Source organism: Betta splendens, chromosome 3 (assembly GCF_900634795.4).
Source record: "Betta splendens chromosome 3, fBetSpl5.4, whole genome shotgun sequence".
NCBI classification, from domain to species: domain Eukaryota; kingdom Metazoa; phylum Chordata; class Actinopteri; order Anabantiformes; family Osphronemidae; genus Betta; species Betta splendens.
In genome coordinates, this window is record NC_040883.2 from 1048595 (window position 1) to 1120683 (window position 72089).

Genomic DNA, 72089 nt, shown 5'->3' on the forward strand with positions numbered 1-72089 from the left:
GGAGGAACAGCAGGAGGAGGACAGGCCGGAAGGAGGACAGCAGCATGAGGACAGGCACAGCATAGGACAGACAGGAGAGGACAGGCAGGAGGCAGGACAAGGCAGGAGGAGGGACAGCAGCATGAGGACAGACAGGAGGAGGACGACAGGAGGAGGACAGACAGGGATGAGGACGGCAGCGTGTGGGTGGGTGAGCTTACCCAAGCAGTCGACTCGTCGGACCAGTCCCCGCATTCGTCGTCTCCGTCCGCATGTAGATGTCCAGGTGCAGCGGCCGTAGGACGCACTGGAACTCCTCCACGCGCGGTAGCTGTCATCACGTCGGCAGCTTACACACCATGACACACACACACAACAAGCACACGGTTCTTGCCGGTGAACTTGTTGGCGCTGTTGATGCTCTTGGTGTGCCAGTCGGTCCAGTAGAGGCTGTCCTCAAACACGGTGATGGGCGAACGGGGTGGGGGCAGGCCTGCGAGAGAGGGAGCATCAGGGGCATCAGGTCCAGCATCCCCATAATGAGCACAGTTATTACACAGAGTTATTCTGTGGTGGTTTGTTCCACCAGCGCTCTCCAAACATCCTCCCATCCACTGCTGTGGGTCGCAGCTGATGTCATAATCGTCCCCATTTAAAGCTGCTTTCAATTACTCTGCCTCTCATGGGCCTGGCGCAGGTTTAGTTGCGGGGGAGCGGCGGCGCTCCATCGCTTTTCCATCCAGATGCCAGAAGCACAGCTGGACCGACGCTGGAACGTCTTCTGGTCCACAGCGAACGCAGCTGTAAGGAGAGTCACAGACCTCACCGGAACCTCCTTCCACTTCATCCTCGGCTTCGTGCTCCTGCTGAATGGCTGGAAAAAGTGATTTGTGCTGCAGAGCGGTGGTGGTGGCGACACGCGGGCACACGGCTTAGAAAAACAGCAGCGCTCATTTAATGATAGTGTTTAAATGGATAAAAGTGGAGACGGACGAAAGGAAGACGCAGCGGGGGAGGGGACGGCCCCTCGCTCTCTGGGAGGATCGTATGAAGCTGCTGTATTTACACCACACCTGAGTCACACGCAGTCCATTAGTTCAGGGTTTCAGCAAACGTGTTAAAGCTGCTGCAGAGACGTCAGGCGAGGAAACAAACAGCTGGAAGCGTCAACAAGTTATAGAACCTGACACCTTCCATGATAACAGACTGTGCCTTTACATTGCACCTCAGCTCAGTGGGGTCCAGGTGTGTGTGTGTGTGTGTGCGTGCTCGTGTGTGTGTGTGTGTGCTCGTGTGTGTGCTTGTGTGCATGTGCTCGTGTGTGTGTGCGTGTGTGTGTGTGTGTGCTCGTGTGTGTGTGTGTGTGTGCTCGTGTGTGTGTGTGTGTGCTCGCGTGTGTGTGTGTGTGCGTGTGTGTGTGTGTGTGTGTGTGTGTGTGTGTGTGCTCGTGTGTGTGTGTGTGTGCGTGTGCGTGTGTATATCCCAGCATGAGGGACACAACACTGCACCCTCTCCCTCCCTCTGAAGCAGCCACAGCTTTGACACGGTCACCTTCTTCCTTTGTCTTTGCCCCTATTCCTCCACAGCTCATTCCTTGGAGCAGCTGGTGAAGCAGCTGCAGGCAGACGGGGCATCAAACGACTGCTCCAGCCTTTCACCCCCGGTCGAGTCACGTCTCAACTACCTGCAGTCTATCAGTGAAGCAGCTCAGCGTCCAGAGGAAGTCGGCTGCTGAGATGCAGAGTGGCGACGGACGGTGGCTTCACTTGGTTTGATCGCGAACACTTTAACTGAGCTGCTGCCCATTAACCATTAACCCACGCAGCTGCAGGACCGACTACAGGATCAACTGGCCGGATCCATTCAATGAATGGTGTCACTGCACGCACGCACACACACACACACACACACACACACACACACACACACACACACACACACACACACACACACACACACACACACACACACACACACACACGAAGGCTCACAGGGCTCGCGCTGCAAACACACCGTGCCCCGTCTGCTCTCCTTCCAAACGCTCCTCAGCTTCACGGCTCGTCTTCTGCTCTGTGGCGGACGCTTCAGTTGCCCTTCAGCTTCAGGTCAGACCGGCTGTGGCTTCGCTGCCTCTTTATTCTCTATTTGGTGTCTCTGAACTTCAGACTCGTGAAGCCGTTTCCCACCACCAGCCTACAGTTGTCGGAGCCCTGCTGCTTTGCCATGATGACCTCAGCCTGAGCTGCTGAGGACGGCGTCATGGGAGGGAAACGCCAACCACACACAGCCTGCGAGCGGTCAGAGGGAGGCCTTTACCTTGGCTGATGACGGCCTTGCGGTTGCGTCCGTCCAGGTCGGCCCTCTCGATCACATGGTGCTTGGCGTCCACCCAGTACATACGGCGGCCGGCGTAGTCGATGGTGAGGCCGTTGGGCCAGAACAGGTGTGTGTCGGCAATGACTCGCCGGTTGGAGCCGTCCATGTTGGCGTACTCGATGCGAGGCGTGTTGCCCCAGTCGGTCCAGTAGATCTTACTGGGAGGGGGAAACGGACAGTCAGACAGGCCTCGACTCCTGCCAGCCTCATGAAATACTCAGCGTTGGCCTGTGGGCACAGTTGTGCTGCCAAGCTTTAATTCGTGCCGCACCACAACTGGGTGACTGTTCACACATGGCCTGTGAATGCGATGTGTGTGTGTGTGTGTGTGTGTGTGTGTGTGCGCGTGTGTGTGCGTCATACCCTTCGATGGGGTGCAGCGCTATGGCTCGTGGTTTCTCCATGTTCTGCCACAGCAGCACCTTGCGATGCGTCCCATCCAGGTTGGCCACTTCGATGCGGGAGGTGCCGGAGTCGGTCCAGTACAGCTTGTCATGGATCCAGTCTATGGCCAAGCCACCTGAAGCAGAGAGAAGCTCTGGAACTATTGCTACTATACGATGAGAGGCTGTTAACCTGTTGGACGGGTCTGAAGCCCACCTGGACTCTCCAGACCTGTGGACACAACCTCCTCTACGTTGGAGCCATTGAGGTTGGCCTTCATGATGCGGTCCAGCGTCACGTCTGACCAGAAGACCAGCTCCAGGCTGTGGTGGAAGTCCAGCGCGATGGCGTTCTCCAGGTTGTTGAGCAGCAGCGTGTACTCTGAGCGATGGGGCAGCACCTGGCGGATGTCGATGCGGTTGGCAAACAACAGCACCGGCTCTGGACCTGCGGAGAACGGAGAGACAGGCGGGAATGGAGACAATGTGAATTAAAGTGGAAACTAAAACAGCAGGAAACCAAAGCTCAAGCCAACGTTGGAAAGAAGCTGTAGAGAAAAGCCAAACAAAAGTTTGAGTTGGGACAAATGGTCACGTTCAATAAAAGCGAGCATTAATCTCTCTGGAGGTGAAGGTCTGGTCCTGGGTTTAAAGCGGACTGCTGGGCGGCTGCAGCTCTGTTGCATATCTAAACCAGTCCACACCATGAGTGCCCAGAACAGCAGAATGGAGCCAGGTACTGCTGAGGTGAGCACAAACACAACCACTGTGTTCCTGGAGAAGCTCGAAGCCTGAGCAGAGACTGATTCACGGCTGAAACACGTCTCACCCAGAGCTTTGCAGCTGCGCTTGTCGGGTCGGAGCTCGTAGCCCTGGACACACCAGCACTGGAAGCCCCCCTCTGTGTTGGTACAGCCCTGACTGCAGTAGCCATCCTCCGCACACTCGTCCACATCTGGATCAGAGCACAGCAGGCAAAGACGAGCAGAGAGAGACACAGGTCATCATCAAGTCATGAAGACGGAGACGCTGATGTGATCAAAGCCTCATTCAACCTCACATGGAAACAAGTGGGACGTTTCCTGCAGTTTGCATCATTAATCAATGAATGAGAGAAAAAAATCGATTTGGAACTGAACCTTGCACACACTGGCACAGAGACACACACACGTGCACAGATGCGCACACACACACACACACACACACACACACACACACACACACACACACACACACACACACACACACACACACACCCTGACAGAGACACACGCACACACACACACACACACGCACGCACACACGCACACACCCTGACAGAGACACACACACGTGCACAGATGCGCACACACACACACCCCTGACAGATGCGCACACACACACACACACACACACACACACACCCTGACACACACACACACACACGCACGCACACACACACACACACGCACGCACGCACACGCACACACCCTGACAGAGACACACACACGCACACACACACACACGCACGCACGCACGCACGCACACACACACACACACACACACACACACACACACACACACACACACACACACACACACACACACACGCACACACCCTGACAGAGACACACACGCACGCACACACGCACGCACACACGCACGCACACACCCTGACAGAGACACACACACACACACACACACGCACATACGCACGCACACGCACACACCCTGACAGAGACACACACACACGCACGCACACACACACACACACACACACGCACACACACACACACACACACACACACACACACACACACACACACACACACACACACACACACACACACACACACACACACACACACACACACACACGCACGCACCCTGGCAGCTCCTGCCGTCGTCTGTCAGTCTGTATCCCGTGTGGCAGGTGCACTGAACCAGTCCTCGGACCATCTGACACTTCTGGGCGCAGCCTCCATTATTCTGGTTACAGTTGCCCTTGTTGGAGCGAGGACCTACACACAACAAACAGACTCAGCATAAAACACAAGCGCACAACCATCTTCACAGCGGAGGAGAGAATGCGACTGGACTGACGGCAGTCGTGGTGCGGGTGTTCGTCGGTGCCGTCGCCGCAGTCGTTGGCCTCGTTGCACACCTTCCTCTGCCCGATGCAGCGTCCGTTGCCACACTGGAACTGATCCGGAGCGCAGGGAGGCGTCTCTGCAGGGACGCATGGGAAGTCACACTGTGAAACAAGCATTCACTGCGTGCTCATGTTTGACACGTGTCCAGAGGCCCAACGAACGGAGCACTAGCGTCTGCTTCTGTCCCACACAGATGATCTGAACAACCACTTTACTCTACAAAATGCTGCACAAAGTGGTTTCAGCTTTAATCTGAGCAGAGCTCAAGTGTTCTATTGTGGATTTCCATTAACCTCTTACCACAGCACATTCAATAGAGCCAACATCAGCAGCCGACAGCAGGTAAAGTCACATCTCCAAATAATCCACGAAGAAGCAGGAGTCATCATTAACTTGAACTGATGAGGTTCAAGTCAGGTTTTCAGGATTCATCTTTTCTCTATTGATGCTCCACTTTACAGGTCAGTTTCAACTGTGTCTGTGTTGGTGGCGTCGTTCCATCAGTGGAGGAGCCGCCAAACTGATCAGTGCATCATTTGAAAGAGAGTTTGTCGGAGGAGAGCTGTTCTGAGCTGTTGTCATGACTACGACTGAAGCACGCGTTATATTTAGCCACAGTCTTACCGGTTTTCTCACAGCCCTCTTCATCGCTGCGATCCGAGCAGTCGTCCTCGCCATCGCATCGCCATGACAACCGGATGCAGCGTCCGGTTCCACAGCGGAACTGATCGGCCGCGCACATGGACGTGTCTGGAGCGACACGGGCACAAAGCTGCCGTTAACCACATCAGAAAGACAAAAGGAGGATGTTCAGTCTCCACAACCAACGTTTCAGTAACTCTGAGACTCACTGCAGTTCTTCTCATCCGATTGGTCGTCGCAGTCGAACTCGCCGTCGCACCTCCAGCTGGCGTTGATGCACATGCCGCTGCTGCACATGAACTCAACTGATCTGCAGGGCTGATGAGAGGCTACACACACACACACACACACACACACACACACACACACACACACACACACACACACACATTACCTAGATGTGTTGACATCCTGTGATTCAACAGTAACTGTATAGAAAGAACATTTTGTAATAACTGAACAGATTTACATAGACAATTAACTAATTAAAGTGCCAAAGTTTGTTTGTTGTCCTCTTCTGACACGTAATATTTTTGTCTCCATAAATAGTTTGTTTATTTTAGGCTGTGATCACCCGTCACAGCTGCCCCACATTTAAATCTCCCACCTCATCTGTACATGCCATCAGATCAAAGTGAATGTGAAACTGGCAGCGGATGAGGACGGAGGTGGAGGAGAAGATTAAAGCCGAATCAAACATAAGCATCTTAAGGCGGCGTGTGCGTCTCTGACATGTTTCCTCCTGACAGCACAAGTCGGCACCCACTGAAGCTGAAGTGGGCGTGAGATAAGGGAGGAATGAAATGACAAGTGAGGGGAAGAAAGAGGGAGCAGGAGCAGAGGAAGCTGCACGGGGAGGAAAGAGGATCAGAACAGCAGGTGGGCGCCCCCTGAGACTCAGACTCAGGCCACAGGAAGCAGCACGGGACCCGGGAGTCAGTCAGACTCAAACATTTAGCATTTAGTCAGTCATGCAAGCAAATGCAAAAAGTAACAAGATGAGCGACATGGAGTGTTCCTGGAGGTGAGAGAGAGAAAGAGGCGAGCGAGAGAGCGAGAGAGAGAGAGAGCGAGCGAGCGGCTCTCGAACAAAGCGCCCTTCATGTGTCTGAGGAATCAATGCCAAGGAATGCTGTCTGAGGATGGGCTCTCTTATGCCTCTGAGGAATGTCTCCTGTGTGTGTGTGTGTGTGTGTGTGTGTGTGTGTGTGTGTTGTTGATGAAGCAGATTCTTTTAAGACTTGGTCAAAACTAGATAAAATAAGTAATTAAGGGACATGAGTACATGAGTGCAGCAGCGTCTCTGGAGCGAAGCAGGACGCGGCTCCACTTCCAGTGTGTGGGTGCATGAGTCAAAGCTGAACCTTCAGTGTGAAAGTGCAAAAATGAATAAAACGCTTTATAATTGTGAAGGCGCGTTTTGAGACACAACTGGGCGAGAGAGTCCAAAACACAAAGTAATGGAGATAGGGGGTAAAAGAGGAAAGAGGAACGAGTGGAGCCTCAACACTGAAGAGCAGCTTCAGCGTGTTTATCACAGCACCACACGGAACATGTGGACAGGCAGCATGAGGACAGACAGGAGGAGGACAGACAGGAGGAGGACAGACAGCATGAGGACAGACAGGAGGAGGACAGACAGCATGAGGACAGGCAGCATGAGGACAGACAGCATGAGGACAGACAGCATGAGGACAGGCAGCATGAGGACAGGCAGGAGAAGGACAGGCAGCATGAGGACAGACAGGAGGAGGACAGACAGCATGAGGACAGGCAGCATGAGGACAGGCAGCATGAGGACAGGCAGCATGAGGACAGGCAGCATGAGGACAGACAGCATGAGGACAGGCAGGAGAAGGACAGGCAGCATGAGGACAGACAGGAGGAGGACAGACAGGAGAAGGACAGACAGGAGGAGGACAGGCAGCATGAGGACAGACAGGAGGAGGACAGGCAGCATGAGGACAGGCAGCATGAGGACAGGCAGCAGGAGGACAGACAGGAGGAGGACAGGCAGCATGAGGACAGGCAGGAGGAGGACAGACAGCATGAGGACAGGCAGGATGAGGACAGACAGGAGGAGGACAGGCAGGAGGAGGACAGGCAGGATGAGGACAGACAGGAGGAGGACAGACAGGAGGAGGACAGACAGCATGAGGACAGGCAGCAGGAGGACAGACAGGAGGAGGACAGGCAGGAGGAGGACAGACAGGAGGAGGACAGGCAGGATGAGGACAGACAGGAGAAGGACAGGCAGGATGAGGACAGGCAGGATGAGGACAGACAGGAGGAGGACAGACAGGAGAAGGACAGACAGCATGAGGACAGACAGGAGGAGGACAGACAGCATGAGGACAGACAGCATGAGGACAGGCAGGAGGAGGACAGACAGGAGGAGGACAGGCAGGAGGAGGACAGACAGGAGGAGGACAGGCAGGAGGAGGACAGGCAGGAGGAGGACAGACAGGAGGAGGACAGACAGGAGGAGGACAGGCAGGAGGAGGACAGGCAGGAGGAGGACAGGCAGCATGAGGACAGACAGGAGGAGGACAGACAGCATGAGGACAGGCAGGATGAGGACAGACAGCATGAGGACAGGCAGGATGAGGACAGACAGGAGGAGGACAGGCAGGAGGAGGACAGGCAGGATGAGGACAGACAGGAGGAGGACAGACAGGAGGAGGACAGGCAGGAGGAGGACAGGCAGCATGAGGACAGACAGGAGGAGGACAGGCAGCATGAGGACAGGCAGGATGAGGACAGGCAGGATGAGGACAGACAGGAGGAGGACAGACAGCATGAGGACAGACAGCATGAGGACAGGCAGGAGGAGGACAGACAGGAGGAGGACAGGCAGCATGAGGACAGGCAGCATGAGGACAGACAGGAGGAGGACAGGCAGGAGAAGGACAGACAGGAGGAGGACAGGCAGCATGAGGACAGGCAGGATGAGGACAGACAGGAGAAGGACGGGGAGGAGGAGGACAGACAGGAGGAGGACAGGCAGCATGAGGACAGGCAGCATGAGGACAGACAGGAGCAGGACAGGCAGGATGAGGACAGACAGCATGAGGACAGGCAGCATGAGGACAGACAGGAGGAGGACAGGCAGGAGGAGGACAGACAGGAGGAGGACAGGCAGCATGAGGACAGACAGGAGGAGGACAGACAGGAGGAGGACAGACAGGAGGAGGACAGACAGCATGAGGACAGACAGGAGGAGGACAGGCAGGATGAGGACAGGCAGGATGAGGACAGACAGGAGAAGGACGGGGAGGAGGAGGACAGGCAGGATGAGGACAGACAGGAGGAGGACAGACAGCATGAGGACAGGCAGCATGAGGACAGACAGGAGGAGGACAGGCAGCATGAGGACAGGCAGCATGAGGACAGACAGGAGGAGGACAGGCAGGATGAGGACAGACAGGAGGAGGACAGACAGGAGGAGGACAGGCAGGATGAGGACAGACAGCATGAGGACAGGCAGCATGAGGACAGACAGGAGGAGGACAGGCAGGAGGAGGACAGACAGCATGAGGACAGACAGGAGGAGGACAGGCAGGAGGAGGACAGACAGGAGGAGGACAGACAGCATGAGGACAGGCAGGAGGAGGACAGACAGGAGGAGGACAGGCAGGAGGAGGACAGGCAGCATGAGGACAGGCAGCATGAGGACAGGCAGGATGAGGACAGGCAGGAGAAGGACGGGGAGGAGGAGGACAGACAGGGAGGAGGACAGGCAGGATGAGGACAGACAGGAGGAGGACAGGCAGCATGAGGACAGACAGCATGAGGACAGACAGGAGGAGGACAGACAGGAGGAGGACAGACAGGATGAGGACAGGCAGGAGGAGGACAGGCAGCATGAGGACAGGCAGGAGAAGGACAGGCAGCATGAGGACAGGACAGGAGGAGGACAGACAGGAGAAGGACAGACAGGAGGAGGACAGGCCAGCATGAGGACAGACAGGAGGAGGACAGACAGCATGAGGAAGGCAGCATGAGGACAGGCAGCAGGAGGACAGACAGGAGGAGGACAGGCAGCATGAGGACAGGCAGCATGAGGACAGACAGGAGGGAGGACAGGCAGCATGGAGGACAGGGCAGGAGGAGGACAGACAGGAGGAGGACAGGCAGGAGGAGGACAGACAGGAGGAGGACAGGCAGGATGAGGACAGACAGGAGAAGGACAGGCAGGATGAGGACAGGACAGGAGAAGGACAGACAGCATTGAGGACAGACAGGAGGAGGACAGACAGCATGAGGACAGACAGCATGAGGACAGGCAGGAGGAGGACAGGCAGCATGAGGGACAGGCAGCATGATGACAGACAGGAGGAGGACAGGCAGGAGGAGGACAGGCAGGAGGAGGACAGGCAGCATGAGGACAGACAGGAGGAGGACAGACAGGAGGAGGACAGGCAGGAGGAGGACAGACAGGAGGAGGACAGGCAGGAGGAGGACAGACAGGAGGAGGACAGGCAGCATGAGGACAGACAGGAGGAGGACAGGCAGCATGAGGACAGGCAGCATGAGGACAGGCAGGAGGAGGACAGACAGGAGGAGGACAGGCAGCATGAGGACAGACAGGAGGAGGACAGACAGCATGAGGACAGACAGGAGGAGGACAGGCAGGAGGAGGACAGGCAGGATGAGGACAGACAGGAGGAGGACAGACAGGAGGAGGACAGGCAGGAGGAGGACAGGCAGCATGAGGACAGACAGGAGGAGGACAGGCAGCATGAGGACAGACAGGAGGAGGACAGGCAGGATGAGGACAGGCAGGAGGAGGACAGACAGGAGGAGGACAGACAGCATGAGGACAGACAGCATGAGGACAGGCAGGAGGAGGACAGACAGGAGGAGGACAGGCAGCATGAGGACAGGCAGCATGAGGACAGACAGGAGGAGGACAGGCAGGAGAAGGACAGACAGGAGGAGGACAGGCAGCATGAGGACAGACAGGAGGAGGACAGACAGGAGAGGACAGGCAGCATGAGGACAGGCAGGGAGGAGGACAGGCAGCATGAGGACAGGCAGCATGAGGACAGCAGCATGAGGACAGACAGGAGCAGGACAGGCAGGAGGAGGACAGACAGCATGAGGACAGGCAGCATGAGGACAGACAGGAGGAGGACAGACAGGAGGAGGACAGGCAGGAGGAGGACAGACAGGAGGAGGACAGGCAGCATGAGGACAGACAGGAGGAGGACAGGCAGCATGAGGACAGACAGGAGGAGGACAGACAGGAGGAGGACAGACAGGAGGAGGACAGACAGCATGAGGACAGGCAGGAGGAGGACAGGCAGGAGGAGGACAGGCAGGAGGAGGACAGGCAGCATGAGGACAGGCAGCATGAGGACAGGCAGGATGAGGACAGACAGGAGAAGGACGGGGAGGAGGAGGACAGACAGGAGGAGGACAGGCAGGATGAGGACAGGCAGGATGAGGACAGACAGGAGAAGGACGGGGAGGAGGAGGGACAGGCAGGATGGAGGACAGACAGGAGGAGGACAGACAGCATGAGGACAGGCAGCATGAGGACAGACAGGAGGAGGACAGACAGGAGGAGGACAGGCAGCATGAAGGACAGGCAGCATTAGGACAGACAGGAGGAGGACAGGCAGCATGAGGACAGACAGCATGAGGACAGGCAGGAGGGAGTACAGACAGGAGGAGGACAGACAGCATGAGGACAGGCCAGGAGGAGGACAGACAGGAGGAGGACAGGCAGGAGGAGGACAGGCAGCATGAGGACAGACAGCATGAGGACAGGCAGCATGAGGACAGGCAGCATGAGGACAGGCAGCATGAGGACAGACAGGGGAGGGACAGGCAGGAGGAGGACAGGCAGGATGAGGACAGACAGGAGGAGGACAGGCAGCATGAGGACAGGCAGCATGAGGGACAGACAGGAGGAGGACAGACAGGAGGAGGACAGACAGAGGAGGACAGAGGACGAGCATGAGGACAGGCAGGAGGAGGACAGACAGGAGGAGGACAGGCAGGAGAGGACAGGCAGCATGAGGACAGGCAGCATGAGGACAGGCAGGATGAGGACAGAAGGAGAAGGACGGGGAGGAGGAGGACAGACAGGAGGAGGACAGGCAGGATGAGGACAGGCAGGATGAGGACAGACAGGAGAAGGGACGGGGAGGAGGAGGACAGGCAGGATGAGGACAGACAGGAGGAGGACAGACAGCATGAGGACAGGCAGCATGAGGACAGACAGGAGGAGGACAGACAGGAGGAGGACAGGCAGCATGAGGACAGGCAGCATTAGGACAGACAGGAGGAGGACAGGCAGCATGAGGACAGACAGCATGAGGACAGGCAGGAGGAGTACAGACAGGAGGAGGACAGACAGCATGAGGACAGGCAGGAGGAGGACAGACAGGAGGAGGACAGGCAGGAGGAGGACAGGCAGCATGAGGACAGACAGCATGAGGACAGGCAGCATGAGGACAGGCAGGAGGAGGACAGGCAGGAGGAGGACGGGGAGGAGGAGGACAGACAGGAGGAGGACAGGCAGGATGAGGACAGGCAGCATGAGGACAGGCAGCATGAGGACAGACAGGAGGAGGACAGGCAGGAGGAGGACAGGCAGGAGGAGGACAGGCAGCATGAGGACAGGCAGCATGAGGACAGACAGGAGGAGGACAGGCAGGAGGAGGACAGGCAGGAGGAGGACAGGCAGCATGAGGACAGACAGGATGAGGACAGACAGGAGAAGGACGGGGAGGAGGAGGACAGACAGGAGGAGGACAGGCAGCATGAGGACAGGCAGCATGAGGACAGACAGGAGCAGGACAGGCAGGATGAGGACAGACAGCATGAGGACAGGCAGCATGAGGACAGACAGGAGGAGGACAGGCAGGAGGAGGACAGACAGGAGGAGGACAGGCAGCATGAGGACAGACAGGAGGAGGACAGACAGGAGGAGGACAGACAGGAGGAGGACAGACAGCATGAGGACAGACAGGAGGAGGACAGGCAGGATGAGGACAGGCAGGATGAGGACAGACAGGAGAAGGACGGGGAGGAGGAGGACAGGCAGGATGAGGACAGACAGGAGGAGGACAGACAGCATGAGGACAGGCAGCATGAGGACAGACAGGAGGAGGACAGGCAGCATGAGGACAGGCAGCATGAGGACAGACAGGAGGAGGACAGGCAGGATGAGGACAGACAGGAGGAGGACAGACAGGAGGAGGACAGGCAGGATGAGGACAGACAGCATGAGGACAGGCAGCATGAGGACAGACAGGAGGAGGACAGGCAGGAGGAGGACAGACAGCATGAGGACAGACAGGAGGAGGACAGGCAGGAAGAGGACAGACAGGAGGAGGACAGACAGCATGAGGACAGGCAGGAGGAGGACAGACAGGAGGAGGACAGGCAGGAGGAGGACAGGCAGCATGAGGACAGGCAGCATGAGGACAGGCAGGATGAGGACAGGCAGGAGAAGGACGGGGAGGAGGAGGACAGACAGGAGGAGGACAGGCAGGATGAGGACAGACAGGAGGAGGACAGGCAGCATGAGGACAGACAGCATGAGGACAGACAGGAGGAGGACAGACAGGAGGAGGACAGACAGGATGAGGACAGGCAGGAGGAGGACAGGCAGCATGAGGACAGGCAGGAGAAGGACAGGCAGCATGAGGACAGACAGGAGGAGGACAGACAGGAGAAGGACAGACAGGAGGAGGACAGGCAGCATGAGGACAGACAGGAGGAGGACAGACAGCATGAGGACAGGCAGCATGAGGACAGGCAGCAGGAGGACAGACAGGAGGAGGACAGGCAGCATGAGGACAGGCAGCATGAGGACAGACAGGAGGAGGACAGGCAGCATGAGGACAGGCAGGAGGAGGACAGACAGGAGGAGGACAGGCAGGAGGAGGACAGACAGGAGGAGGACAGGCAGGATGAGGACAGACAGGAGAAGGACAGGCAGGATGAGGACAGACAGGAGAAGGACAGACAGCATGAGGACAGACAGGAGGAGGACAGACAGCATGAGGACAGACAGCATGAGGACAGGCAGGAGGAGGACAGGCAGCATGAGGACAGGCAGCATGAGGACAGACAGGAGGAGGACAGGCAGGAGGAGGACAGGCAGGAGGAGGACAGGCAGCATGAGGACAGACAGGAGGAGGACAGACAGGAGGAGGACAGGCAGGAGGAGGACAGACAGGAGGAGGACAGGCAGGAGGAGGACAGACAGGAGGAGGACAGGCAGCATGAGGACAGACAGGAGGAGGACAGGCAGCATGAGGACAGGCAGCATGAGGACAGGCAGGAGGAGGACAGACAGGAGGAGGACAGGCAGCATGAGGACAGACAGGAGGAGGACAGACAGCATGAGGACAGGCAGGATGAGGACAGACAGGAGGAGGACAGGCAGGAGGAGGACAGGCAGGATGAGGACAGACAGGAGGAGGACAGACAGGAGGAGGACAGGCAGGAGGAGGACAGGCAGCATGAGGACAGACAGGAGGAGGACAGGCAGCATGAGGACAGACAGGAGGAGGACAGGCAGGATGAGGACAGGCAGGAGGAGGACAGACAGGAGGAGGACAGACAGCATGAGGACAGACAGCATGAGGACAGGCAGGAGGAGGACAGACAGGAGGAGGACAGGCAGCATGAGGACAGGCAGCATGAGGACAGACAGGAGGAGGACAGGCAGGAGAAGGACAGACAGGAGGAGGACAGGCAGCATGAGGACAGACAGGAGGAGGACAGACAGGAGGAGGACAGGCAGCATGAGGACAGGCAGGAGGAGGACAGGCAGCATGAGGACAGGCAGCATGAGGACAGGCAGCATGAGGACAGACAGGAGCAGGACAGGCAGGATGAGGACAGACAGCATGAGGACAGGCAGCATGAGGACAGACAGGAGGAGGACAGACAGGAGGAGGACAGGCAGGAGGAGGACAGACAGGAGGAGGACAGGCAGCATGAGGACAGACAGGAGGAGGACAGGCAGCATGAGGACAGACAGGAGGAGGACAGACAGGAGGAGGACAGACAGGAGGAGGACAGACAGCATGAGGACAGGCAGGAGGAGGACAGACAGGAGGAGGACAGGCAGGAGGAGGACAGGCAGCATGAGGACAGGCAGCATGAGGACAGGCAGGATGAGGACAGACAGGAGAAGGACGGGGAGGAGGAGGACAGACAGGAGGAGGACAGGCAGGATGAGGACAGGCAGGATGAGGACAGACAGGAGAAGGACGGGGAGGAGGAGGACAGGCAGGATGAGGACAGACAGGAGGAGGACAGACAGCATGAGGACAGGCAGCATGAGGACAGACAGGAGGAGGACAGACAGGAGGAGGACAGGCAGCATGAGGACAGGCAGCATTAGGACAGACAGGAGGAGGACAGGCAGCATGAGGACAGACAGCATGAGGACAGGCAGGAGGAGTACAGACAGGAGGAGGACAGACAGCATGAGGACAGGCAGGAGGAGGACAGACAGGAGGAGGACAGGCAGGAGGAGGACAGGCAGCATGAGGACAGACAGCATGAGGACAGGCAGCATGAGGACAGGCAGCATGAGGACAGGCAGCATGAGGACAGACAGGAGGAGGACAGGCAGGAGGAGGACAGGCAGGATGAGGACAGACAGGAGGAGGACAGGCAGCATGAGGACAGGCAGCATGAGGACAGACAGGAGGAGGACAGACAGGAGGAGGACAGACAGGAGGAGGACAGACAGCATGAGGACAGGCAGGAGGAGGACAGACAGGAGGAGGACAGGCAGGAGGAGGACAGGCAGCATGAGGACAGGCAGCATGAGGACAGGCAGGATGAGGACAGACAGGAGAAGGACGGGGAGGAGGAGGACAGACAGGAGGAGGACAGGCAGGATGAGGACAGGCAGGATGAGGACAGACAGGAGAAGGACGGGGAGGAGGAGGACAGGCAGGATGAGGACAGACAGGAGGAGGACAGACAGCATGAGGACAGGCAGCATGAGGACAGACAGGAGGAGGACAGACAGGAGGAGGACAGGCAGCATGAGGACAGGCAGCATTAGGACAGACAGGAGGAGGACAGGCAGCATGAGGACAGACAGCATGAGGACAGGCAGGAGGAGTACAGACAGGAGGAGGACAGACAGCATGAGGACAGGCAGGAGGAGGACAGACAGGAGGAGGACAGGCAGGAGGAGGACAGGCAGCATGAGGACAGACAGCATGAGGACAGGCAGCATGAGGACAGGCAGCATGAGGACAGGCAGGAGAAGGACGGGGAGGAGGAGGACAGACAGGAGGAGGACAGGCAGGATGAGGACAGGCAGCATGAGGACAGGCAGCATGAGGACAGACAGGAGGAGGACAGGCAGGAGGAGGACAGGCAGGAGGAGGACAGGCAGCATGAGGACAGGCAGCATGAGGACAGACAGGAGGAGGACAGGCAGGAGGAGGACAGGCAGGAGGAGGACAGGCAGCATGAGGACAGACAGGAGGAGGACAGACAGGAGGAGGACAGACAGGATGAGGACAGGCAGCGTGTGGGTGGGTGAGCTTACAGCAGTCGGACTCGTCGGACCAGTCCCCGCAGTCGTCGTCTCCGTCGCAGTGATAGATGTCCAGGATGCAGCGGCCGTAGGCGCACTGGAACTCCTCCACGCTGCAGGTAGCTGTCATCACGTCGGCAGCTGTACACACGCAGACACACACACACACACACACACATGCAGACGCACACGTAGAGAAACACACACACAGAGACCACATTAACCACATCCTCCTTCTTCCAGCAGAACAGACTGTTCAAATGTGAAAACATTTTTCAGTGTCAGATTTGTTGTCTGTCGGACTTAATTAGAATTAAAGACAAAGCTCAGCCGATCTGCTGCCACACAGATAAGTTCCCTCCTTGGAATCTTTCTAAGACCCATAAACATCCTGGGCTTATTTTAAATAGGAAAAGCACTTCATCGCGTCTGTAACTTTTGAAGGTTGTAGCTGTTTTACACTGATTGAAGAGTTGAATTAGAAGAATCCCAACTTACGGCAGTTTTCCTCGTCTGAACCGTCCTTGCAGTCAGTGTCTCCATCACAGAACCAGTGCTCAGCGATGCAGCTGCCGTCCGTGCAGCGGAACTCCTTGTCCGAACATTTCCGCATGTCTGGCCCAGAAAGAGGGCGTCATGTTCATATTATATTATGTGTGTGCGTGTGCATGTGTGCGCGCGTGTGTGCGCTGGTGTGTGCGTGTGCCTGTGTGCGTGTGCGTGCGCGAGCTGGTGTGTGCGTGTGTGTGTGCGCGAGCTGGTGTGCGCGCATGTTTGTGTGTGTGTGTGTGCATGTGCATATGTGCGTGTGCGCGCGTGTGTGTGTGCGTGCGCGCGAGCTGGTGTGCGCGTGCATGATAAGTGTGTGTGTGTGTGTGCGTGCACTGGTGTGTGCGTGTGTGTGTGCGCGTGTGTGTGCACGTGCTGGTGTGCGCGTGTTTGTGTGTGTGTGTGTGTGTGTTTGTGCATGTGTGTGTGTGTGTGTGCGCGTGTGTGTGTGCTTGTGTGTGTGTGTGCGCGCGAGCTGGTGTGTGCGTGTGTGTGTGCGCGAGCTGGTGTGCGCGCATGTTTGTGTGTGTGTGTGTGCATGTGCATATGTGCGTGTGCGCGCGTGTGTGTGTGCTTGTGTGTGTGTGCGTGCGCGCGAGCTGGTGTGCGCGCGCATGTTTGTGTGTGTGTGTGTGTGCGTGCGTGCACTGGTGTGTGCGCGCGTGTGTGTGCGCGTGTGTGTGCACGTGCTGGTGTGCGCGCGCATGTGTGTGTGTGTGTGTGTGTGTGCTGGTGTGTGCGTGTGTGCGCGCGCGTGTGTGTGCTGGTGTGTGCGCGTGTGCTGGTGTGTGCGCGCGTGTGTGTGTGCTGGTGTGTGCGTGTGTGCGTTTACCCACCACAGTTCTCATCGCTGTTGTCCCCGCAGTCGTTGTCGCCGTCGCAGTGCCACAGGCTGCGGATGCAGTAGCCGTTCTGGCAGTGGAACTCGTCCTCCTCACACTCCCTGGGAGCTGCAGAGCGAGAAACAGGACGAATAATGAGGAGGCAACAAAAGCACCGAGACCGAGGAGAAAGAGGAGCGGAGCTCTGCCGACAGATATGAAACATCCCAGGAGACGTGGCCCCGAACGTCAGGCTCAAAGTAAGGAGCCCAACGGGTGCTTCTGCAAACGGGCTGAGATTCAGGTCCCGACTTAAGAGGAGGGAAGCTGAACGAAGCTGAGACTGTGACTGAGTGACGGCCGTCAAGTACTTTGTCTACGACTTGAAAAAACTAGACAGGAGTCAAACCTCCATGGACCTCGTCTGCACCGAGCATCTCCTCATGGTTGAATGCATTTGAGCATTTGATCCTCAGTCACAACATCCAGACCTACAAGACCTGAGAACCCGATCACCGCAACCAGAACTCAAGCTCAGCAGCAAACCAGCCCGATCTCCAGCCTGATCTCCAGCCCGATCTCCATCCCGATCTCCAGCCTGATCTCCATCCCGATCTCCAGCCTGAGCTCCAGCCCGATCTCCGTCCGGCTTCAACCCTGACTCGGCTGCTGAAGTTGGGAAGCGCTTCGTTAGCCAGGTAACCTTCAAGCTGCAGATGAAAGGCCCTGAAGTGACTCCCTGCAGAGAACCTCCAGTTCCGGGACACTGACGGCTTCGGTTTTAAAGCTTCATATCTTTAATCCTGCTCCTATTCATAAAAGACTAAATGCTTTTCAAAGCATCACATTCTACATTTACAACACAATCGATGGTGAAGCCTGGGGCCGAGTAAACAGCCTCGTCAAGGAGAACCAATGATGGGTGGCTCCTGGCAGGAGGTAATCTATAATTTATCACTGCAGAGTGGGAGCGTTTGACAGCAGAGACAAACGCACAGCGATAAGCAGAGACACACACAGAAGGATGCTACGACAAAAGGAATCAACTCCAGGTCGAGGCCTCAGCCTCAGCGTTTCATTAGCACAGACGCATTAAGGTGGGACAGAACCTGCAGGTCAAACAACTGAAGAGGAACCAAGTTACACTGATACATGTGATACATTTGGCTACAGAGCAGGTCAGGAAAAATCCTACATTCATAACAGCAACGTCATCTGGAGGAGACGGGAGAAAGGGAAACACGTGCCGGTTTGAATCCACAACCTGAAAATCCCATTTCAACCACACTATTGACAAACACACTAATTGAATCTATTGTCTGAAGTAATTGATTCCCTGCCTCCACTTCTCTCATGACTTCTAACCGATCAGTGTGGTAAACAAAGGAAGGTCAGAGGTCAACAAGCCCTCAATACGCTGCCAGTCAGAGGTCAAAGGGCAGCTGTGCCTGTGTTGGATGGAACGAGCTCTCTTTCCAGGATAAATCCTGTAAACTTCAGAACATCACACACACAAAGAAGCGCACACAAAGAAGCGCACACACAAAGATGCAAAGACACACACACAGATGCACACACAAAAAGACGCTCACACACAGACGCACACAGCATGTTTTTCGAGGATCTTGACAACTGCTTTAGCTCCACCCGAGCGTGGAGGATTGACTCCCCGTCTCTAAATAATGAAATAAAACTACTGCATCGCAAGGAAAAACACAATATGCTGCGAAGGGAAAGACAGACCAGGGTGAAAAAATGAAGAGAAAGCATGAAATAATAAGTAGTTTGGGGAGTGGGAGGGAAATTTACCGGGCATGGAAATGAAAAATTCATAAGTGTCTGCAGCAGGCGGACAGAGCCCCATCAGAAGGGCTTCAGCCTCAGTCTGGCAGCTGGTACAATATGTGGGTCACAGGTGAAGAGGAAGTATGAACGGAGAGTCACAAAGGAGCAGGACACAGGTTTTATTAGGAGGCAAACACGCAGACGTGTGTATAATCAGTGCAGGCGGAGGTTTGGACTTTCTGTCGCAGCGCACGTCCACACGTCGTTACGGATAAATACAGTCTAAAGTTGGACCATGCGTTCAGATGCAGCCTCACTAATAGGGCGCTGACGAGCCTCGGCTCAGAGCAACATTTCACCGCTGCATTGTTCTGGAAAGAACTGACTGAACTGTAGCACATCTGCTGCAGAGCCCCCCCCACACACACACACACACAGCGGGTCTCAGTTCAGAACCCGGACCCGAGTCGGGACAGGAGCACTTACGACAGTCCTGCTCGTCCGAGTCGTCCTCGCAGTCGTTGTCGCCGTCGCACACCCAGGAGCGGCGGATGCATTTACCGTTGTCACAGTGGAAGTCCAACGGAGAGCAGGTGGGCAGCACTGCGTCAAAGAGGAGAAACAGGAAGAGTCAGAAAAACACCACAAAAGAAGAGGAAGAAAGGCCTCAGCGCTGCAATCGTCTGCTTTGAACCCTTCAAACGCACCCACGCGAAGCTCCAGCAAGAACTGAAGAAACCTGATCTATGAATGGAATGAACTACAGGAAGGTTCAGCACTAGAATCACGGAACCTCAATCAGCTGCACTTTAACCTTGTGTCGTGACCTTGAAGGAATGAGGCTGAAATGAACAAACAATCAGTCTCACAGTCTGTGTTTGGAACATAAATAAATAGAGTTTCCAGAGCAGCAGGTGAAGTGTGAACGTTTGACGTCATCAGCGCCGAGGAGGATTTGAGTTCTTACCCTGAGACCGAGCTCCGCTCAGCACATTCCTCCTTAACTTCATATCCGCTCTCAGTGCAGCGCCTTCTATCTAAGCAGAGCCGGATGACTGGCCCTTTGTCATCCACACACAGCTAATTCAATCAGTGGGAGAGGAGCGGCGGCTCCTGGACCTTCAGCCAACTTCACACAGGCCTCAAACACGGACCTCATGAAAAATGCATGACGTCACGCAGCACGCGAAGCAGCGAGGCCGACGAGACTGCATTAAATAAGTGTCTGAGAGGGTGGTCTCCGGGGAAGCAGAGCCCTACTGACCCACATACCCCTGCAAGAATATTCCATTATTCATGGAGACACAAAGACGGACTCTGCAGCTTCTGGCTCGATTCTCCTCACCTTCTGATGAACTCCTCAGTCTGCGAGAGTCGTCTCTGGTTTGGCTCCATTCTAGTGGCACAATTATCGGAACCAAACTATTCTTTGCTCCTCGTTCTGGACCCGGCTCAAGGTGAAAACCAACAAGTACCTCCACCCTTAGCTTCACTTCCAGAGGCCTGGAATAAAGTTGGGCTTTAAAGTGCGCTGAGCACAGATCCATCAGCTCGACTTGAATGCTGCTGTCAGACGTTTGGAGTCAGCAGCTTCACGGTACGAGCTGAATAAACAGCCACGTCCCCAGTAAATAGTCATTAATGCACACGATTCAGCATGAAGCATATGCTAATGAGCACACATGCACCTGATATCAGGTAGATCAGCAGGGAGCATGCTGGGAAGGCTGATGAGGGCTCTGGGCGCTTTGATCTCTCTTATCGCACAGATTCTGCTCAGCTCAGCTGCTGTTCTCGCTAGGACTGCATTCCTCCGAGGCCGACACACACACACACACACGTGCTCTCTCTCTTTCGAAGATAGCAGAGCAGAGAGCGAGCAGAGCGATAGAGAGAGAGAGAGGAGCAGAGAGATAGAGAGATAGAGAGAGAGCGATTCGCTTATCTTCTTCTCTCCTTATCTATATCTATTCTCTCTCTCTCTCTCTCTCTCTCTCTCTCTCTCTCTCTCTCTCTCTCTCTCTCTCTCTCTCTCTCTCTCTCCCCTCCCAAAGTTCAATTCACGATGCTCATTTGATGATGCTTGTTTCCAAAGCTCCTCCACCAAAGGTTTGTGTTGTAGCGTTTGAGTCGACAACGATACTGATGAGGTTTCAAAAAAGTGGAAGTGCTGACAGAGCGATGCCACAGCAGAACTGCATCCATGGTTGTGCTCTGGTGTCACATTTCACAGGCGCGGACAACAGACGCTGCACACTGCTTCTGGTGCACTTCCCGCTCCTCGCCGCCGCCGCCTGCTGAGCAGACTCGCCTCAGACATGCAGCCTCTGGGGAGCGCTCACCTGAACCACCGAGTGGCCTCCTGACTGTGGCTGGTGAAAACATTCGCTCTCCTCCGCAGACGGCCTTTTCTCATCTCTGCTACAGAATGCTGCGCTGCATTCCACACTCAGGCCTCCTGTTCCCAGCATTCCTGTCTCATCCACCGTCTGACACCATGAAGAACCCGGCGAGCAGCTGAAGCATCCACACAGACGCCACTAGCTTTATTGTGTGTGTGTGTGTGTGTGTGTGTGTGTGTGTGTGTGTGTTGGGGGACTGTCGACAGACAGTGTCTAACAAGGATATGAAGAATTTCACTTCCAGTCCTGACTGGACCGGTACCAGTGAACCACCACAGGACCACAGGACAGGCTGCAGCTCCAGCATGAAGACTCCTACCACACGTCTTCAGCCACGTCCCGGTGAGACAGAGCGAGTGTTTGAGCGGATGAAGATCCGACAGAAGAGCTGCTTTAAGCGCGTGGCAGCTAATTACTGAGGGAGACGTTGTTTTTACACTTTACTGATTATTCTGGAATCGACACATTTCTACACATCATAAAGTAAAGGTTCGTCCGTCTCTTCGTGTTGCAGCAGATCCGGACAGAGGCCTGTCTGATTCCAGGCAGCGCTGGGTCCGGGCCAGCACATATTTCAGCCCATCAGAGTGGAGTTGCTCTTGGCTCGGTGTCTGTGTGATGGCTTTCTCTCTGTCCTCCTCCACCTCCACAATAAACAGCCCTTCAACTTCAGCGCAGGGAAAAGTCCTGAACGCGGTTCAGAACAGCAGCAGACGCCGGCGTGGAGTTATGATCATAGAGGTCAGAGGTCGGGTTTACATGACTGGGGAGTAAAATCTAGTTTACAGAGAGACGATAAAAACGATGATAAAATGAGGTTTTCAATGACTTTTACTTCCTTTTAAGGAAATTCGATGCTAGAACATGTGGACGTCACAGCGACAGCAGAGATGCTCTAGTGGCGACCGTCGCTCTCAGCGATCGGGTTTCTAACGTCGGCCGCCTGGAGCCTTAGAGTGAACGGTCCAAATCAGCCTTGTATTTGATGAGGAGGTGTCAGCGTGCGTCGCTCTGGATCAGCGACCTTCTATGAAGCACGTAGGAAACTTTGTGCGTCAGCAGAGCTTTGCTTGTATAAAGAAGATTTAAAAGCAGCTCAGGTAGAAAACAAAACAGATTCAAGCCAAGCGAACACAGCCTCACAGTGCGTCCGTCTGGTTCTGTGACATTAAGCAAATGACCCTGTCTGCACTCGCACCGACGCACACTCAACCACTACAATGTGTGAGCGACACAACAACCACGTTCAATGAGACACAGTCAAACTTTCCTTTTACCTTCGAACGCTTCTCGCACCTAAACAGATGCCGTCATTCCTATTTTAGTTACTTGTTAATTATTCAGCTTGTGAAATGACAAACAGTCGAGAGTAAACTGCTGAGATCCCAAGTGAGTCTGTAATTTGCAGACTGGCCATCAAACAGTTCAAGGTTTTCTTTAAAGTTAAGTAATAACTGAAGTAAAGCAGAGGTGGGGATCATTCCTACAACAATTAGTGAGACTGAGCCCACGAGGAAAAGGAAACTGAAGCCTCATCTGTAACATGTGCTCATTGGGTTCATACAACTCCACTGCATGAGAGATGCATGCCTGTGCAGCCAGTCATTAGAACAGGCCTCGTTTACAGAGCAGAGGGAATATTTAGTAAGGAGGTGGAGGAGGCTGCGAAGGAGAGCAGACCAGTGAAGAAAACAAGGAGGATTATGCTAATGTTTCAAAGAGGCTACCGGGCAATCCTGCATCAGAAACACTGGACACAAAGAAACAGAGACACCAGCTGAGTGGATGGAGAAATCCAACTGCACAGCGAGAAATAAAAGAGAAAGTCCAGTCAGATGAAAAGTGAGTTTCCTGTGGTCGCAGGGAGTGAAGAAAGGCAGGAGCAGAGGAGGCTGTAGCGTGGGAGGCCATGGGGTCCTAAGCTGCTCTCAGATCAGCTGAGCTCCCACGGAGACAGCCGCTCTCTGATTGGCTGAGACACAAAGCCCTGAAAGACCGTCCTTCTGTGCGCTGCTGTCGGGTCCTCAGCAGATGTTTGACGCGTCTTCTCACTGTGCACTAGATGAACCCGGCTCACGCGACACAAAGACATCAGAGGAACGAAGACTCGACCCCAAGCAGCAGAGGAGGCCGCGTGTCACAGCAAAGGGTTGCTTCACACACACAGACACAGACACACACACACACACTCAGACACACACATCCAAAAACAGAGGTGTGCACACACACACACACACACACACACACACACACACACACACACACACACACACACACACACACACACACACACACACACACATGAACGCCATCATCAGAAGGGAGCAGCCTGAGTGATTGATTGACAGGTCAGACGGCTCTGACTGGCCTCCACGCAGCACACGGATGGATCTCCTGGCTGTGGATCTAGTTTAGAGGAGATCCGTCCAGGTGACATTCAACAGTCACAAACACGGTGTTCCTTCCTTCTTGTCAGTGTTTACAGACCTGGAGCCATTTTCCTCTGGTACAATTGTCTTGCTACAGTGAAGACAAGTGTACTGACCATTCCTTTTATAATTCAGGGCTACTTCTATTCCTGCACTTGAGACGTGGGACCCTGTGAAACAGACTCTTTTTCCCTTTAGTGACGAGAGGCTTTCTCTGACGAGTGATGGAAAGTGTGTCCTTAACGGCTGCTCTGCTTCTGTGATCAACTAGAAATCATTTACAAGTTAAAATAACTCCATGATGATCCTTTTATGCGATGCGATGTCACACTCACGCTGAGCGGCTTCACTGCTGGTGACACTGACAGGCCGTCACGCAGACGCTGCAGACGCGCCTCCTGAGCCCCAGAGCCCCCAGCGATGGGGAAAAGCTGGCGTCCCACTGGAGGAGCTGGGGAGGTGGCTGGGAGCAGGACACTGGACCGCTCTGATTAATTCATATTCCGTGGCCCATATCCACAGATCTGGAGGCAGACTTGTGTTTCAGGTTGTCTCTCAGCTCGTCTCATTCTTTAGAATAAATAGAAGGTGAGGTTCTGCTTAAAATGCGTGAAACTAGGTTTACAACATTCAGTGACTGACCCTTTACGATCTGTTCCCAACACTATAAACAAACACACACCTGCATCACTTTCTACATCTGCCCTGTACGACCTCCTCCCAGCGCTAACGCAGGACGGACACAGTGGCTGACTTCCTCACGCACGCACGCACGCACGCACGCACGCACGCACGCACGCACGCACGCACGCACGCACGCACGCACGCACGCACCCAAAAACCGGCGCACACACACACGCATGCACGCACGCACGCAAATACACGCACGCACGCAAATACACGCACACACGCACGCACGCAAATACACACACACACACGCACGCAAAACCACACACGCACGCATGCACCCTATAACCGGCGCACACACACACGCACGCAAATACACACACACACACACACACACACGCACGCACGCAAAACCACACACGCACGCATGCACCCTATAACCGGCGCACACACACACGCACGCAAATACACACACGCACGCAAATACACACACACGCATGCACGCAAAACCACACGCACACACGCACGGTCCTCAAAGCCAAATCAGGACAATCCAGTTTTCTCTGGAAATCATTAATACTTGAGGCTGATAAATAAGTCAGCTTTCAAACAAAGTCTGATGCCGGAGGCTCCAGCTCTGTGTCCGGCGTTGGTTCATTATGATCTCACGGTCACACATACGTCTGCTTTTCCTGCTGAACTGTGGAAAACGGCTTCTGCTGCGCCTCCATAAATTTAGTCCGTCGCTACATCTACAAGACGTAAAAGCTCAGTTTACGACCCGACTCGCTTCATTCAATCAGCCTAAAAGAGGCCGAGTCATGTGCCTCTAAAACAAATACATTTCTGTTTGTAAAGAGCTGTGAGCTGCAGCAGTTTCTACATTAACAGCCGAACCTGTAGCAACTTGACTTTATTTACAAAGAAATAGATTATGTGTAAATGTAGAGTCCAGGAGGCTCGATCAGACAGTAATAATGGATGACGAAGCTCCGGCCAGAGGCTCCGAAGTCCGTCAGCTTCTTGTGTGTCTCCTTGAATAAGTGACACACCACGGGTCGATATGTGGCGATCAGACTCACTGAACATTCACAGAGCCAGAAAATCCATAACACTTAGCATTCACTCTCCCAACCTCTAACTAGCTTAATGTGACAGCGGAAGACTGATGGAGAAACGATACCAACACACACACGTCACAAAGGCTCAGGAAGTGTCAGACAAAAGGGCAGCATGTGCTGCTCCGCCTGCGAGCAGACAGGAAGGAGAACGCTCACATCAATACGCACAAGTGTAAAAGACCAGTGAAGATCTCCTCCACTTGACAAACAGACATGCTCTGCAGGAAAATGCTCCTGTCTGTGTCGGCTGCCAAGACTTCCCTCCAGCCAAACGCCGCTGCTGCCAAAAGTCACTCGAGCATCTCTGTGCACGGGGCCGACGCCACGCAGAGCTCCAGCACCAGAAACACGAGCCCGCCTGGACCAGTGACCCATTCACGGCTTCACTGGGTGATGATGGGATCCATATGGACCCAATTAGATTCTTTTATTGCGATTCTGAGCCATGTTGTGCAGGAGAAGTCTGAGCACACTTGTACTTTTAGAGTAAAACTCAGAAGTCATGCAGCGACACAAATTTGCACCGTGGAGCTGCCAAACAAAACCAAACTGGGCTGTGGTGGGAGTTTAATGGTTCGCTCAAGGGAACAATGAAATTATTCAACTGTGTTGAACAACAACAAGCTGAAATGAACCAACAGGCACCAGAAGCTAAAAGACAAAATCAAGGTCATCATCTTTTTCCTATTTTAATAACAAATCCCCCAATAACATCAGTTTGTCCTAATGTTCAAGTGAAAGTAGTCGTTACATCCCTACATCAAACCAACCCAACAGCTTCATACGACGCGGTGGCTCCTCTGTGTCTCCACCCGTAGTTGGTTGGTAGAGATTTATGAAACAGGATGTAAAAGATGTGGAGTGATTCCCACTTCACTGACGGAGGATCTGAAACCGAGGAGCACTGTGAACTCACTGCATCCGTCCTCGTCGCTGTGGTCTCCACAGTCGTTGTCTCCGTCACACTGCCACTGGGCCGGGATGCAGGTACACTCCCCGAAGGCGCTGACCGCACACGTGAAGTGGTTCCTCCCGCACGAACACTCAGCACTGCCCTCGACTCCTGCAAACACACAACAGGAGGAAGTTGGAGCAGAGAAGATCCTGAACGTGATGCGTCTCGGCCAGGAAACAAACCAAGGCTTCCCATCCAGCTTCACTCTGAAGCCTGTTAACGGCCATCTGTGTGTGTGTGTGTGTGTGTGTGTGTGTGTGTGTGTGTGTGTGTGTGTGTGTGTGTGTGGTTCCTGGCCTCCTCACAAAGGCATCAGTCAACCCAGGAGGGCCTGGCAGCGAGGGCTCACTAACCTTCAGTTCCCTCCTGCAGCACTAAATTAATGGCCTCTTTCTTTTCATTTCCCTCTTTTCCTCCACTTCTCCCTCATTCTTCGCTTTCCACCATCTTCACACTTCCTCTTCAGCTGCCTCCCACTCCACCCCCCCCCCTTGTTTCCAGAACTCTCGCTAACAGGAAGGACACGGGGACGGTCTCATCAAACTGTCCCGTCTCTTGGCCGGTGTGTGGTTCCACCGGACGCCAGCAGCAAAACCTTTGTCCCTGGAGACGCCCCCGGGACAATGACAGACAGACAGACATGCAGGCAGACAGACAGGCAGGCAGACGGACAGGCAGACAGACGGACAGGCAGACAGACAGGCAGACGGACAGGCAGACGGACAGACAGGCAGACGGACAGGCAGACGAACAGACAGGCAGACAGACAGGCAGACGAACAGACAGGCAGACAGACAGGCAGACGGAAAGGCAGACGAATAGACAGGCAGACAGACGGACAGACAGACGGACAGACAGACATGCACCAACGAAGACCAGGACTGAGCCGCGCAGGACGCATGTGCTGCGGCGCTCGGAGCTGTGATGGATTTGTGACTTTACACACATTACTGTATGTGTGTTTGATTCCTCTGCGAGTATGTTTGTGTGTGTGTGTGTGTGTGTGTTTGCACTGAGCTAAATTAGAGTCTCTGAGCTGCAGCAGACGTAGTGTCAACATAAAACCACATCACAGGCTGCGCATTTGTCAAACATTCTTTAAAAGGAAGAAGCCACGAGCAGGAAACCATTACACGCTGTCCTGCACCTGCCTGAGTCCACACCAACACACCAGGCAGGTCTAGCAACAGGACGTCATTCAAGCAGAGACGGAGCCAGCGACCGCCTCAGACGTTCAATAATCCGTTTCTGATGAGGACGCGTTGTTTGTGAAGGTGCAGCAGCAGCAGCGAGAAGGAGCTTATCACAGGTTGGAGGTAACGAGGAGCTGGAGTCGACAGGTGAAACCAGCCGCTGGCTCGTTCTGTAACAGGACAAATCTGTGCCTCTAAACACATCACACAAGCCTTTAAGACAAAGTAACAAACGCTTCGCTGTTCTACTGGACCCGCCTTCGAGAACAAAGAGCAGATATTATCAGAGCCAGTCCAACCCGTACCCACTAAAGCACTTCATTCGTTACCACGCAGGTTGTTTTGATCATGAAACAATAGGCGGCACCACATCAACATGAATAAACCAGGTGATCAACGAAGGTTCTACTCAGCAACAAAAGCAGGGAAGCTCCCCTTTGTTTGCGGTGATGTTGGCAAACCTGCTCTTCAGACCGACTGACGGCTAAAGAAACCAAGACCACCAAGGAGCCTCTGCTCGTTACCAACAGCGAACGAGGCAGGTGGTCCCGAAGGCACAAGCGGACGCCACGCCTCGGCCCGTGTTCACCGAGCGGACCCTGGCGGACCCGGTCGGACCCGGTCGGACCCGGTCGGACCCGGTCGGACCCTGGCGGACCCTGGCGGACCCGGTCGGACCCGGTCGGACAGCTCCAACTCCATCCCACTGCTTCCTATTGTGCAGCTGTTAAATAGTTAAATGATGAGTGTGAAAAGAGCAGTGGGGCCAAAGCACACAATGGCAACCAGCGCCGTCAAAGGCTGCCGTTTAATTAGGCGTGGACCTCCCTGGAGACCACCTGGAGGGTCGGCCCGGCTTCGTGTACGGCCATAAAAGGGGACAGAAAAGCAGGCATCTGGGCGTTCAGCCCTTTGTCCACAGCGTCTTCCTGCCACGCAGCCGCTGCTGCTGTCGAGCTTCAAAGAGCAGCTGCGCCTCAACTGTTCAGCCTGGACGCTCCCACGGCAGCTGCACCGAGCAGCACCGCGCGGGACCACGGACCGGCGGCGCCGGGTCCACTGGGAACCAGCACAACCAGTGCTGCTCTGGCACACGTCCTGGACAGGCCGTCATCACAAGCTCATCCCGGCCGCACACGGAGGAGCTGCTCTTCACACCTGCTCATCTCAGACGCGGATTCAGGCGCTTATCTCCACCTAGCGATCCATCACGCGTTATAAGTCCGCCCAACCGCCGACATCGGTGCTCGGTCATCACGGCACGGCAGCCAGTCATGCACCCAGTGTGACCCGGAGCGAGCTGAGCCCAGCTCCTTTATCCTCCTGCACTGAGCAACATTTTTACAAAGCAACATAATTACACGCTTGCTGATATATCACCATCCTGCTGCTGCGGCCCAGAATAAGATGTTGGAGATCAAACAGGGTTGTTCTGCTACAGAGCTCCATACACGGTCTCTCCCTCTGAAGTCGCTTCAAAGATGACGGACTTGGCCTGGGATGAGTGAACGGCGCTGGGTGGAGGCACATGGGGCACAAAGGCATTATCATGGAGAGATACTGCCTTTAATGACGGGTCTGTAAATGCAACATGATTCCTACACAACACACAAAAGACATCTTCTCCTCTGGGGAAAGTGAAACCACATCACTGAGATCAAACCAAGACAAACCCTTCGTCATGACTTCATTAAATCAATTCACAGCATAGAAATAAATTCACCCACTAGTATTATTTGTATTATTTGTTTAAGTCCTTACTTCTTGGCTTGTTTTGTTACATGAATAACTGCGTTGCTTCCTTTGAATGTGAAGTCATGAGACCGCAAATCAAAACCTCTCAGTGTGAAGTGGTCGAACAACAAATCAAACGTAAGGACGCTGCACAGTTTGTGTGTGGTGTGTGTTCTGGCAGCAGTGTAAACAGAACAGCTCCGAGCACTAGACTTGCTGGTTAATGTGCTGAGTGAGTGTAAGTAACACACACACACACACACACACACACACACACACACACACGCACACACACACACACACACACACACACACACACACACACACACACACACACACACACACACACACACACACACACACACACACACACACACACACACAAGTCTTTTGTACCTTTCACTGTTCATATCTTTGTAAACACCGTGTTAAGAAAACACCTTTGACTCTGGGAACGTGGGTGCGTTGTTCTGACATTTTACTAATGAAAAGCAGTAGTTTGGCTCACATCAAGCTATTAAGCTACCTAAGTATGAAAACTAAGTAAGCAGACATTTCCAAAATGGAAAGCATGTGTGTCACGCTCTGAAGTCGGGGATACAGCCCTAAATGGATTTAGAATCAGAAACCTTGGATCTAACACGTTCTGAACAGAACTCCAAACATTCACCGACGGCCCTGATTGTGTTCACCTTCACTGGGCTTCTGAAACAACCATCTCACGTCTGCGCCGCAGGATGCAAACCTCAGAAATGTACCATAAAGCCAAACCAAGTGAACCGTGTCCACTGCAAACATCCATTGTTCTGCCGAGGCAAATCAAAACCATGTTCCTGTTTGTAAAAACAACAGAGCTCGCTCGACTCAAGCTGAAGTAGCTGAACCAAGAGGAATGTTCACACTGCTGTGTCCAGTTAGAGGACAATCACAGCGAGCGAGACCGAGTGCTACAAGCCAAGCGAGCGTGCCGTCCTCGGCCCACAGCTCCATATGTGTATGTGCTGTATGTAGTATCTGGATCAGGTCCAGTCCAGCGGGGTCGGTCCGCACGGCCTCGCTCCCCCCCGGAGATCAGAACATCAGAACCTCTCCCTGGGATTTATCGATCACCTGCTTTTGAGCCGCATGCTGACAGCCTGAAATCCATCTGACACACAAATCAGACTCAAACTGTGGCGGCTGCAGGTTCAAAGCACGAACACTGGAATGGTTTTACTGGGGACTGCACCGTTCAATCAGTGATCCTGTAGATGGACATGATTAGTTGAGTGTGAGCTTCTAGTACCAATGGTAAACTAGTCATCACAGAGAAAGCTCAACAGTCAGAGGCTCACTGGGTACGATGTGGACGGCCTTCACGTCAACATCCATGGACAGTTAAACGTCACCACACAGAGGGAGGAGGCCGAAGTAGCCCATCAAGCACCAGAAGCACAACTCAGGGTTTGAGTCTGCTGTGAGGTGATGACAGACCCCAGATGAGGATGAGCAGCTCCCATGTCCACGTCTGTGACTCCAAGCTGCTGCCCCATCACAGTAAATGGAGAAGTGTAATAAGAGGAGATTAGTCCATGTGGGCGAAGCCGTAACTCACTTTAAGGGCTTTGAGGGGATGAAGAGCGGCGCTGAGGCCCACATCCATCATTTCTACTTATACACTGACGCAGCATGGAGGGTTTTGCTCCACACTGACCTCCACGCGAGGAGCTTTACTTTAAAAAACCTGGGCTTGTACATTTCAGATCGCTGAGTGAGAGTTTGGAGTTGGAGCATATTGATCTGTTTTCTACATCTGCCCAACTAAGACACACTGGTCTGTGCAGATCACTTTTAGAATAGACGCCGATATTAACTCTGACAACAGTCAGAGGAGCAGATATAAAGACATATTACAGCTATCGGTGCTAAAGGACATCCCTGTCAGTCGACCAGGTAACGGACCGCCTCCTCTTACAGGTCGTCGTTATGAGCAAACACAGCGAACGGTGTGAACTTAAAGACTTTTGCTGCTGTGCTAACTGTGCTAACTGTGCTAACTGCGGGCGTGGGATCCATTAGTTGCTCGTTTGCCAAATAAAAATACATACGCATCTTAAACTTATGAACCTCAGCTGACACCGCTGCAGGACAACCAGAGCCCAGAGCATTCCAGAGGAGGTGGGGAGTCTGAAGGGCGATGGGGGTGGAGTGATGTTAAATTGGTGACTTGGAAGACAGCCCTCTCAGAAGTGAAGCGGACAACCTGTGGTTGGGGCTGAATTCTTTCCCTCTCGGGTTCCCTTTAGACAGAGAGGAGAAAACCGCAAACACAGAACACTCCATTCAGAGTAATTTATCCCTATGGCCAGGCCTTCTTTACCAGCTGCAATAGCCCCCTTCCGGGGCAACTCAGCAGGATGCCTGCGAGTGGCGTGTGAAACTCTCCTGTCTCCTTCAGCTCAAAAGGGAAGGCTGAACAATGGCGCTGGCTCCCAACAATCCCTCTCTCTGCTGCTCTGCCTGGAAAAGCAACTGCGAGCTATTCTCGCAAACCCACACTCTGTGATCCATCAGCCACTTCTTCAACACATCAACTGTTCCTCTCACTCGTTCTCGCTGCTTTTCGCTCGTCTCACCTTCGTTGCCTCCTCCGTTTCCCTTCGCATCAACTCTTCTCGCCACTTGAACGAATGCTCTGCATTAGGAAAGTGGGAGCTGATGCAGCCCACATTATCTGGGTTCTGGATTCTCAGGACCCTGTCTGACCCTCCTGTGTCTCATCATCTAGACGTGGGTGACCGACCCTCCGGGACGATGTCTCACCCTGCGACTCTTTCATCTTTGAAAGAACCCCGTTGTGTTTTTACTTCCCGAAGGGGTCCAACTTAATTCAGAGGCTCTGAAAACACAGTACTGGTCTAATTAATAAGGGACAGAATTACAGCTATCTTTGATTTACTGTCCCCCATGTGAGGTTTCCTCAACACATGGAACACAACAGTGAAAACAATGAAAATGAGTGCGGACAGCACGACAGCTTTGTGCCACGTCCCAGGGCGAAGGATATGAGAGCGGTGACTCCCCCACTGGTTCAGGTTGAGAAACAGGCAACGTGAATGTCTGTCTGATCAATCAATGACAAAAAGCTGTTTCTGCTCCCCTCTGTGGGAGTCAGCTGCTGAGGAAAGGAAACATGGACAGTTTACCCACAGAAGGAGCCTCAGCCACAATGTGCAGCATTTCCCCCCAACATTCAACCATTCACCAATGGCTCCAACAGAGCTATTGAGCATTCACCAGGCACCTCCACATCTCAGACAAGCGCAACAAAAAGCATTTCAAAGCAACACTCCCTGCAGTTCCCACACTATTTCACCTGTCAAACGCATACAAAACAGTAGAGGAGGCCAAATGCTCCTCAGGGGCAGCGCAGCACACCTCTCACCAGCCTCCACCCCACTGAACATGTTGTTATTCCTCCTAATAAAGCCACGGGCGATCAGTCTTTCACATCCACCATCACAAGGAAATCTCCTGAGCATCAAGGCCCAGACGGGACCTTACACCTGGACAGGAGCCACCCAGAGCGGAACAGGGAGCCTGAATCGAGCGTTTCCTGCCGGGGCGAGAAGAGGCGTCATCTGGGAATGATGCTCAGGAAATCAATACAAACCATCGGAGACGAAAGGAAAAGCAACGAAAGGGCAAAGCCACAGATCTGCTGCGCTGCGTTGTCTGAGCAACAGTAAAACTAACTGCTCAGGTGCATCAGGCTTTTATGTTTCACACCTTTATGTTTGTGTAGAGTCATTACTCACAAAAGGCCATGAAGCAAAAAAGCGACTTCATACAAACGACTCTTGTATTTAGACACAGAGCAGATTTATTTTTGTTTTAACGCAGATCCCAAACATAGAGAAGCTGGAAACAATAAGAGATATAATCACACCATTGGTTTTAGTGTTCAGACCCAGAAACGCTACAGTTTAATACGACCTGGTCGAATCCCACTTCCTGCTTATTAAAATACAAAGACGGCTTAAACTGAACCTAGATATGATCAATAATAAGGTTAATGGGGTGTTGTGAAATCATCTACACCCACTGTAAAACATGCAGAAGGTGGTAAACTATAGTTACAGTGGATTTGAAATCTCTCCAGTTCATTTTAGGAGGAAAGCAAAACTCCCACTGAACCTACTTTTCTCAAATTTCCAGTGTGTGTAGGATGGAGAGGTACAGCTTCACTTAGGCTAATTATAGGCCGTCTCTAACTGGTTTTGTTGCTATGGTGCACGTAATCCACTGGGCACCACGGCTGTCCAATTAGAAAACTGATGGAGTGCAAATATTCTGTGTATTGACTAGAATTTGTGCAAACCGCTGTTAAGCCAAACATACTAAAGACACACGGGTGGAGGTTGTAGTTAATGTAGCTCTGGAACAAGGGCATCATTGGAGAGAAGGTAGAGACGACAGTTGGGCTTTCACACATACAGACCTGAACCTCCTGTTTAAAGAGTCCCCACAAATATTTGTTTCGTTGGCCTGTGCTGCTAAATTCAAATGATTTTCAGCTGCAGATCAAAGCAGCATCAGCATCTATCAGGACCACGCAGTCCTTCTCTTCACCTTTAACACTGAATCCTAAAACAAGTCAAACTTCTGATTCTTCGTATCAGGCTATTGTCTCTGTTCAGCATCCGCCTGCAGTGACGCGTCTGGTGTCTTGTTTCAGACCATAAAAAGGAAAATCAGGACGTAACTCAATAAACGGTAATTTGGCTCGAGGCATTTGTGAATATGAAGACATCAATCTTACAGCCCCCCTTCGCCGCCCCACCAGCTTGTGACAGCTGCTTCAGCTGAACAACTCATCAACCAAAACAGCACGCTTCTAATGAAGTAGGAGAACAAGGAGGGGAGATGGTGCAGAGCAACGAGAGTGGGAGCGGACGGATCAAACAGCAGCAGCAGCTCCACATGAAAAATGAAAGGTGAAGATGTTTGTCTATTGAGCTGAACTCAACCAGTCAGTTCCTGCAAAACGAGCAGGTTCCTGGGAACCGAGAGCCACACTGTACCTACACAGCACCTGAGGCCTGTATTACACAGACGACGCCTGTCTCCACGCACTAATCCAACGAATCTGTGAGGTCCACATACGCCTCAGTTAAATCAGGAAAAAAAGAAGCACAAATGTTTTCCCATAAAGTTCAGTTGTGCTCATTAAAGGTCATTCTTCATCATATAATTGTTGGACATAAGTTAACGTGGGCGTGACGTGTCCGTCATGGGCTCATCAAGTCCATTCAGACAAATCTGTCATGCATAACCAAAGGCGCCTGAGACCCCGTCTCTGGACAGGGTCATATTTCACGTTAGGACACAGTGGGTCGTTTCTTCACACATCCCTCAGGTCCAGTCTTCCTCCGTCCCGTGGCCTCAAAGCTTCGGATCCCCGCTTTCTTTCCTCTTTTCCCTCCTTCGCGTCTGCTCCCAATCGGCTCAAACTCCCTGAAGGTGACGTTAATATCGCTCCTGGACCGATATTATATATGCACAGGTCCTGTGCATCGCCTCTGAATGCACATATGAGACCCTCATCAAGGTGTAACATAACGTTGTCTTTACCCTCAAACACTCCGGGGACCGCTGTAACGTTCTCACACTGTCAGGACAAAATTCAGACACACACCGAACGCTGCCTGAGGAGGAGGAGGAGGAGGAGGAGGAGGAGGAGGAGGAGGAGGAGGAGGAGGAGGACGAGGACGAGGACGAGGACGAGTTCCCTTCACGACACCGTGAGTGATTTTTGTTTCTGCCACAACGAAGCAGCGGGTTTGAGGTTCGCCTTAAACTAAATCCACATTTGTGCTTCCAATTAACTCACATGTTGTCAGTTAACCTTCCAAAGACATGACATCATCCTGTTTTTCCCCAGTGAACTCCTGACTGAAATTAATTTTACAAAAAGGAAATAGAAATAGTTCAGTAATCCTAAATGCGACAGCATCTGATCAGAGCAGGACAGGACGAGGGAGCACAAGCGAGATGCAACGTGAAGCACGAACTGTCAGGTCGTGTGCGTGGTGGAAGCTCTTTAAATGCAGAGGATGGTGACTTTTCAAATATATTTTGGTCAAAGCTGCTTTGAGGCAGTAAGGGACTGAATTCAGCAGGATGCCAGCTCCGGCTCCTGTCAGATTTAGTGTTTTTTTTACTTTCCTCAGTGACATGAAAACATCTGTGGTTCTAGGCTTTGCTGGAAAAAGAGCCGCTGAGACTTGAGTGATGTTTAATGAACAACCTGCTTATCTTCATCAGACAAGTTGGAATGAATCAGCTCTCAACAACCCTGCAACAAACAAAGCTCCTTTTGTGTAAAATGGAGACGATTACTGACCTCCAGACAGGCGGGGGGAATAAAACCTGTAATGATTAAAGGATCTCTTAGTAAATCATTGGCTGCTTTGCATGGCAGAACCCACCGAAGTCGCCTGAAAGACTGGAAGTGGAGGAACTGAAGGGAGGTGGGGGCTGGTTTTCCTTTTAGAAGTGCAACAATCAGTGAAATGAGATGTGCTTGAGGCTCATTAAGAGGGAAGAGGGAAGTCAACTTTCCTCTCAAACACAAGATCGACTGCAGGTCCACGCTGGTCCACGTTACCCCCCCACGTCATACGTTTCATACGTTTAAGATAACTGTTGTGTGTTGTCGTTCACATGTGACATGACGAGATGATGAGGAATTTACATGCACGTTTCGTTTGCAGCCTGACATCATGCTCCTGCACCTCTGATCCGATTAGGCCGTTCAAAGGTGCATGCCATCACCACATTTGATTTGGATTAGTAGCAGCTGAGGCTTCAGGTTGGGAAATGCTCTCCAGCTGTAGGATAAAGTGTTACAGGCTAGTTTAGCTCCATCACGGAAGCTGATGTGTGCCAGGTATCAAACCTGAGAAAGAGGATCTGCTGCCTGAACGCGTTGCAACACAGGTTAACGATGGGTCAAAAAAAAAAAATGTTTATGAGGTCGTAAACAGAGCAGACGTTCTACTACACAGCTGAGTTGGACGACGGCACACAACAAAGCAATTTAAATGTGACCTGGGTGCAACATCTTCGACTCAAATGGGGATTTTTATTGCAAATCTTAAAACAGATGCCAACATTAGCCCACACTCCGCTCTGTGCTAATACGTGCTCACACTGGACGCTCAGGTGTTTAAGAGGCATTGCAGCGTAATGTAGTCTAGATCGCAGCAGTGTGGGTTAAATAAATGAAGCTGAGGCTCCTTTGTCCATCTGCACACTTACTTCACCACTGAGCTGGGAGCAATTAGCCACTAGCTGCACTGATGGTGGAAAACACACACACACACACACACACACACACACACACACACACACACACACACACACACACACACACACACACACACACACACACACACACACACACACACACACACACACACACACACACACACACACACACCTCATGTCTATCCCATTACAGGAGCCCCAGGACCAGCTAGCAGGCTGAAAAGCCCAATTTGTTTTATTCCTATGGGGATTATAGGGAGGGGTAAAGGGGTGAAACACATCTAACAGAGCGCAGGGGCCCCTCTCTCAAAGCTCTTTAATTACTGCTCCTCCTCACCCTCCAACAGCCTCCGACACCACCACCACCTCCCGGAACGGAACCACACCGAACTTGAGCTACAGTTGAGCACCAGCCCTCTCAATGTGTGTGTGTGAGATAGGGACCGGGAGAGAGGAATAAAGCAATCACCAGCCAAACTGCCCTCCTCCCCCTCCTCCTCCTGCCGTCGAGGTTTCCAACTTCACAGGAGGCAAACAGAGCAGTGGACTGGGACTAAACAAACCAAATCCCTGTCAACACCACAGCACACACCTGAGAGAGTGATAAGCAGCCAACACCCTGTTCATTAGTCCACTTGGTGTCTTGAAAACCTACCCGGCTAAACTTTTCCTCTCAAATATCTCAGTATGGACGGAGGAGGATGAGGATGCTGCCAGTGGTGGAGATGGTACTGTGGCCCCTGCAGCCAACAGCGTGAAACGTTGGGAAGCACTGAGCACACAGTGAAACATGAAAGAAATACTGTCTGCTTGTTATTGTAGTTTGCTATATTCCCTTCTCTCTTTTGAAGCCCTCAAGCTCCCCTTCATCCCCATAACCCACCTCCTCTCACTCACTGAGGTACTTTGAGGGAAAAACAAGAGACTCTTATCGGCAAAAAGTGGCAACAAACCACAGAAGGAGAGGAGAGAGGGTGCAGGGCTCAGTGTTTGATTAGAGGCTGGTGGGAAAAATACTCAAGATGCAGAAGCAGAGTTGACACTACTTCACAAAAGGTCTCACAGTTACACAGCATCTAACTGCGGCGACGTGAGTCCAGAGGGATCTTTACCACACGTCGTACACGCAACACGACTGTCAGGCAAAAACACTACTGCACATGACGGAGCACAGGTCAGCGGTGAAAGGACAACGAAACAGATGAGTCACCACTGGCCTCAAACCAGGGCTGTGGGTCCATTCAACACGAGGTGGCACCTTTTATTACTATGCTGTAAATGTATTGCTTATTGTTGTCTCATCAGCTTTGGATAGCTAGTTATGTATTACTGTCAAAGGGGCTCTCGCCCCGTCTGTAGCTGATGAAGAATGAGAGCAGGTGAAGCAGTGGCTCCAGACGACTGGACACGCATGGAATCGCTATGACAGAGGGATTTGGACGTTCAGCGAACAGCAGGACATACGATACCTCCTGACATCATGCTGAACAAACGACTTTGTCTGTGAATCTATATGAACACCATGCCTCTTCAACCACTGTTGAATTATCTCAACTCTTATCCAGTCAGAAGAGTTCTGCCTCTGTACATAGCGTAGAATATGTTGTAGATCCCACCTTGTTTCTGTTCCCTTGAAGCATGAAAAACATTCCTTCCACTGTTTGCTGCCCATTGGCTTTACTACTTGTCTGGTCATAGCTCTTTGACATCACTGGCCCTTTAACCCCTGTCTATCTGTTATTCTTTCCTCTCTAAGCCTTGTCCACCTCTACGGTCATCCCTTAGGACACTTTTTCCCCTCAATGCACCAATGCTGTGTCTTCCTGCTGTAGGAGGATTCATCTAGATGCAAGGGCTCATCTCTTTCCTTATTTGCCTATTTGGTTGGAAAAATATCTGACTTAACAGTTGTCTATCTTGTAACCAAAGCCTGCTACAAATCTGGGCTTGTTTGCACTGCCAAGAGAGATTCCTGGATGTGCTCAAGATGCTGGGACACACTGAGACTGATGAAATTGTGTCAGATTGGAAAGACAAGAAATTAGAGTCAGAACCAGAAGAGCATCACTGTTGCAGACTTTGCAATCTGCTGATATCCATAGATGGGCTATGGGGTCATGGGGTGTGTGTATTTGGTAATATTAAATATGCGCTATGAATATATGAATTCCAAGCCGCCCAGGGTCTACTTTGCCTCTTGCTCATTGGCTCCAGTGTTCCAATGGGAAAACAGGTTAAGATGATAAATGCGTAAATCAATCAGTGACTGACATAAACACTTTAATTTGATTATTGGACTAAACAACTATACTAACTAGATGTGAGTATGCTGCTGTTTATCTCCAGGTAAAACATAGAGGAACACACTTGACTTACTTGAGCAACCTGCTGCAATGTTGAGTGCACCCATTTTCTGTGTAGGAGAGCAGGCATCAGGGTGACTGCAGAGCTAGTCAGCGTTCCAGGAGGAGCTCAGTGATCGATAGGCCTGCCAAGTAACATTAGTCCTTCTGGTCCTCTCTGGACACAAGCGCACAGGGACTTAAACTCTGATCTTATTTATGAGCGCACAAAGGGCAGCACAAGAGTTCTTTTGGTGGGGCCTGTTCAAACAGAAGGCCGATGTGGATGGGTCTTTGAGGGGGCCGGGCCGCATTGACTCTGGGGAAGAGAGCGGCTGACAGGTCGGTCTTAAAGCCTTGAAAAAAATGGGTCCAGGATCAGGGGGTACTAAGGGAGGGGAACGTGAGGGAGCCTCAGCCTTCTCGCTCTGCTCCCCAGAGACGAGCACAGAGTCATAGACAAAGAGTCTGTGCTGTGGAGCTGGAGGGAGCCAAAAGTGAGCCCTGGCTACGGTAAAGTAAAGCCAGGGACGCAAGAGGGTGGGGCACAGGATGAAACCAATCCACAGGAAGCCTCCATCTTATCCCAGCTGTCCCACAGTCCAGGACTAGTCTGGATGCTACCTCTCTGTCCCCACGGACAGAGCGACAGTGCTATATCGAGAAGCGATGTGGCCCTTTTCCAGGCTGCCAGGGCAGCCACTGGTCGGGGGGAATGAAGGGCAAGGGATCAAAGCTCTCAGGAGAGGGACACAATGGTTCTGTCCAGCTGGACGTATTCCTCCTGTCACCTCACTGGGGTTGTGCTGAACAGGGAGCTGTTCAAGGGGGGTGGGACCCGATACCATAAACTGCAGAGCAGCAGCAGCAGCAGCAGCAGCAGCAGGGCACTCCGTTCTATAGCATATGTGCCTTTATGTGGGAGGGGGTTGGCTAAAGTCAGATGTGACACCGTGTGAGCCAAAGCACAAATCTGTCACGGCTGTCATTGTTGCTTAGCAATGAGGCGAACAGAGAGAGAGTGAGAAAGAAGTGAGCAGGAGAGCAGCCAACAGTGGATGTAAAGGAGAGGAAAACGTGAGAGCTTACCAAAAACCAAAATGGAGAACAGGGAGCACATTTTCTCATCTCTGCATCAGATGTTACCATTCAGAAGCTACAAGCCTTTAAGCATGTGTTTGTGTGAGCTGACATTGAAAGGGTTGTGAATTTATGGAGCAGCACAAGACATGAATCCAATTTACACTGCCTCAACCCGACCACGACCCTTCACCCCACGTCCACTGGCCTGGAAGCTGCGGCCATTCAGGGCAGCCATTTCTTGACTCCATAAAGGAGTCAGCGGAACTGAAGGAGACTAAGGGTAAAATGGAGGGGCAGAATCATTAACTAGCAGCACAATGACCACAACTGTGTCCGAGTCCAGCCCAGCGTTTTGGAGAGGTCAACCTCTAAAGATCAGAAAGCCCCAACAGCCAGCAGAACACAGAGCCTTCACAGCGAAGAGGAAAAACAGGCTGAACACAGGACAACACAGAGACAACAACATCTATAAACAGCTGGCCATGCTCACAAACAACAGAGACGGCCTGGGGCAGTCATTGGTTTTCAAAACGACTTCAAAATACGAGCCAAGTTGAACAAGGCATCACTGTGGGAAGTGCAAATGATCACTCCTGTGCATCAAATGCACCAATTACAATACATAGGAACCCACGGTCATGCATTAGCCTTCAGAGTAACGTGGATCAGCACCAGGACTCAGGGCACATGAGGTAATGCCACGCTACAGACATAGCCTCAAGTCGGGGCAGAACAGGCTGGAGCAATGGTCTAAAACAAGCACCAGCACAGTCAAGGTTACAGAAAGGACCACACAGGAGATCTCTGGCAGGCCTCCAGTCGTCCTCATCGTGAGTCGACGGCTCCTAAAATCTGAGCTGCGTTGAAGCCAGGGTCCATTGTGGCAGATAACATTCATGCTACTCTATCAATGACGCGCCCCAGTGTCCCTGCAAGGCTGTACACAGAGGAAGGGTGTTTGGCAACAGTTCAGATAAGCCTGTGTGTGTGAGTGTGTGAGTGAGTGAGTGAGTGAGTGTGAGAGATGGATAAGGCACTAATGAATTTAGTAAGGACAGAGAAATAAGTTGGCAGATTTATGGCTCAGCCAGGACGACAACCTTCCACTTTCCTCATCCGTTCTGGGAGCTGACATGAGGAGCTCCTCTCCTCTAGAACCGCGGACATCTGCTCAGCTTGACTTCTAAAAGGTTTAATATAGAGACAGGAAGGAGAGGTTTGGGTGTGGTTGTACCTTTGCAGAATTCCAACACAGTTACAGATTAATTGTGAGCGCTTTATTTTTCTTCTACCTTATAATCTGAGTGGAGGAGTGAAGCAGAGCAACTGTTGCACTGATTGTTCAGCTCAGTTCCTCTTGTGAAGCCCACACAGCAAGATACAGATGCATGTGTACAGCCAAAAATGGGATGAGTATATTTAGCATCTTTTGAAGTTCTCCCCCTCTCTGTCAGCATGCAGCTCTCTCTCTCTCTCGCCATTACTTTGCAGATAAGAAGTGCCTCACTCTCCCAGAGTAATGGGAATCTCGGCATGAACACTGTAAACACTGTAAACACAGTAAACAGGACACACCACCACCATGACTTGCTTGTTCATGACTCAGTATTTGCTCAGAAATCCTGACCCACTGCTTTGAACAAGAGCAGTGTCCTAGTCTTCAGAAAAAGCTAACATAGCACTGAACATGAAGCACATTCAGTGATGTAGTAATATGTGAAGATAAAACCACGGTGAACAGCTTCAACCTCCCCCGTCTGAGCCACGGGGTGTTTGTGTTTACAGAAGGAATTCAGCGTGTCTCCTGAAAAATACATAACTCAAAAGGTCAAACTTCGACACGCACCGACGGAAGCTTCAAAACTCAAACGCGTGAGGAGTCAGTGAGCTGCAAACAAGGTGCATCTTTGAATACAGGATGGAAACCGCAGTTACTCTCATTATGCAATCAACACAAATTGCTGCTAGTATTGTTCTCTAGGAGGCATGACGTGAAGATGATGTGGTTTTAGAAATGTTGAGAAGAACAAGAACGAGATGACGGCGACAGAAAAAAGGACGACTACAACGTTTCGCTTAAAGAAGCAACAGTGAAACCTATTAATGCTTGTAATGTGACAGATAGAAGGACAGTGGATGATTACGATCAGAAACTCGTGTAACGCTGCACAGGAACGACGAGTTGCTTGGTTACGGCCTGGATCTATCGGTTTAGATAAATGGATCTTCATTTCGCTGTGTTTATTTTGTAAACAATAGGAGGGGCCGATGTGCTATTAATGTTGGGTAAAAGTATTTTTCGTAATCAAAAACAAGTCTGTAACCTCCACAGACAACTGTTAATGAGTCACGTCCTCTTTGTCAGTTTTATTTTGGAGCGTCATGTGACCTGGTGATCCTTTCAGGGCGAGAGCAGCACCTTTCATCTCCAGTCATGCAAACTGGAAAACTATGCTGCTTATCTCTGTTCCATTTGACCACACCTTCACACCATTTACTCTCCGAACTACAGGAAAGCAAACAAATATTGAAGATCTTAGTCCATCCTACAGTAGAGGATGGTTTAAGGATAAAGGTTGGTCCTAGGTACAGGACCCACCCATCGACCGTCCCTTCGGGGGGAGTTCAAGGGCAACGGGAGCATCTGTTTGCATTCCAGACAGGCTTCTGTGTCGCATAAGTGGTCCGATAGTCAGTGTTTGTCAGTCTTGGAAGCTCTTGGCTTGTGTGTCATCCTCTGAAGGGCAACAGGTTGTCTAATGTGGGTAAGGGGCGAGGCTGTGCAGTAGTGAATGAGCACACTACGCCACCAGAAATAGCTGACACCCAAAACCCCAGGCAGGCGGAGGTGTAGGGTGACACCCACACGAGGACATGGAGCCTCTCACCGGTTCCTCCACGCTGGACGTAACCAGAACAATGGCGGCAGACAAACTGCAGCTCCTAATCAGTCTGCCAGATAAAGACAAATAATTAAATGATATCCAACACTAATCGAAATAAGTAGCAAGATATTTACAGCTGCACTCAGCCCAGTGGCAGAGGAGAACAGCCTCCGAGGCACAAACGGAAACAGCAGAGTGCCAGCGATAAATTCAATTATAAAATGAGCTGGCACCACTCAGCCTGATGAGAGCTTCTACCTGAAACTGTGAGGGTGGCACAAAAGCAGCGATGCCCGCGTCCACAGAGGCGCTAGGAGTGAGTGTGTGTGTGTGTGTGTGTGTGTGTGTGTGTGCGGAGGGTCCGTTTCCTTTACAACCACTGAGTGGACTGGTCTCTGTTGTTGTGGCTTCCTGCCAGAAACACATATCTGAACACAGCGCGCCGGGCGCCAGCTGAGTCTTTTTATTTCAACTGCACCCTGGCACCTGTCTCACATACACATCCACACCCACGGCAGAGACAAATCTGCACAGCACAGCCAGAGACTCGTTTAAGCTCCTTCACCTGTCGAGGATTTACATTGAAACGTGTGAAATTATTCATGAAAAATGTCCTCATTAACCCGAAGTCACAAGCCACGACCTGCTGGAAAACTCACCTTTCTACTTGGGCATCACAGCTGCTCCCTCTGTCCAAGCATGAAGCAGCTCTGCAGGCTTTGCTCCGTTATAGGCCAGCAGACATGAAGGGAGCCTTACGACCCTTAAAATATGATTTCAGAGGCGTGTACTCTGCGAACAGGAGCCCACACACAGTCCTTATTAAATAAGCATCTTTGTTTTATGAACGCTGCTCTAAAGTGTGTCCCTGGCTCCCTGCTGGCGGCCAAGGTTACAGCGATCAATGGAACATCAGAAGGAAGACGCGTAGTTGGGCCACAGTCACCGCACTAACTGCAGTAAACGGCAGCTGTGTGAATCATGTAGTCCTTGGAGCTGTGGGCTGATCTCTGCAGAAGCAGGTAATGACAACATTAAGCCTCTACAGCCGGAACGTCTGGCGTTGTGTGTCCGTCAGCCTGTATTCGAGCAAACCGGCATGTTGACGCCACTCAGCACAACACCACAAAGTGGAGTGGATGTCAAAAGTTTCCCACGTGATGCTTGAAGTCTTCTCCTTTCACAGAACCATCATTATACACACAGCGCATTGTTTCTCACCACGCAGCCGTCGCTGCTTCAGTGCTCTGTTACTTACCAGGGCTTGGCTTGTGTCCCGTCCTGTCGCCCAACACAGCCTTCCGTTACTCCATGAGGGAAAAAGCATCTCTACGTGATGTCCGGAAATTTAAAGGTGAAAATGGCAAAAGGAAATACCTTTTTTTTTTACAAATTATACATCTACAACCTCAAACCACAAGTTCTTCACAAGCCCATTCCAAAGCAGACGCTGCTGTAGCTCAGGGTTGTGTCCAGGCCTGGCTCCGATTCCCTCCCGCTCTCAGGCCATAACCTGGACAGGACCGGGACGCATTCCTGCCCGTTACATCCACAATTACCTCAGAACCAGGAGGAACACGGTCAGCATCTCCCACCCGTGCTGAGGTATGTGGGAGCCCAGCTGGCCCACCATCCAAAGGGGGCAACCCTGGACACCCAAACAAAAGCTAAAGCCCATGAAGCTGCTCCTACGGCCAAGGACACATAAGGCCAAGAAAGCGGAGAAACCGGTGACCGCGATTTGGAGCGCACTCTCTAAAATAAACGTGGTCTAAATAAAAACGAGGACAATGAGCGACACCGGACTTCGCTGAACATTGGTGGATTTGTCTCTTGATGGCCGATACAATCGCGTAAGTAGGCGCTTCTTAGAATAGAAGCCCCATAGATCAAGCACCTAGCAACAAAAGTAGAAAATCATGCTGACCCAATTAAGCACAACTCTCAGCAGGGTATTGTTGCAGACGCTCATCCAGGCCGATGACTCCCCAGGCTCAGGTGAACAGGCTCATTTCTTGTTATTGTTTTGCCTCAACTCTAACTTTGCCCTGGGATTACCCTACTAATACAAACCTCAGGCAAAGTCGCTGCTTGCTCATTGCTCAAATACTCGCTCTCCTCTGTTCTTTCAAACAAGCCTACTGCTCCCGTTTACAGAATCTGCCATCGTTTCAGCCGACATTCAACTGTTGGACTTTTGATGCCTCCTACTTTCAGAAAAGGTATTTATAAAAAAAGAGCAACAGTTACAATGTTTTGCAAAGCTAAAGTATTACAGCATTTCTGTGGTAGTATAAAAATGGCAGAAATGCCAGAATGCGATTGACACAAATCCATATGATTAGTCCTTCAAATCCTGAAGAAGCAGCTTCATTTTCCGCCTTGCATACGTTTCCATCGCGCGTCGGCTCCGAGGACATGGACACAGCTACACCATCTGTAGGAGCCGTTTGAGACTCATTTAGTCCGGTGACGCTCAGTTTGCCTTTGACTGAGCTGCCTCTTTCATTAGCGCTACACCTTGGCAGTTTTTAGATCTGGCGTGTTTATCACTTGAATGCAAATAAATAACACTGTCTGCTCGTTATAAATGCCGGCCATAAAACAATCGTGGCCCCTTTACGGCACCGACTCAATGGTGGAGCTGTAAACATTAGAGCCGGTGAGCCATGAGCCCTTATCGGGCCCAGCTGAGTTCCGTTCCATTCTAAAGGTGCACTTATGAAACACTGAGTGGGAGCTGTAGTATTATACATAGCTGGCTGTGTAGGCCAACTCTTTAATCAGTCGCTGTAATTGCCGGGATGGACTTTGAACCACAGACATATTTCTCTCTGCTTTTCATCCATGGCTAAACAACTATGGGGAGGGAGGCAGCGAGCGATCAGGCGGCAGTGGTGCGCGGCTCCTGCCCCGGCCCGGCGAGCAGTCAAGCATGGAGGAGCAACGGATGGGTCACAAACAGAAGAAAGAGTTTGGGCTGAGGGTGGGACGAAGCGGGAGAGGCGAGGACTGGTGGGGGTGGAGTGGCCGATAGAGGGGCTAAGGGAGAGCAGAGGCAGTGAACGGAGGGACACGGTGGCATACAAGTCCTCAGTGGCACAGTGAATGCTTTGAGGAGCACAAACAGGCCTCTACTCTGAATACTAAGACCTTTCAGAGAGCAACACTGCTACAGAGACACAAGCCCAAAGCCTCTCCTTTGAGGCCCCTGTGAGATATATATATGGGCCTTTCAAGCGCTTGTGCAAGAGTAGGTCTAATTAGAAGTCGAGGCGATACAAGGGGGGCCGGGAGGTGGGAGGAGAGGAGCTAAGGAGAAGAAGCGAGGCAAGGAGGGGCGCTTGATTTAAGAGGCCATTGTTTTAACAAGTACATTGTGCCTCCCTCTTCTTTCTCCTCATGGCCTCCCCTCCAAATGCCCACACTCCACAGAGTCAAAAGGCGGCGTTTAGCCCCTGCGAACGAAGAGGGGCTGGGCTTGTTTTGACACTTTGTCCTCCTTGGCTTCTGTGAAAAGGCCTTGCTTCTATGGGCCACTTGAGTTCATTAGGGAGTGCAGAGCTTTCAGTCGCGTCCCCATTCCAGCTCCAGGCCTCAATGGGGCCTCCAAAGCCCTTCACTGTTTGTTTAATAAAGACCCTCACCACCTCTACTTCCCTCATCACAGGCGAGGCTCAGCCAGCAGAGCGGGGGTGGGGTGCAGAGACAAAGCATGAACACGAAGAGGGAAAACGTGGGAGACTCTGATCGCCTGAAACCCACAGGTGTAGCGTTCTTCACCTGCATCAACCTCCAGCCGGGAAGTTGCTGCGCGTTCTCAGGTCGAGCATTGTGCCTGTCCAGCGTCAGGTTGCAGCTCCCCCGAATCACATGACGTCAGTAACGAGTGGAAGGCGAAGGCGCTGAGATCACTCAGCCTGAGGACGTCTCAACCGTGAGACACAGAAGGTGTCCTGCGATGGGACAGCGTGGCCCAAGGCACAGCGGTATCGCTTTCACAATCTTCTAGTGTTGAAAGACAACAAGAAACAAATACTTTTAGATCAGATTTCATTCATCACCCATCTAGAATAATAAGGATGTTATTGGAGTTTTACTGCAGCGGCACTAAGGAGCAACCAGTTTCACCACGTGCACCTGCGCCGCAGCGTGGGATAAGTTACACTATCACATGAACCTTGGCCTTTGGTGGTTGGTGAGGCATAAAGAGCGCCCAGTGGACATGGAGGGATCGTCCAGCTGGGCATCAGCTCTATCGTTACATCTTACAAGCAGCTTTCACACCTGGAACGGCACCATCAACATCTAACCAGGTTTGAGAGCAGCACCCGGATCATGTCTGTGTTAGTGGACGGGTCCAGATGCCCCACGGACACAGGTTTGGATCCTCTGCCAGACAGCGTTTGTCAGTTGCTAAACAGGCGGATATGAACAGAAGAGATGCTACATGTTCTCTGAATTTTTTTGAAAATCGTTGAATTCCTTTTTTTATCTCCATTCTACAGTGATTTTCTGATTGTTGTGTGACCAAACACGCACCTGTGTGCTTTGAGGGAGGTCTGACTTCATATCAGTCCTGAATCTTATCTGAGGCTTTGGATGGAAGCCGTGTGTGCGTGCCTTTGTGTGTATGCGTGCATTTGTGTGCATGCGTGTGTGTGTGTGTGCATGTGTGTATGCGTGTGTGTGTATGCGTGTTTGTGTGCGTGCGTTTGTGTATGCGTGTGTGTGTATGCGTGTTTGTGTGCGTGCGTGCGTATGTTTGTGTGCATGCGTGTGTGTTTGTGTGCGTGTTTGTGTGCATGCGTATGTTTGTGAGCGTGCGTGCGGGCGCATTGAAGGAGCCTGTATTCACAGATGTGCTGGAGGTGAGACCGACACCGATACGATCCTGTGGTGAACGGAGCAGGTGTGAGACAAAGGACCGATGTCCTGAGGAGCAGAGCTGCAGCTTTCTGCTGCTGATGACCTTCTAGAGAGGAACCATGTTGAATGGGGGAGTCTGTGCCAGCTTCTTCACGCTACGGGCTCCTCCCAACAAAGAAGCTCTGTGTTGCAACAATTGTTTGGAAACTTTTGATTAACAAAAAGAGCTGGTTATTCATTTTGACGCTATGTTATGTTGCAAGAGCGGTGTGAGATTACAGTGGGTCGTTGATGAGAGTGTGCTGTTGTGTTTAATGGGGGAGAATGTTACCGTAAGCAACGGTTTGAAGCCTGCAGGCAGCGCGTTTTATACTTCAACCATACATCGTCAATGCTAGAATAAAAAGAGGGTAATGAAAGGACTCCAGTGTGTGTTTGTCAGACTTTGACAGCGGGGTTAGAACCGACGTGAACAAAGACAAGCAGCACCTCTCACGTCAGCGGCAGCAGGAAAAGCCTCATCTACACCGAGGCCAGGACCCGTGTCCAGTCAGCCTCAGTGGTTATTCATATCCTGAACCTGCGCCCAGTCTCTGTCCTCTGGATGGGCCTGTGTTGGCCCTGATTTCACAAACAAAAACCAATCGATTCACAATTAACTCATTTTAGTAGCATATCAGGATATTTTTAACGTTTTAAAACTTTCTTCAATAAAGAAATTTCCCCGATTATTTACAAATTGTGACGCTCGTGAGAGAAGATATTGATGGCGATTATATCGGCTGTTTAACACCTTTGACCAGTTATTAATGATGGATGAAAAGCTGTGCTTAACTGTTTCCACCTCCAAACCAGAACTTTCCATGTGTGGTCCCACCGAGCAGTTTAACGCATTAGAAAATATGGCCGCACCAAATCCCTGTTGGCCTCATTCAACACTGAGCTCATACAGACAACTATCGTCCTCTGGTCTGTGAAGAGGATCCCATGATGTCTTGGTTACTGAGACAATACACGAGAATAAGTGGCTTATGTTTGATGCATGGCTGGAACCACATCATGAGACCGTGAGGGTCCTTTCATCACAAAATTCCAACAAAGCCTCGATCGTTTCCAGAATTCCATTAACGTCCCTGCAAACGCTTTCCCTTAAGTCACGGTCAGGCAGGAATGAAGCCAATGAAGAATTAAGTTACTATGGATTTGTACGTGCGTGTCCTCCAAAATGTCTTTGTGGCCCTGCCCCCTCCCTGGCTGTGTTCAGACAGCCAGTCTCCAGGCCTGCTTATCTTCCTGTCCTCTACAGCAGACCCCCGCTGAGACAGAGAACCAGAGTTTATTACAGTCTCCAATAATCTGCAACCCCCGAGGAACAAGAGGCCCAAACTTCGCTCAACAAACCGCTGCCATGGGCAAACGTTTGTTATGTTACCTGAGGTTTTATATTCAGACCGAGTGAAGGTAACGTGCCCGACACAGGTACAAACCAAGATCAGCTCAAGCCCAGTTGTGTTGGAATTCCCTTCAAAACCCCCTGATTTGCACCGGAGCAGGGTTTCTGTTGTTACACTGCCAGTAGCTGTTTGCTTGGTCCTGTGCTGTCAAAGCTCACATCTGTGTCACATATCAGTGTTGTGAGCATAATTGAAACGAGCCCCTAAGCAGCGGCATCGTGTTCCGAAATCAGAAACGACCCCAAAGACGAGAGCAGGGGGGTGGAAAGCCAGGTGATTTATAGGAAGGTGAAGGGATGGGGGGGTGCAATTCCAATCCTTAAGCTGAGACACACAAAGCACAGTGGGGGTATCATGTGGCCCACGGCCTTCCCCCGTAAAAGCAAAAGCCTGCCTGCACCAACCCAACCTGCTGCACCAGGAACACGCAACGCAGGCATCGGACCCATCAATAAAACAATAAAACATCAGCCTCCTGGTGAAAACTGGACAGGAGTCACAGTGGAAGGCCAGAGTGTGCGTTCGCCAAAACAGCTAACCGTTGACGGGGCAGAGACAAAGGAGTGGCGGTTCATAAAGCAGGATCGCCTTCTGAGTGGAGTCTGTCCCAGAAACAACATGGAGAGCAATAAATCTGCCCCCAGGCGCACTTATACGGAAATATTAACATTGCACCACCATTAATACCAACACAATTACTCTGAGGACACTTAATCAAATGTGGTGTAGGGGCTATTGTGCAAGACAAAGACAGAGCCCAACGCCGGCTGGGAAAGCACGCCTGCGGCTGCCATGAAAAAGGCCATTATGGAGAGCGTGCGAGTCCAGGATGAGGCGGCCACGTCCAGGGACCAATCAATCCGAAGGCCAAGCGCCCAACCCCCACTCACCTCCGCGCTGCCGTCAGGTCCAGCGCCGAGTCCGCACGGACACCGGCCTCTTAGCAAGCGTTCGCTGGCACAAACGCTGCCTCTTAAATCCTAATTAAGTCAAACGCAGCCTCGTCACTTCTGGGCCGCTCCATGTCAGTCCAAATTGAATTCCTCAGGTTAAGTGGCTTTTAGAGAAACAACAAACAATGGGAGGATGATCTACGCTGGTGGCTTTTTATCACAATCATAACAACACGTCGCGGCTCGAAGCGCATAAAAGCATCGACTGCACTCGAGGAAGACGGTGCCTGGACGGCTGCCCGGCTGCCGGGAGCCCCCCCCCAGCTTCACCCCCGCTGGAGGACGGACTCACCCATCAATAACGCCTTTCTGAGGGGTCTAATGTGCCACATAAATAAATGGAAAAGCAGAGGTTCAATCAATAGTTGATTACTAAATGAGGGAGTGTGTGTGTGATGTCCCAGAGCACATCATTAAAGTGTACACCACATTCTCCAACACACCATTAGTCCAACTCAGCCTATTACTACAAGGCCACGAGCCTCGGATGAGGAGACATCTTGACCTCACACAGACACACACGTCACGCTAATAAATCACTCCCTGGGTCATTTGTGTCCCCACAGACTGCGACTGGCCTTTATAATGTCATTTACTGTACACAACACAGGATTTATAGCTGTTCACTCACTTTCCATAAAGCCGTGACATAAATCGTCCTGAGTCACATCAGTGATATCAGTTTGCGTCGTCACTTTCGCTTTAAATGGGTTGCCTTTTTATCAGGTTGGGTTTTCCACGGTCCTGGAGTTTCCCGACCACTGAATAGCTGTGGTGTGACATCCCGTCTTTAAGTTCCCGCCATCAGTCCGATGGTCAGCGTCACTTCAGAGACGTTTCCATCGCCGCATAAATAAAGTTCAGAGAGAAGATGCTAAATTTAGATTATTATTCCTGGTTGGAAACCGTCTGCGTCTAAATATCTGGGATGTTAAATGCCAACAGCAGGCGCGGGCGGTCACGCTCCACAGACGACAATATGTTTAGGACTCGATAAAAGGCAGCGCTGATGTAAACGCTCAATGGCAGAACAAGCGTGACCCCAGATAAAAAGCAGAGCCAGGGGAGGAATCCTGATAACTCCATCTGAAGTGAGCCGGGCGCGAGTAGGACTCGTCAGGGGCTTTTGTTTCCACACACATATTGAATCTTATCTAGCTGACATTTGCAAGACGTCTCCTGGTGACATTTAGACGACGCCACAATTGCAGCGACCACCGTTTGAGGCCCAAGCAGCCAATTACCGGTGTCATCTTTTCCCTTTTCTCTCAGGCATCGCTGCTCGTCATGTCACAGTGCGCGGCTCCCGTGTGTGTTAGTAACCCCAGTGTGTGTGTGTGTGTGTGTGTGTGTGTGTGCGCGCTTCAGTAGGGTCGCTGCATTCCAGCGGCTGTTCTAACATGTTGTAAAAACAAGGTGTTAGAGAAAACATAGGAAGGGGGTGGTGAAAATCACTCCGACCTCTTAGAGCTCCTGCAGAGGGACAGGATGTAGGTTATCACAGATAAACAAGCGTTTCACCTGCAATCACAGCCCAGAGCGCTGCTCTCTGTGGGACAGAAGCACCTCCACAAACACTGGTTCCACGTCCACCAGCGGGAACAATTATGTCTAGTTATTTGTCTAATTCAATCGGGAGGTTTACTTCACAGCAGCAGGTGCAGATCTAGCAGAATGTGCTGCAAACTATGAAAACAAACCGCGACCGTCGAATCACAGTTCGACGCACGTGAGGTCCACAAACGCGAGAAAACGTTAAACAAGCAGAACCCTAAAGAAGCAAAGCGCCGAAGCCTCTCACACACGCGCAGACCGGAATGAGGCAGCGCTCATACTTTCCACTACACTTTCTATTTTAACCCCCTAATTTGGGCTCTTTAATAAGGGGAAACTTGGCCGCTGCGCGCGCGCACGCGCCTGGCCGCGCGCGCCAGCCCAGTCCACGGAGCCGATAAACAGGGGACGCCAGTACTGTAGTGGCCGAAGGGAGCAGGCGCTCGTGCGGCTGGCGCCGCCCGGACCGCGGCTTCGTACCTGCACTGTGGCGGAGCAGCAGCGCCAGGAGGACGCCCCACAGCGCCGCGGCTCGCCGCATCCTGTGGCCGCTCTTCGCTCGCTGCTCCGGGCTCGCGCTCCCGTTCCCTCGCCGCTCCGCGCACTTCTGGATCAACGGGCTCGTTCTAGCGGACGCTCCCTCCGGCTCTGCCGCTAACCTCGCACCATGACTGGCTTCGTGGCCTCGCTTCTCTCCGACCGTCGGCAGCTCCTCGTGGACCGCGCTGCTTAAAAAGTTAACTTCGCGGGGGACGACGCCGACGCGCTCTCCAGCATGTTGTGCTCCAGTTACCGACTCCGGAGCCACCAAAAGGCGCTGTGGGACGTACCATGTGCGCTCCGGGGGGGGGGGCTCCGTCCGCGGCGGGGATTCCACGGAGCCTGTGTCAAATACAGCGACCAGGACGTGTTGGTACAATGATGTGTGTCTAATGCACGAAGCAGGAAAACAAAGGCCCTCAAACAACCCTTCCTCCAAGCGCCTCCGCTGCTCCGCGCGCCCGCACCCCCGCCCTGCAGCGAATAGGCCGCTCCAAACGTCTCCGCCGGCGCTGTGTCATTTCTTAAATTACAGCGTGTTTTTAAAAGGGGCCGGTGGTGGTCAGCTCCTCAGATGAGGCCGGAGCAACATCTGGAGCCCGGAGCAACATCTGGAGCAGGCAGCGTGCGTGTGGCGCGGAGGGAAGCGGTGAAACTGCTGCCGCTGAAGTGAACGCACGCGAGCGTTTACAGCTACAACAGACAGATGCATATGTGCAACTGCGTTTCGGCTGAATTTAAATGTAGTTTCATCCAAAGTCAGGAACCACGACAAGTGGAGAGTAAAGTCAAGCTGTTAGTCCCCATGATATAAGATCCAGCTCAACAGTGATTTTGGTCAAAAGTGGATTCATGAAAGTGTTACGTCACCGACTCGAAGCCTCCTGTCAGATCAGTGATGCTACAGTTGATGGGAGGATTCTCACCTGCACCTGAACACTAAAGCAACAAGCGTGCGACCACATGACCACGCTGAGTCCAGCTCCTGGCTGTGTCCACGTCGCCTCCTCCTCCCTGGAACGCAGGTTTAAGGCTCACGTTCTAAGGACGTGAGCTCCCTCCGTCTCTAAACGGGACATTTTCATTCAGCGCACGCCTCCTCCACTCCCGTGGAGCATCCATCAGCGTGTTGCCTTCATTCTACTAAAAGTGCTCGGTACCGCTGTGTGATTGATACACAGCATGTTAATGAACAATGCTTTAGATTTGGATCAGTGCTATTGAAAGTCGATGGCTAATTACTGGTATTACTTCACGTGTCTGCATTCTGATGTTCCATCTTAGGTACTGTGTATATTAGTGTTATGTGCACTTAACCTGTTTTAACCCACTTTAGGCCGTTATTTGCAGGTTTGATTGAGCCTTAATTGGATCATTTACTCCAACTGCCAACTGACTGACGGCTGACTGACGGTAAGCGTATCGCGTCACTTCCGGTTACTGAGGTTTGCTGCCGCTGTGTGTGTACAGCGTTACTCTCCGCTCTTTTCTAAATATTATCGTTTTATATCCGATAGCGACTGCTAAAAGTTTCAAAACAAGCTTGTAACACTCAAGCATCTTTTCCTTTCATTAAACGTCCTGCTAATTTTCCACTGTTATCTAAGTGTTTTCTCCGCTAGCGTAGCTCCTAGCTTACTTTCCTGCTATGGCTTCCCCCTTTTCCTCTCCCTCTCGCTCTGTTCGGTGCTCGGTGTGTCTTATGTTTAGCTTATCCTCCGCCTCCTTTAGTGATGGTAATGGGATCTGTAATAGGTGTACGCTAGTTGCAGGGTTGGAGGCGAGGTTGTTAGACTTAGAGTCTCGGCTTCGCACTTTAGAAAACAGGCCAGCTAGCCAGGTCCCTTTAGCCGGTGCGGAGCCTCCTAGCTTAGCTGCTACCAGTCCCCCGGCAGGTCCCAGGCAGCTGGGCAACGACTGGGTCACGGCTCGTAAGAAACGTAGCTTTAGGCGCCCACGGTGCACCACCAACCGCTTCACGTTTCAAACAGATTTTCCCCACTCAGCGACACACCCGCTGAGAAACCCACTCTGATCATTGGTGACTCCATAGTCCGAAACGTGAAGTTAGAGAATCCAGCGGTCATAGTTAGGTGTTTGCCTGGGGCCAGAGCGGGCGACATTGAGTCTTATCTTAAGCTCCTGTCTAAGGATAAACGTAAGTACGCTAAGATCGTAATACACGCAGGAGCTAATGACGCCCGGTTACGCCAATTGGAAGTCACTAAAACTAACATTGAGTCGGTGTGTTCGTTCGCCAAAACAATGTCGGACTCCGTAGTTTTCTCTGGACCCCTCCCCAATGTGACCAGCGATGACATGTATAGCCGGCTGTCATCGCTCCACCGCTGGTTGTCTAGGTGGTGTCCTGCAAACGATGTGGGCTTTGTGGCTAATTGGAGCACTTTTTGGGGAAAACCTGGGCTGATTAGAAGAGACGGGCGTCCATCCCACGTTGAACGGAGCCTCTCTGCTCTCTAGTAACATGGCCATGTTGCTTAGTCCCCCCACTCCGTGACAACTCAGAGTGGAGCCCAGGACGCAGAGTCGCAGTCTTACACGCCTCTCTGCATGTTCTCTACAGCCGCGACCCACTCTTAGTCTTAGTTATCGCATAGAGACTGTGTCTGCTTCTCGACCACCTAAACTATACAAGTCACAAACAAATCAAAGAGGAGTGACTTACCAGAATTTAATAAACATCAAAACAGTTCCTCTTACGGAACAAAGTAATAGTAAGCTAATGAAGTGTGGTTTATTAAATATCAGATCTCTCTCATCTAAATCCTTTTTAATAAATGACTTGATAAGTGACCATCACATAGATCTGTTCTGTCTCACTGAAACCTGGCTGCAGCAGGATGAATATGTTACTTTAAATGAGTCGACTCCAATGAGTCACATCAACTATCATGTTCCAAGAAGTACAGGTAGAGGTGGAGGAGTAGCAGCAGTTTATAAATCAGATTTATTAATTACTCCTAAACCTAAACATAGTTATAACTCATTTGAGAGCCTCACTCTGAGCCTTTCTCACCCAGACTCTAAAACTCAGAAACCAGTTGTGTTTTGTATTGTTTACCGTCCTCCTGCTCCATATTCAGAGTTCTTAACTGAATTCTCTGAATTCTTATCTGACTTAGTTCTTAGCACAGATAAAGTCATTGTAGTGGGAGACTTTAACATTCATGTAGATGTTGACAGCAACTGTCTCAGCACTGCTTTTAACTCCTTAATAGACACTATTGGTTTTACACAGCAGGTAAATGAACCCACTCATCGTTTTAACCACATCCTCGATCTTGTCCTGACATATGGAGTTGAAATTGATAATTTAATAGTTCTTCCCCAAAACCCTCTGTTATCTGACCATTTCTTATTAACTTTTGAATTTAGCACAACTGACCCTATAACAGCTGGAAAGAAATGTTACTATAGCAGATGTTTATCTGACAATGCTGTTGCCAGATTCAAGCAGATGATTCCATCATCTTTTGCCTCAATGTCTTGCAGATACACAGAGAACAGTCACCTTAATCCTTATGAACAGGTTGACTGTCTTGTAGATGATGCTGCAGCTTCTCTACGTACAATGTTAGACACAGTGGCTCCTCTGAAGAAGAAGACAGTGAATCAGAGGAGGTTAGCTCCGTGGTATAACTCAGACATCCGCAGTCTAAAGCAAAGGACTAGACAACTAGAAAGACAGTGGCGTTCCAACAAAATAAATGTAAACTGCATTGCATGGAAGGACAGTCTAATGAAATATAAAAAAGCACTTTGTGCTGCTAGAAAAACACATTATTCCTCCCTAATTGAGGAAAACAAAAACAACCCCAGGTTTCTTTTCAGCACTGTAGCCAGGCTGACAAAGAGTCATAGCTGTATTGAGTCTACTATCCCCTTAAATCTCAGCAGCAATGACTTTATGAACTACTTTACTAATAAAATTATTATCATTAGAAAAAACATTCAGCAGCGACTTCTTCCAAATGACAGAAAGCACTGTCTAGATCCATTAACTTTAAATTTATTAAATCCTCTGTCTTACCTAGACAGCTTCTCCCCCATAACTCATATGGAGTTAACCTCAATAATTAACTCTTCCAAGTCGTCCACTTGTCTTTTAGATCCAATCCCAACCAGATTACTCAAAGAAGTTCTACCTTTAATCAGCTCATCCATATTAAATCAAATCAACCAATCTTTACAACTAGGCTATGTACAACAGGCTTTTAAGGTGGCTGTGGTCAAACCTCTATTGAAAAAACCAACCCTTGACCCTGGACAACTAGCCAACTATAGGCCCATTTCAAATTTACCCTTTATTTCCAAGATTCTGGAAAAATCGTGGCTAAACAATTATCTGACCACCTTAGTGGGAATAACCTGTATGAAGATTTTCAGTCAGGATTTAGAAAACATCATAGCACAGAAACAGCTCTGGTTAGAGTCACTAATGATCTTCTATTAGCTTCGGACAATGGTCTAGTTTCTGTCCTTGTCCTGTTAGATCTTAGTGCTGCATTTGATACAATTGATCATCACATTCTATTACAGACACTAGAACATAGAATCGGGATTAATGGAACAGCATTGGGATGGTTTAAATCCTATTTGTTGAACAGATTCCAGTTTGTTCATGTTAATGATAAATTCTCCACACGCACAAGGATTAGCTATGGAGTTCCACAGGGTTCTGTGCTGGGTCCAATTCTGTTTAGCTTATACATGTCTCCTCTAGGTGAGATTATTAGAAAGCATTCTATTAATTTTCATTTTTACGCAGATGATACTCAGCTATACATGTCCTTGGAACCAAATGAAACAGAGGGTTGTTTAAAAGACATCAAATCCTGGATGTCCCAAAACTTCCTTCAACTAAACTCAGATAAAACCGAGATTCTTATTGTTGGGCCTAAAAATCTGAGAGAGACACTATTGAGTCAGATAGCCACCCTGGATGGCATAACATTAGCTTCAGATTCTACTGTGAGGAACCTTGGTGTCATGTTTGACCAGGATCTCTCTTTTACATCATACATTAAACAAATCTCCAGAACCGCCTACTTCCACCTTAGAAATATAGTTAAAATCAGAAGCATCCTCTCTCAGAGCGATGCAGAGAAACTGATCCATGCATTTGTTACCTCTAGGCTGGACTACTGTAACTCCTTACTCATAGGATGTCCTAACAGCTCCTTAAAAAACCTACAGCTCATTCAAAATGCTGCAGCCAGAGTTCTGACAGGACTTAGAAAGAGAGATCACATTTCTCCTACATTACCTTCTCTGCACTGGCTGCCTGTAAAATGTAGGATAGAATTTAAAATTCTCCTACTCACATACAAAGTACTCAATGATAAAGCTCCTTCTTATCTTAAAGACCTTATAGTTCCTTATGCTCCCAGCAGAACACTTCGTTCTCAGAGCGCTGGGCTACTTGCGGTTCCTAGAGTGTTTAAATGTAGAACAGGGGGCAGAGCTTTTAGCTACCAAGCTCCTCTCCTCTGGAACCAGCTCCCTCTTCAGGTTCGAGAAGCTGACACACTCTCCACCTTTAAGATTAGGCTTAAAACCTTCCTTTTTGATAAAGCTTATAGTTAGAGATGGTTCAGGTCACTGGCAATTATTGTTAGTCACAGGAACCATCTCTTAGTTAAGCTGCAATAGACATAGACTGCTGGGGGACTTAATTTATACACTGAGCTCCTCTGTTTCCTTCTACCTCTTCTGTCCCATAACCTCCCATCATTGTCCCATGTTTAACTAACCTTGTCTCTTTCTGTCCAGTAGTTGTGCTTCTCTCCTCCCCCCCCCCACCCCCCCCCCCCCCCCACCCCCACTCTTTCTCCCTCTCTGTCCTCACCCACAGGTATCATTGGACTCAAAGTTTGGTGTCTGTGATGGGCAGCTGCGGATCCAACCATCCTGCCTGTATCCAGTCCCTGGTCCTACCATCCTGCCTGTGCTCTGTTGTTGCTTGTTGTTGCTTGTTGCTGTTGCTGTGCTTTTCTATCTCTCTATCCTCTCACCCCAACCGGTCGAGGCAGATGGCCGCCCACATCCAGTCTGGTTCTGCTGGAGGTTTCTTCCTCGTTAGAGAGGGAGTTTTTCCTCTCCACTGTTGCTGTCAAATTAAATGCTTGCTGTATGTGGGATTTGTTGGGTTTAGTTGTGTGAGGTTTTAAACCTTACTTTGTAAAGTGCCTTGAAATAACTTTGTTGTGATTTGGCGCTATATAAATAAAATTGAATTAAAGCTACATGAAAACGTGGGGAAGGGGACTAAAGATGGGGCAGTTTTACCCAGTGACCGCTGATTCCGGATCAGGACCCGGCCGTGTCGCACTCCATCAGGCCTGGCTGAGAGCGCAGAGCAGCCTCATCTGTCTGTGGGTAAAGAGATGGAGACATCTAATTATAACCACTGATTAATGTGTCCACATCAGGACGTGGAATCTGTTTGCACTGCAGCGAGGGCCTGCGTTGGGCTTTCAGGCCCAGCTCACACACACAGGACGACGTCAGCTCTCCTACACATTGTCTTATTGTTTCTTTAGTGTGTGTGTGTGTGTGTGTGTGTGTGTGTGTGTGTGTGTGTGTGTGTGTGTCATGATGTAAACACACACGCACACACACACACACACACACACACACACACACACACACACACACACACACACACACACACACACACACACACACACACACACACATTCTCTGTGGTCTGTGCTTGGAAGCCCAGAAGCCTGTTCTGTGGTCCAGCTAACTACAGGGCTTTTCTGCGTGAGCTTTATTTTTGTAGATGCTCTGCTCTCCCCGTTCTGCTCGTACAATGGACTCGTTTACATGTGGCCAAACTGAAACACACACACACACACACACACACACACACACACACACACACACACACACACACACACACACTGGATGGTGAGGTTTTGGTTTGCTTCGTCGTTGGCCTTTCGAAGCACTGAGTCTCTGGTTTTGACCACAGGTTAGTCCTCGGTAGCAGTGAGAAGGGCCTTTATATTCAGAGCTGCTGTTACCTTAGATTCCAGCATAACTTATCGTTTGTGTGTCTTGAAGGAGGGTGTGACGTTAAACTGAACTTACATTCATCTTTTTACGTGTTCTTGGATTCTGGGATGTGTCCTGTATTTGTAGACATAGAACTTGTATTTTTTTGTTGATCTCTATGTTTCCAAGGCCACACGTCACTTCTTCCAAACCTGCCGCTGCAAGTATTTACAGACTGATGACAGAACAAACCGTGGCCTTTTGTGGAGCTTGGGGTTGGAGGGTGTGTAGACGCAAGCGCTCTAACCCCAGAGGATGATCGCTGACTTAGGCAGAGCTTCACTTTCACCCGGTGGAACACGCGGCGTCTTTAGCTTAAGCTCCAAAACCAAACCAACAGCATTAAACACATTTTACAGGAGACAAATTGCCCTTGATGTCTTTCAGCACATGTGATCGACCGTGAACATCTGCATTTGAGATTCAGACATGATTGTACCTAATCAGCAAACACACTTATACCTGCAGGTGCACATTTGAATGAACGTGCGCGTAAACACAGGCACATTCCTCCGCAGCACAAAGTACACACACTGCAAACCCACCTACACACAATCACGCACCTGGCCTGCTGGCATCGGGCCTTAAAAGCTCATTAGAAAGCCATCAGATCTCTTATGCCTCAGTGCTGTGAGCGCCGCGGCTCCCAAAGAGGCCCAGCGTGAGGCTCTGCAGCAGGGCTCGCACCACGGCCGGGCTGAGCACACGAGGCCGGGCAGCTCTGGAGGCTCGAGGTGCAGCTTGCTGCTAAAGCTGCAGAAACGGAAACACAGGCCAAGAGCTTTGATTTGGCTTAGTGGGAGAATTATCTCTGAGGGTGAGATTAAGATTTTAAAATAGGATAAATGTTGGCTAATCAGCCCTCACGCATGGATCTCATGCGCCCGAAATGATGCGCCTTCAGTGCTTGTGCTGGGAAACGAAAGGAGGTTAAACTGTCCCAGGGAGGATTCAGTCATTTGTTTAGATTTATGTGTGTGACTTGCACAATGAGCATTAAAATGAAGTACATGTGTTTGTGTATGGCCCTGTTTACCATTGTTTCAGCAGCTATTTACTGTATTTTGCAATGAAAAACAAGTCGTAACCACTTGAGGCTGCAGACGTCGTCTGAACACTGACACAGACTGTGTGTCGTTACTGAGACACTTAACAATGGAGGGAAAGAATTGTTCGTTTTTATTTTGCATTTGCTTTGTTCACGTCACAAAGACCTATTCCTGCTACAGACGCGTTTTCTCAGCTGTTTATGGCCTGAGACGAAGATAGAATAAGGCAGCGATGGGTTAATGTGGGGCAGCGTGTTTGCTCCTAACGCCTGGACGAATGTGGACGCCTGCCTGCAGATGGCTGCCTGCAGACGCCTGCGGACGCGTACCTGCAGATGCCTGTCTGTGGACGTCTGCAGACGCCTGCCTGCGAATGCCTGCCTGCAGACGCCTGCCTGCGAATGCCTGCCTGCGAATGCCTGCCTGCGAATGCCTGCCTGCAGACGCCTGCCTGCGGACGCCTGCCTGCGGACGCCTGCCTGCAGATGGCTGTGGACGCCTGCCTGCGGAAGCCTGCTTGCGAACGCCTGCCTGCGGACGCCTGCCTCTCAGACGCCTGCCTGCGAATGCCTGCCTGCAGACGCCTGCCTGCGAATGCCTGCCTGCGAATGCCTGCCTGCAGACGCCTGCCTGCGGACGCCTGCCTGCAGATGGCTGTGGACGCCTGCCTGCAGAAGCCTGCTTGCGAACGCCTGCCTGCGGACGCCTGCCTGCAGACGCCTGCCTGCGGAAGCCTGCTTGCGAAGGCCTGCCTGCGGACGCCTGCCTGCGGACGCCTGCCTGCGGACGCCTGCCTGCGAACGCCTGCCTGCAGATGGCTGCCTGCGGACGCCTGCCTGCACATGGCTGTGGACGCCTGCCTGCGAATGCCTGCCTGCAGACGCCTGCCTGCGGACGCCTGCCTGCGGACGCCTGCCTGCGGACGCCTGCCTGCAGATGGCTGCCTGCGGACGCCTGCCTGCACATGGCTGTGGACGCCTGCCTGCGAACGCCTGCCTGCGGACGCCTGCCTGCAAATGGCTGTGGACGCCTGCCTGCGAATGCCTGCCTGCAGACGCCTGCGGACGTGTACCTGCAGATGCCTGTCTGCGGACGCCTACCTGCAGATGGCTGCCTGCGAACGCCTGCCTGCAGATGGCTGCCTGCGAACGCCTGCCTGCGGACGCCTGCCTGGGGACGCCTGCCTGCGGACGCCTGCCTGCGGACGCCTGCCTGCGAACGCCTGCCTGCGGACGCCTGCCTGCAGATGGCTGCCTGCGGACGCCTGCCTGCACATGGCTGTGGACGCCTGCCTGCGGACGCGTACCTGCAGATGCCTGTCTGTGGACGCCTGCAGACGCCTGCCTGCGAATGCCTGCCTGCGGACGCCTGCCTGGGGACGCCTGCCTGCGGACGCCTGCCTGCGGACGCCTGCGGACGCCTGCCTGCGAACGCCTGCCTGCGGACGCCTGCCTGCAGATGGCTGTGGACGCCTGCCTGCGGAAGCCTGCCTGCGAATGCCTGCCTGCAGACGCCTGCCTGCAGATGGCTGTGGACGCCTGCCTGCGAATGCCTGCCTGCGGACGCCTGCAACCCCCGCTGCTCCGGCTCGATGCGTCACAGCCTGACCACAAGGAACAGGACCAAGTCCTGATGCTCAGAGCTGCTGGAATGCTCACATGCAAAGCATAGGACTGCTGGTGATTTAGTGTCCCTGCACCCACGAGCTCCACGCAGGGGGCTCAGATTCTACCCAGCAGATTAGCTCCTCTGCACTGCAGCATTACACCCAATCTGCAACTGATCTACTTCACCACATGGACGCTGCCTGAAGCCAAACGTCTGAGAGTTACAGCTCGTACACATATTTGTCTTCAGTCGGGGATGTTCCATATTTCAGAACTGTAATTAGAATTCCAACAAATCCACGTTGCCTTCAGTTATTGATTCCACACATTTCCTAGAACACTGTTCAGCAATAATAAGGCAGAAGTTGTTGGAGCTCTATTCAGCTGCAACCAAAGTAGGACACAGGATGATGTTTGGAGCCTTCACATGCTGTGCTTTCATTGTAACTGGGGCTTTTTGCAGCTTGGGGAGGTTTCAGTCTGTGGATGCAGACAGTCCTGGCCAGGCTTCACATGCTGGTAATGGCTGAGGCATCAGGAAAACAATCAATCCTCACAGTGCAACCAAATAACCTGCAGAAATGTTCCTCCTCAAATGGAATCGCTTGCTTTGATAAACACGTGAACCGGCGTTTCCCCTGCAACCCTAAATCTGTGCTCATCCCCCATCTCTGCTGGTAAAAGTGGAGCCAAGGTCACATCATCCTCGCAGAGTTTATTTGCATTTTAAATCGACGTGTTCAGTTTTGATGTGCGCGTCCTTGGAGTGAGCTCCGTTCGTCTGACGCCTGATAACAAAGCTCTCGCAGAATCTCTCCTTTCACATTTCAACCAAATGATAGGTCAGACTTTTAACAGGCTGTAATTACGTCCACGCGTTTCATCCCAAACGCGGAGCTCTGAAGCGCAGACTTCGCCGTCCTCCAGCCGTCCACGTCTCTTTGTGCTCCTGGACAATGAACTTGTAATTGTATGCCGCTCCTCTTTCTCTGCAACAGCTGGAGTACGACGCTGCTCACAAAGATCACACAAATAATCAAAAACACAACCTACACCAGCGCGTATGCACATGCGTGTGCGGACACGCTTGTGTGCGCACAGAATCCTAATGTTCTGCTCACAAAGCTCGGATCCTCTGGGCTTTATTCGGGCTTGTTGGCTTTTTGTCTGGCTTCTTCAGAACGTCTTCCACCACTTGGATATTCTTTTAACCTGCAGAATAACAGATTGCGGTGCATGTAATCTTCTTTTCTTCAGGGGATATGGGCAGAAGGTGGGGCCTGCAGCTGTGTCAATAGGCTGCCGAGGCACAAAACCCGGAGAAGCGCTCTTTATGTCGGCCTCTCTGTTTACACTCTGCTCCCCATAAAACCCTTACACCTGCGCTTGGAGGCGAGGGCTCGAGTGAAGGTGTGTGCGCCAACCTGCTGAATGATGAGCAGCACCTGTTGTGTAAAAGCGCGCGGGAGCTTTGAAGTCTTATCTCTGACACGCTTTGTTACAGCAGAGGAGGAGGAGAGATTTATTCAAAAGCTGAACTTTTCAACCCTGGCAGGCGACGGGTCAACTTCCACCAGGAGCACCGGTCACGTCCCAAAAGAAGAAACCTCTGGATTAGTCTGACAGCGGCCGCTCAGTGTCGTGGCACCGGCCCGGTGAACATCCAGCCGCTGCATGGATGCACACGGTTCACTTCACGCTTCATCTCTTGACCTAAGAGCGGAGACAGAACAGACCACGGTGACGCATTTCCTCCAAGGATGAGGAGACGAAGCGCTGACGTCCAGCGACGCACATTGTTACGCCGGCTTGGAATCAGCGGTGGCTCTGGCTCCTCTCATCACACACTCAGGACGAGGAGACAAAGGCGAGATCGCCTCCATCGGGGATGAGGCTGCAGACGGTGGAAGCTGTGATTGGCTGTGAGCGGTTTGGGGGAACACACCTCCTCCACCGGGTCCCAGAACCTGGTGAAGCTGCTGCTTCTCAGGAACATTTGGAGTAATTACGCTCTAATCCAGCGACGCGTGGTCTCGCCTCTTTGTTTGCTTTCATATTGTATTACTCCAGCTGCTGCTCTTGTTTCTACGCGTGGTAGGGGTCTGCTCAGCTGCCTGGCGCCACCGTCCTCCAAAACATGTCATTACTGAAACCACAAGGTCAGCGCCTCACACTCGCTCCCTCCTGCTGCTGATCCAAACACCAAAACGTGGCCATAAAAATCAAACATCTCACATATGAACCACAGACACTTGAAGCCCTGTAATTTATCCCCTTCAGGCTGCTGACGCTATGACGCTGTCCTAAACAAGACCTTTAACAATGCTCCTTTGATAAAAAGGCTTTATGAGCATCACATGAGCGCGAGCGCATGAAAACCTCCCAGAAAAACGTCCAAACGTCTCCGCAGCTCAGGAGACGTCCACGCTTCATCCTCCGTGTCATTTAGAATCTGCTGGTGTTTGAGGCCTAATATGAGACTCAGGTTTAGGGTCACAGCAGGAACCACCCATATTCCACACAGATAACCTCAGCTGAGAATGCTGTGGGTGATTCCAGCAGTTTGTGGTCACACTCATTCAGAGCCGTGGACAGCGATGCTCCGTGCTCCTAACAACGTCTCGTGGGAGCGCGTGAGGCCGGCTCTGCTGCGACGCGGAGGTTCTCCTCTGGATGCGGCCTGACGCTCTGTGCCCCGTTCCCCGGAGCCTCATTTACACCCACACACACAGGCTCCAGCCCCGAGGCCATGATCGCTCCAGGAGGCGTCCTGGTCCAGGCTGCTCCTCTGACACGCTGTTAAATCAGCAGCACAAAGTCGTATGGCTGCTCAGGATCCAGCGAGCAGAGCCCATTAGTGATGAACCATAATGAATAAGCATGTGTGAAGGGTGGGAGGGCTGCTCACAGACCACGGCACTTAGCAGATTGCATTTCGTGAGGGCTGAGGACGTGAGTTCTTGTCCCTACACGAGTTTTCTTTTCATTACAGCATCTTGTTTCTGCCTTTGTTGCATTGAAAGCTGCTGATTCACAGCTTTCTACCTTTAACAATTTAAGGTAAATTTACAAAGACTCGCCTGAGGCAGCGAGGAGGCTGTGACTCAGTTCATTCAGTAATTACACGGTTGGCTGTTTGATCTGGCTCCTGACAGGTTCACAAATCAGACCTCCTGAGTGAAAGGCTGAGCTCCGCACGTTTACGGCTTCTACGAACGTCACTGCGTTTAGGTTTCATTCGACAAAAATCTAAATTCCAGTCATGAGATGGAGGATTTACTTCACCTGCGTTTTAGGGTGAGGTGCCGTTCACCCTTCAGACCAGCTGCCTCCATATACTGAAGGTTGAGTCATAGCAGCTGGATTTCTTCCCTTTAGAGCCGAAACGAGAAGCACACGAGAAATAAAGACACACTTGCCCTTGATGTCCTGAACCGACTGTATCTGCTCATCTGCCGTGAGCTCACACCCTCTGACAGACTCATGGAGGCAGCCATCTTGATTCTTCCCTTCCAGTACCTGCACACTATATATACGTTGACATCATATTTATTCCAGCAGAGAGTGAGAAAGTGTAATGTTTGCTAAAAGCCGGGGAATCGTCTGAGCATCGCTGCTCATGCACACACATTTATCAGCCTTCACACAGACCAGACGAGATCCTGCTGCTGGCATTTCTAAAAATGGACAGTGGACAATGTGATGGTTGGTGACCATCCATGAAATGTGTCTATTTAGAGCTGAGGCCTCACTTAGCTTTGCTGTCATCTGTGTGCGTTTGCATTTGCTAACGCTGTTTTCCTGAAACGCTCCCTGTGTTGGTCTCTCTTCTTGGCTCGGCCTCCTCTGCCCTGTAGGAGGAGGATTAAGTTCGCTGCAGCCAGTTTTTTTCTGAGGATGAAAACTCAAAGGAGCCTCAGAAGCCCTGCAGGCTGCTTTTCTGCCACTGCTGGTGGATTTCATCTTCAGCTTTCTACACAGCTCCACACACGATCACACACCCGCTTACAAACCAGCCTTTAATCACCAGCCACTGTCCCACACGCTGGGGACAACTCAGCCGAAGCTCCACAAAGTCCCGAGTCCAGACCTGCCTCAACGGAGCCGCTGGTTGGAGGAAGGAGCCAAAGAGCGCTGAGCATTCATCAGTTCACACTGCAGAGGAACACGCGCAATCAGCCATTCAAAGGTCAAACAACCCGACTTCCATCGCTCGTCAGCTTCAGTCACAGATTGTTTCAGCAACGTCTGCATCAGGTTTGTGTTTCAATAAGATAATGAGCATTTCAAAGGCTCTAATGGAGGTTTTACCAACCAACGTGTTAACAGGCGGATCCTGCATGTTCTCACGTCATGTTTGACTTAAAGCGAACACCAGACGTGCGCTCATCTGGATGAAACGCTAAATGGGCGATAACATCCTTCACTGACTGACTAGATCTAAATCTAAGGTTCAATACAGCCTCAGCGTGAATAACTCCTTTTCCTTTAATTCTCCCTACACCATGAACGCGCTGGAGGCCCACAGAGACACAGCCTTAACGTTAGCGTGGGATGGGATTCTCCAGGTCCTGCTGATGATGGGGCGAAGGGGAAACCCTGTCTGTGGATACAGCTGCTTCCGTGACTGAATGTGTGATGAGGCGATGGAGCAGCATCAGGCTGCTTAAAGCCTAAATTATTCACGTAGGGCTTCTGTCGACCACACGGCTGTTCTTACTACACAGTTTGATTGGGAAATAAGACGCGGACTCGTCTCATGATACAAAACATTTACAGGGTAATTGAACTCATCAGCAGCGGAAACATGAAGGCTCGTTTTTAATGCAGTTTGACTCGACGCTGCAGCCGTTCATGCGCTGCGTCTGATCCGCCTTCAGCATCTTGGTTCGTTTCAAACAGTGATGTGATGAGTAGAAATGATCTTTTGAATCCATGTCTTATTGAACCCAGACCTGAAGGATCACAGTTTAACGCACCTGAACCTGTGCACGCTGGATGCTGCTGTGGAGCCTGAGAGGCCAGTAAAACCTGCACCCGTGCGTTGTGTGAGTGATGAACGACGGTGGAAGCTCCAGAAAAAGCGCCGCTAAAGAATGTCGACAAGGGAAAAGTAAAGCATGTCCCTCTGCAGCGTCTGTCAGGCTGTTAGCGCCGCCGTCCAGTCCAGGCAGGCTGTGATCTGTTTATGAGGCCCTGCTGGTAGAAACAGTGTGTGTGTGTGTGTGTGTGTGTGTGTGTGTGTGTGTGTGTGTGTGTGTGTGTGTGTGTGTGTGTGTGTGTGTGTGCGCGCGTGTGTGTGCGCGTGTGTGTGCGCGTGTGTGTGCGCGTGTGTGTGCGCGTGTGTGTGTGCGTGTGTGTGCGTGTAAGAATCCAGGTGTTTATGTGGATCAGGAGCCAAACAACAAGGCAGAGAAACAACAGCCCAGCAGGGAAGTAGGCTGTCCTTTCAAAATAAAACAGGAAGTGGTTCCCTTTAGATGAGTTTCTACAGAGACACTCATGCCTTTCTTATTATATCACTTATTTCTTCGACCTCTGACAGCAGATCACCTCCTGAGGGACATAATCACTGTCAACTTAGTTTTAAGGATGTAGAAAAACCTAAACACATAAAACAAACTACACGTGAGTGACACCTCAGAGAGTTCCTCTGTGGGAGCGAGACTCCTGCTGGCTCTGTTTGCAGCTTGTTCCACAGAGGCGATCGCTCTCCTGCCACATTTAAACTCTGCTTCTTACACCAATGGTTCAGAATCTGGCCTTTTCCCCTCCCAATCATTTGACGGCTGTGAACTGTACCTATCCAGCGCTAATAGAGTCTGAAGCTGTCAGAGACGCAACCAAATAGTGGGCAAGGTTTGTGGGAGACTGGGAGGAGCAGCTGCAGTCATTGTTTGACGGAGCCTGAACGCCTCGCGGCTCCTCTGCCTGCCCTGTTCCTCTCACTCATGGCTTCACCTCTGAGGGGTCGTCACAGCTCGATGACTGCGCCCGTCTGAGCGGGCATGCATTAGCCTTGATGTGTGGGTGTGTGTGTGTGTGTGTGTGTGTGGGGGGGGGGGGGCAGAGATGACAGGTGGGGCTTCATGGTGCCTGTCCCTAAGTCACAGCGGAAACTCAGGGGAGATTTGCTGTTTGCTGTTGCAGGCCCTAAGTTGTGCAATGCACTGTCCCTACAAGTAAGATTGGCTCTTTTTAAATCAAAGCTTTTTAACCAGCATGAGAACCTATAACTTTTAATTACTGTATTTTATTCCTGTTATTTATTTTATCTTTATTTTATACATTTTATCTACATTTTATCTTTTAACTTTATTACACATATGATGTATTGGTACTTTTAATATGTTCTTCTTAATCCAAATTGTTAAGCACTTTGGGCAGTTTAGTTGTTTTTTTACAGTGCTTCAGAAATAACATTAACCTGGACAGCAACACAACACTGAAGCTCAGCACCAGGACGTTAGAGGCAGGAGGTTCCTCATGAGCACCACAAATTCTCCAAACAGCCACTTGAATTCCTTGTTTAGGAACCTGTACTGCATTTGGTGACTCTGACAGCGGCTGCTGCTCAGCGCTGAAGCAGACAGAGACTCGTCCAGGTGTGGTCGTCTGGAGTCCAGATGACCTGACGTCCGTCACTGTAACAAACAGTCATTACTCATCACAGACAAATAATTACGTCCAGTGGGACATCATTCCCCAGGAACAACAAACGCCACCAAATCAAATCAAAGATGACCACACAGTTCAAATCCTGTACAGAACCACTCTTCAGAGCTGCAGTGACTGATGAGCTCACGAATGTGATGGAGCAATAACAGAAATCCATCCCCCCTCAGCTTCCATCATCTGCCTGTCAAGGCCGTGATCGGCCTCGTTCTCCCCAGCAGCTCAACTCACCTTGGAAAATGAACGACTCGAATTATCAGGAATCACGTCCAGTCGCTATGATGCAACTTCCAGAAAACCCTTTTCCATTTAAGATAATAGTTTCTCCTCCAAAGCACCTGACAAACCTGCTCTCGGGTTTCCATAGCAACAGCAAGTGCCGCTCAGTGGATTTAGAAACAGACTGACAGCATCTCCGCTCACTAAGTGTTTCTTTTTTAATAATGGCCACAGAGACCAGAGAATTCTAAGCACCGAGGTCAAGTAATCAACGGATTTAGAGGCTTCGGTAGCAAACGTAAACCTGGAGCATCGTTATCGTCATGACCCATGAGGAACGGCAGCGTCGCCGTGCTCTCGTTTGTCAGTTTGAACCAGCGTGGACCACAGCGCAGATGAAACCAGGAGCCGTCGCTCCACAGGCTGCACCTCCAGCAGATGTGACCTCATCGGAGCGACGCGCGTGAGGCGGAGGGAGAAGACGTCTCTGAGTCCTGTCGCTTCCACACTCTCTGCTCTCGCGCCAGAGTCAATGTTGTCTTAACATCACAGGCCCATTTTGAGCAGCCGAAAAAAGTCTTTCCACTCTGAAAAGTCCCAAAGAAAAATGAAGCTGAAGCCCAGAGCGCAAATTAAAGTATGACTTGGGTAAACAGACTGGGTTTTCTCCTCACCCTCCTCACCCTCCTCACCTTTTTGAGCCTGTCATTTCTCACCCGTCTCTTTTTGATCACTTTTACCTCCCAGAGCTGTTTATGGAGGGCATGGACACGTTAGGCCCCATTTCACAGAGTCACAGAGCCATTTACAGCACATGACTCCATGATATCACAGATTACCAGCAAATGATGGATCTTCACCATCCTGTGCTGTTCAGACACCTGCAGGGCGTTTGCTGGATAATTAAGAAGCTTCTGTCCAAACTGGTGACAAGTATAAAGAAGACTTTGGTTTATCTTCCTCATCTACGAGGATCAAGACTTCATTACCTCTGCAGCGTGGCTTAGTGTCCAGTCTATTAGCAGCTCAAGTGTAAAGGTTAAAAGCTCAGTCGTCAGCATGGAAAGTCCTGCCTGAACTGGACACTGATGTTGGCTTGAATCCTGCCTGGACCTGAGCTGCTGACAGCTAACTTTACATCAGGCAAATGAGAAGCAGGAACCGACCTGGTCTCCGTCATGTGAGTGAGTCTGTGTCTGATCCAAACTGAACCTTAATTCAGCACTAATGTAATAATGCGGTCTTCAAAGGGGGCCACAGATGTTTCCATGAAAGCTGCAGGCTTCAACACGACGGAGAACTTCCAGCCTCCATCACTGTAAGTGAAGTCAGTAGTTTGGTCTCCACCGCCTCCCGTCTGCTACACGCACTAAGCTTAGTTCTCGCTCTGCAAAGCCAGAAAGAAGTTAATTTGAAGTTGATTTTATCTCTTGTCTCTAAAACCTCTCTGTTGTGTTAAACCTGAAACAGATGTTTGCTTGAGCTTTTGCTCTGCTGCTCAGTGACAGATGTTACATTTAATCTGGAAGGAGTAAAACACACTGATCATGTGAAGGAGCCAGAAAATCCAGACCTCTCTGTAGAAGTCTCCACCTCTTGATTCAGCCCAGAGTAAAGAATGTTCAACAAGACAAGAAGATTTATTGTCTCTCTGGAACTTGCAGCCAGAGCTTGGAAACATGCAGCTCAAGCATCTAAAGCCCGACCAGAGGCAAGTGATGGAGTCTCACAACAAAACAGCCAAGAAGTGTCACGAAACTCCTGAACCTGAAACGTGTGACGAGATGTGAGCAGATGCAGCAGCACAGGTAAAAGTACAGTACAGAGGTTGAGTCAGAATAACCGAATCTGAATCTGCCCCGTTTGGCTGCTGCAGCTTCTGAATGAGAGCTGGAGGCTCCGCAGTGTCATCACTCAGGCCGTGAGGCCCTCTGAGAAGCTCCAGACTCCAGTAAAGGTGATTTAAAAGCCTTTTACATCTTCACAGAGCAGGAAGCCATGACGAGTCCAAGCAGCTCGTCCTGACGACACCGAAGCGTCAGCACCGCGGCCCGGTGCCAAACCAGTGGAGTCCTAGGAAGGAATTTACGGTGTACATGTGTTAACATGAGTACAACAGCCTCCGTGCTGTTAACAGCTCGGTGGAGGATGACATCATTGGTTTCTGCCCTGTTTGTGCCTCGGGCAGCGTGACTCTGATCTCTGGAGTCACACCCAGTGTTTACACATCAGATGAATCAACAGCACTTTTACTTCTTCTGTGCTGCTGCAGCAGCTCTGGGGCCACAAACCCAACGCAGACCAGCAGATGTGCCCTCGTCCCACTTCCATGCTTAGTGATTATGTTCCTCTAGTTTCGCTCCGTAGCTGTTGCTACTGTAGAGCTACAGCGACTCAAAGAGAGTCAGAGGGACAGACTGCACTTTGGCTTTGGTGGCTGGACTACAGGAGAGCGAGCGTTGTAAAATAATCCTTTATATTAGATCCATAAATGTCAGTGGACAGCTGTGTTTATAATCTGCAGCTTCCAGCAGCGTCTGCATTGGCCAGAGCAGACGGCTCACACACTATCACGCTATCATGGAGCCTCACGGCTGCAGCTCAGCTTGAGTCTGTCTACTGGAATATCAGATTACAGATGATTGTCATGAATTCATTCATCAGTGTCTCATTAACGTGAAGCACAGATTTCGACTGACGTGTCACTGATGCGAATGTTCTGACTAACGAAGCTGCCCAGAACGAGCTCAGAGCTCTTAGTTCTTTAAGCCGCCTCTCATTGTCAGCTCAGACACACAGTTGGCGG

At 51.4% G+C, this 72089-nt stretch overlaps 1 protein-coding gene across 1 annotated transcript; it reads right to left on the reverse strand.

Annotated features, from left to right (window-relative positions):
* Positions 1-1431: 1431 nt before the first annotated feature.
* LOC114852225 (low-density lipoprotein receptor-related protein 4-like) lies at positions 1432-52941 on the reverse strand. Its single transcript, XM_029144491.3, has 14 exons — positions 52591-52941; positions 26694-26840; positions 19685-19801; positions 17429-17542; positions 16542-16658; positions 16056-16184; positions 5722-5841; positions 5495-5620; positions 4821-4946; positions 4604-4738; positions 3568-3693; positions 2956-3186; positions 2719-2875; positions 1432-2513 (listed from the first exon to the last, which is right to left on the reverse strand). Exons 1-14 carry the CDS (start codon positions 52649-52651, stop codon positions 2237-2239), a joined length of 1983 nt encoding a protein of 660 aa, XP_029000324.1. The 5' UTR covers positions 52652-52941; the 3' UTR covers positions 1432-2236.
* Positions 52942-72089: the final 19148 nt, after the last annotated feature.

Bases quoted from the DNA above. Each gene is read 5' to 3' on its own strand.
- LOC114852225 (XM_029144491.3), bottom strand. From the start codon at position 52,651: ATGCGGCGAGCCGCGGCGCTGTGGGGCGTCCTCCTGGCGCTGCTGCTC. The intron at 17,543-19,684 runs GTAAGTGCTCCT...CTCGCTCTGCAG, and splicing joins CTCGGACGAGCAGGACTGTC to CTCCCAGGGAGTGTGAGGAG. The intron at 5,842-16,055 runs GTAAGCTCACCC...GTGTGTGTGTAG, and splicing joins GTCCGACGAGTCCGACTGCT to CCTCTCATCAGCCCTGCAGA.